Here is a 72,089-nt window from a genome sequence, read left to right as displayed (position 1 = left end):
ATTAACCGACAATCTCACTCCGATGCCTAATATATCAAAGTACGATATTAGAACACTAAGCAATTGAGAGTAAATTATGAAATATGTGTATGTAACTTGACTATAAAGTTGCATTCTATTTATAGGGAGCCAAAGAGAAAAACCGACAGTCGGTGTTGAAACTTACCTTAGATTCCTCAAATGACAAGTGTTAGCTTTTGAATGGTACATGTTTTTTCTGTAGTTAGAAATATACTTGAATTAGGACTCATTAATCTTACCATGATTGAAGAGTTCTAATCCGAAGATGATACGGAGAGTGTCCCATCGGTCCACTTTTCTTTAGAGATGTTTATTCATGTTTCGTTTAATCTAATGGTCTTCCTTACTTTCAGATGTCACAGTTGATTTAGGATGAGGACTCATAGATCCTAATATTTTTGGATGATTGTTAAGCCCAAAATATACCTAAAATATCATCAATAATTACATCAATATTGCTACGAATTTATGATATTTATAACCATTTAGAAAGCTTTTACTCTCGAATATGTTTCTTTCATGCAAGGGACATAAATATTTGGTAAAATCCAAATAGGAGTAAAAAGAGCTCAAAAATAGAAGAAAATCCCTACAAAATGAGTCAAAGACGACGAAAATTAATAACGCCAAGTCGAGGACACGAACGAGAGCGAAGAAGTGAAAAATGCTTCGTGCCGTGACCACGGCCCCCACTATTCACGGTCACGACACGCGTCCCTCAGCCTCTCCTTCCCTTCGTCTGAAGTACAATTGATGCTCCCCCATTCTCGGTAGAGAATTTAATATTCTCGGTACGAGCAGGAGATTTTAGAGGCCTAGTTACACACTTTCGTTTTCGACGAAACGCGATCGTTCGGGTGGATAAAGACGACCTTTGGCAGCGGACACGATCCTTCACAACGAACACGACACTTCAATCAAGACTCATCAATATCTATAAATAAAGAGTTGATGGAGAGTTGAAATATAGTGTGTTATACGTGTAGAAGAAAGAGATTAGTGTAGAATTTATGCAGAAATTCTGAATCAAGTGATTCAGAAGTTAGATTTCGATTCTGTTCAAAAGCAATATGATGTACACACATTGTTTACAAAATAATAACAAATTCAGTAGCGTTTAGACATTGTTCCAGTTTAGTTTACATTTTGGTAGTGGACCGACCCAGTCTCTATTACGAAGATTCAACGAGAAGATTGAGTAGAGGATTCGCCCCTGAACCTGACAAACTCTAACGAAACCCAAGGAAAGGATTGACAACCCGTTCACTTGCATGCCGTCGAAGAATTCAATGCTCCATGTTCTCTGTAAACTTGTATCAATTTATATTTCATCTAATAAAGTCTCTTCTATTCGATAGATTTTTATGCAGCACTTATGGTAACCAATCCACTAAAGTGACTGCTGGTGTTTTCATTAAAACGTAGTTTAATTCAAAATCTTTACAAGGAAACTTTGTTGAACACTTAGGTAAATTATTATCTCGGTAGAGTTTTAATTTGGTTAAGGGCAATTATCCCGGATAAGGGTTTTGTCGCGTTCAAAGCCTATTAATTAGAGGTTCCGTCATTTATTTCATCTTTATAATTCGTACAAAGTTTAAAGTTGTTTTCTTTGCTTAATGCAAACAAATATACTTGTTTACTTTTTTAAAGTACTAAAACGTTCCTGTTTTGCAAATTAATTTTTAATCAGATACTTTCTAACGTCTTCACATTCTAATCTAATTCTCATTATAGCAATTTCAAAACCAAAACCGATTTAAAACGATTTTCCCATATTATAAACCTAAAAGTAAATTTAACCGATTCAAAATAAGTTTTTGTTAAAAAAAAATGTTCCCTGTGGGATCGATATCTTTTATTACTACAAGCGTATACCGTGCACTTGCGGAAATCGCTCAACAAGTTTTTGGCGCCGTTGCCGGGGAACGCCAAAATTTTTGACAAAATTTTAAATTTTTCGTGTTTTATTACGAATCTAGGTTTATTCATACTTATTCAAACTTTTACATTTTATTTATTTTTAATTATTAACATATTTTTTTTCAAATTCTGTTTTGTAGGTAGTTTCGGTTCGTGCGAAATTTCAAGTTCATGCGCATTTCTCGAAGTTCGGGCACGTCACCAGATCCTATTGACCCAGAAATTGAAAGAACCCTTAAAAAGAATAAGAAAGAAAAGAAAAACAAAAACAAAACCCCAATAAAAACTAAAATTACCGAGCCAGAAGTTATGGCCACACTTATGGATTACGCTAGGCCTGGAGTGGCCGGTGTAACAAACAGTATAGTTAGACCCCAAATTAATGCAAACCAATTTGAAATTAAGCCTGCTGTTAGACGAGGTGCCGCGGTCTAAACTCCCGGGCGGACCGAGGGGTGGACACCTCATGGCGACGTAAGCGGTGATTGGCGCCGAAAGCAACCAATCGTGGAATCAAGCTGCTCGGTAGGACCGGAGTTCGGAGATATGAAAGAGTCGCCACCCACGAATGGGAAAATGAACACCGATCCCTTGCGGGAGACCGGTGTGGGTTCGAGAAACTTAGGTACGAGCCGAGAAGGCTAGCTTCTATTTGAAGAAAGGCTACTAGGCACCCCAACATCGCCCGGTTATGAACCACCGGCCTCCTACTCAGCATGTTAGGCGATAACGGACTAATCGTATATTTCTTTAAGTTTAAAATTCATTTGAAACCTTTTCTTTCTCGTTTTGAAAACCGTTTTGAGCATACATTATTGAAAAGCCATTTTAGTAAAGAATCACCCATTTACATCAGTTCAATATACATATAAAAGAGAGGGGGAGAAGGAAGAATTGATTTATTTGTAACGTTATTTATGCTTCGTGTCACATACTAATTCTATACTAATTCACTTCCCCAAAACGAGTTTATTTACATGGTTCGTACCTTAATCGTCGTTGGAACGATTTAGGTATGTTTCAAAACCCCGTTTAATGATGTTCACTCGAATCGCCGTTGGAACGACTCGGGCGTTGAAAATGTTGGGATAAAAGCCTTTGATAAGAAAACGTGGTTAACCATACAAGTCAATTTATTTTGTATAAATCATTTAAGAATACGATTCAAAACTTCATTATTTACAATGAAAACGATTTTAATTATAAGGTTCACTTAATCCGTCGTTGGAACGGACTAAGGTTTTAAAACGTGTTGTTTTGGAAACAAGTTAAAGATGTCAAGAAAACGTTATTTACACTTTTAGAACCTCTAGAAAAGCCTTTAGTTTAAATCATCAAATTGAAAACTCGTTTTGGTGATTTATTTCCCCCTTTTGACTCAATGGACTCTTTACTTGTCATAATTACCACAATAAACATATTAAATCAAAATTCACTCCAAATAAAGCCCATTTGAAATATGGACCCATAAATGTCCAAAGAATAAAGAAAATAATATAGACATATTATATACATTTTAGCCAAAAAACCCATGAAATATTTATAGAGAAAATAAGGATAAGTGAAAAGATACTATGTAATAAACATATAAGAAATGATAATAAAAATACTAAATATAATACATTTTTACTTTAAACATGTGAAAATAATAGATAAAGCTCCTAAATAAGAAAATAACATTTATCCCCAAAATAGTTTCACCTAATAATAACTAATATAACCCGAATAGCCCAAAAGATATATATATATATATACATAATGTAGTTTAAATATCAAAATAATACCCATTATCCACAAAATATCTACTAATTAATTACTTCCAAAACACCCAAATAAATAACATTCTAAAATAAAATCCATTATCATTTAAATGAAGGAAAAAGAAAATATATATATACATATACTTATATTAGATTAAATCAAAAAAATGATATATAAATATCCTAAATAACTATATATACCAACTATCCAAACATAGTTTGAAAATATTTATTACATAACTACATATATATATACAAAGGATTAGAAGCTTAAAAGTTGAGAAAGATGGACTAAAACAGCATTTTTTACATTCTGGCAGATTTACCGACGGAAAATCCGTCGGTAAACAGCAATTAACAGAAACGGTAAATTACAGCAGCACTCCATTTATTTCCATATTTATTCAAAAGCTTTAAATTAAGTGTAATTCAATCGTTTTGGATTTCCGAACTATCAAAAATGGATCATAGTCAATAACGGAAGTTCCTAAAACGACGTTTTTATTTTAAAACGTTATTTGGAAATTTCTTTTTCTAAAAAAAAAAGCTTATAATTACAACGTCTTTTAATACCTGAACTACCCTTTTTATCGGATCACGGTTCGTATTGGGATATCAAAACGAGGTTTTTTTTTATTTTAAAATAATACCAAATTTTATTCAACCCGAAATGGAAATTAAATAAATACACCAAATTAAATAAAAAGTGATAAAATAAATGAACAATTAAATAAATAAAAACTATAAAAATAAATAAAGGAAAGAAATAAATTAAATAAAAATAAAAACGAGTCTAGTCCTCGGATAATACCTTAAGTTCGGTATTGACGGTTGACGTCGGATGATTCCACGAATCGTGCTTCCCGTTGTTTTTGGTAAAATTTTAACTCTTAGGAGATTTGGAATTTTTAGGAAAAAAAATGTTTTTTCCCAAAAAATCAATTTTCTCTCTCTAAAAATTTTTAGAGTGAGAGAATCTTTCCCAAAAAGCCTCCACCTTCATCAAATGCATGGGGATCCGTGCCTTTTATAGGCATTGGATCTCCGGACGGAATGGGCGACGCCCGAGCAAGATCGGACGTCGCCCAAAGGGGTTGGGCGGCCGCCCAAGCCATGTTGGGCGAGCGCCCAACAATCGTTGGGCGCGCGCCCAACCGACGTTGGGCGCTCGCCCAACGATCGTTGGGCGCTCGCCCAACGGCTGCCGGGCGCGTCTCGCGCCGTCGGGCGCACACGCCCCGTGGCTGTCGAGCGCGCGCTCCGCGCCACCAGGCTCGTGTGTCCAACGGACGTCGAGCGCGCGCCACTCGCAGTCGGATGCGTGCGTCCAGCGGACGTCGAGCGCGCGCCCCGTGCTGTCGGGCGGGCATCCGACCATCGTTGGACGCGCGTCAGCTGCCGCTAGGCGCTCGCACCGCGCCGCTGAGCACTCGCGAGCCGCCCAATCGACGACCGCGCACCATCGCAACTTCTCCTTCCTTATTATACATTATTTTTTTGTTTTTAAAACTTCCGGAATCAACCGTTTCAACCGTCTTGTTTACAGGTTTTCGTCACAGGTCCTCCGACTCGGTGTCTACAGTTGCCCCTACTTTCCTATTTTGACAGTGATGTGTGTGTTTTGAAAACGTTTTTTGCTAACGCAACACATGCAATGTAAAACATATAAAAGTAAAAGACACATAAAGAGTAGGAGGAAGAATACCTGACCTTCGCGCTGCGCGTTCGGGCGTCGTTCTCGATTCTTTCCGTCCTTGCCTCTGAATCGACTGCCGGCGGATGTTCTTCTTACGGACCCTAGCGTACGTTGACTGTGGGTAAAATTGGCTCGAAAGCAACCTCGGTCGTGGACCGTAGGTAAGATGGTTAAAAAGCTACCTCGGTCGTGAACCGTAGGTAAGATGGCTAAAAAGCTACCTCGGTCGTGAACCGTAGGTAAGATGGCTAAAAAGCTATCTCGGTCGTGAACCGTAGGTAAGATGGCTAAAAAGCTACCTCGGTCGTGAAACGTAGGTAAGATGGCTAAGAAGCTACCTCGGTCGTGAACCGTAGGTAAGATGGCTAAAAAGCTACCTCAGTCGTGAACCGTAGGTAAGATGGCTGAAAAGCTACCTCGGTCGTGAACCGTAGGTAAGATGGCTGAAAAGCTACCTCGGTCGTGAACCGTAGGTAAGATGGCTGAAAAGCTACCTCGATCGTGAACCGTAGGTAAGATGGCTAAAAAGCTACCTCGGTCGTGAACCGTAGGTAAGATGGCTAAAAAGCTACCTCGATCGTGAACCGTAGGTAAGATGGCTAAAAAGCTACCTAAAAAGCTACCTCGGTCGTGAACCGTAGGTAAGATGGCTAAAAAGCTACCTCGGTCGTGAACCGTAGGTAAGGTGGCTCAAGGGCAAAAAGGTTCTTTCTAACGATTCTGAATTCTTTTAAAACACCGTTGTCTATATTTTCTCACTAGAGCTAGTGTCCTGGAGGTTCGAATGTTTTGGTAGGAATGTCTTTTTGGTTCGGAATGATTCACATTGTCGATTATTTTTCTATTGACTGTCGTCTGTATTTTAACTGGTGCCACTGTTCTGTAAAAATTGGCTGTCATCGGGAGTTCTTATCTTGACAGTATTGGCCACTGTCTAGGAGAAGCGCAAGCTGAAACGGACTGCAAATCGGAGGTCTGTGCACCTGGTAATCAATTATTTACTTTTTACCTTTATGTCACATCGTACTTTTTTCGCTATTTACGGGAATGTCATTCCTCTTTCCTATATAAGGTGGTGGGGTTCCATTTCAACCCCACACCTTCTCTTTCTTCTCTCTCTCTCTAGATTTTGATTTGGATTATTCTCGGGATGGATTTGGATGAATGCGATGGCACGAAAGGCATGGAGGATGTTTACGTGAACCTTGCTAGAGTGGACCCTTTCCACGACCCTACGACGCATCTGAGCCGGACACGCTGTAACGAGGTAAGTACTTTCTCACTTTTTCGTTATTTGGTTCAAATTCTAGGCTTTAGTATCCTTATCCGAACATGATTTGCATGCTAACCTTTAGATTGCCTTAGAGGACTCTAGTTAGAAAATGTGAATTTCTTTACTTACAAGTAACACTTGTTTACTTTTGTGTAAGAATGTGCGCTATATGCATTGTGAATAGTAAAACTACGACTTTATGCATGCTAACAGTAAAAATAACATGAATAATGAACGTGAATAGTGCACGTGGATAGCGAAAACGTGAATAGTGCACGTGAATAGTAAAAGCGTGAATGGTGCACGTGAATAGTAAAAACTTAACTAATGCCCGTGAATAGTGAAAACTTGACCAATGCTCCTTGTCAGTGCGGACCTGGTACTTAGGCGACCGGGGCATCACCGGGATTAGAGTGTCGCACTGGTCCCCAGGCGAGATCCCTGTTTCCATGTTCGCGGTGCGGACCATACCCTTGTCGGTTATCCGTCAAGACTTGACCCGTCGGTTCGTGGGTAGAGAGGTGTGGGTTCACGTCGGGGGCCGTGATCTTTACCTATCGACTTTGTTGAGCGCGAGGGATGCCCCAGCGGTGGCGATGGATGTGGATCCCGTGGCAGACGTGTTTTCGCGGGAGGCTGTCGCGGCAGTCTTCGGTCAGGAGGAGGTCCCGGTGAGTGGTTCACCCTATTTACCTTTATTTACGAGATAGCTAGCGGTATTTATTGTGTTTTCATTTGCAGGAGGGGTCCTGGAGGAGTGCTCATTTGTCAGACTTCTTCGATGGCGCTCGGGCTCAGACATCTGCGAGCGAGCCCCCCTACTATGTCGGCGAGTCCTCCAGCGCTGCCCGACCGGAGAGATCCTCTTTGGGTGTGCCCGTTCCGGACTACGGGAGAGATTTCGCGACCCTTTGTTATGATGAGTCCGGGGTAGCCTACGTGGGTGTCGAGATGGCTCCTCCCGTCTTCACATCGAGGGTACCATTTGACCCTTCCGACGCTTCTCAGACTACGAGAGAGACTTGTACTGACTACGTGGGGCTGTCCGGTTACCTCAGAGACCACCTCAGCTTGCGCTGTGCCGACCACCTGGTATGTATCCTTGCCTTATTTTAGTGTAGTGGAATGCATGCATGTATGTATGATTTCTGTTCTTGCCTATGATGCTTCTTCTTTTTTCACATCTGTTTTTTCTTCTTTTTTGTTCCTTTTTTAGAGCGATCTTCACGCCCATGAGCGGAGACGGAGTGAGTCGGTGCGGGAGGCCGATGCCAGGGTTGGCCAGGTGTACCAAGAGCGGAACGACCACTGGTCGGAGGTGATGCGGAAGGAGACTGAGGGTCGCCTTGCTGTCGAGGAGAGAGCACGAGTCACCGAGGAGAGACTCCGAGTTGCCGAGGAGGCCTTATCTGCAGAGCGGGCGTCACGCTTGAGGGATTTTGAGGACTACTGGGATATCCCTCCTTATTAGGCTTTATGGCTTTGTAGTAGTTTTTTATTAGGATTACCCCGATGTATATCTGATGTATAGGGAGCGGGGTGGATAGCATGTAGGCTTTTTATTGTGAAAAGTAAGGTAGGAAATGTATAACTCATGATTCATATTACCATGCATTTAGTAGATTATGATGATTCCAATTATTCTCGTCAAATATATTCATGCCTTTATTTATTTACAAACAACAGAAATACTTAGCCTCTTATACATTGTTTTTGTAATTGCTCAAGTTATAACTACTGTTACCAGGACCCGCCTTTCGGTTTTCGGATCACGGTGATTTTTTTCCTCTCCTTTTACTATCCCGGAATTTTCAAATGAGTGTCCTTTCGGGTTTTCACCCACTGGGATGTCCCTTATTGTTGCATAGGCCGCCCTTTACGGGTTTTCAACCTATCGGGAATTTTTCTTTCTTTTTTTTTTACGAAAAGTATTTCTTAAGCTTATCCAGGTTGGTAGGTTCGGAGAATTCCATGCCGTCCATAGTAGTTAACTTCACCGCTCCTTTGCTTAGTATCTTCTTCACGAAGAATGGCCCTTCCCAGTTAGGCTTAAACTTGCCCCTAGGGTCGGTGTGCGTCACACGGATCTGTTTCAGCACCATGTCCCCCTCTTTGATAGGGCTGGCCTTGACCTTTTTATTGAAGGCTCGGGCCATCCTTCTCTGATATAGCTGCACATGGTAAAGGGCTTCCATCCTTTTCTCGTCAACCAAAGCCAACTGCTCATATCGCTTCTTCACCCATTCCGTCTCGGGAATCTCTGCTTCCACTGCGATTCTCAACGATCGCTTTTCGATCTCAATCGGCAGGACTGCTTCTGCCCCATACACTAAGGAGAACGGCGTTGCCCCTGTTGACGTCCTAACCGTCGTGCGATAAGCCCATAACGCGAGTGGGAGCTGCTCGTGCCAATTCCGATGTGATTCCACCGTTTTTATGAGAATTCTCTTAAGGTTCTTATTAGCTGCTTCTACTGCGCCATTAGCTTGCGGACGATACGGAGAAGACCTGTGATGTTCAATACCATGTTCTCGGAAGAGACCTCTCACTTCTCCTTAAAACTGGACCCCATTATCTGTGATTATGTGATGAGGCATTCCGAATCTGGTGATTAAGTTTTTTTCGATAAACTTCCTCATCTGTTTAGACCCCAACTTGCCAAACGACTCTGCCTCTACCCACTTGCTGAAGTAATCAATGGCGACTGCAATAAATTTGTGCCCATTCGAAGCATTAGGCCTCACCTCCCCGATGATATCAATGTCCCAAGCCACAAATGGCCAAATAGGTGCCAACACATGCAATTCCATGGCCGGTAGATGACTATAATCCCCGTGGATTTGACAATCGTGACATTTCTTCGCATATTCGTTACAATCTCTTTCCATGGTGAGCCAGTAGAAGCCTTGCCTTATGATTTTCTTTGCTAACACCGCTCCTCCCATATGGGCCCCATAAATTCCCGAGTGTACCGATTCCATTGCCTCGTGGGCTTCTCCCGCATCCAAGCATCTCAGTTGTAACCCATCGATGTGCCTTTTGTAAAGCAAGTCGTTGTGGATGACGAACTGCTGAGCTAACCTTCTAATCACAGCTTGATCCCTAAGTTCTAACTCTGCCGGGTATGTTCCACTTTTCATAAAGTTCTAACCTGCTCACACTTATCATTCCAAATCGTGGGTTGATCTTTCCGTAGCAACTTAAAGATCGGCTCGCAGATTGCAGTGAGTCTTGCTATGAACCGGCTGATATACTGAACCTGCCCCAGAAACCCTCTCACTTCTTTCTCATTCTTTGGTACCAGCATTTCTCGTATGGCCTTCACTTTGTCGGGATCTACCTCAATTCCCTTGTTTCCGATTATATAGCCTAAGATTTTCCCCGATGAAATGCCGAAGAAGCACTTCTTCGGGTTTAACCTTAGTTTGAATTCTGCAATTCGGGCCAAAAACTTCTCGAGTGCAGCAAAATGCCCCTCTCTCGTCTCTGATTTGACCATCATGTCATCCACATAAACTTCTACCTCCTTGTGTATCATATCATGGAACAGTGCTGTAGCCATTCGCTGGTAAGTTGCCCCGGCATTCTTCAAACCAAACGGCATCACCCTGTAGCAGTATGTTCCCCACTCAGTTGTGAACGAGGTTTTTGCTTTATGTTTCTCGGCCATCTGAACTTGCATGTAGCCCATGAAACCATCTACATTCGTGTGTAGGACACTTGATGCTGCACTGTCGATCAATACGTCAATATGAGGCAACGCGAATTCATCCTTGGGGCATGCCTTGTTAAGATCTCTATAATCGACGCACATTCTTACTTTGCCGTCCTTCTTTGCGATGGGCACCACATTTGCGACCCAATGGGGATAGTCGATTACTTCGATGAACCCTGCTTCTAACTGCTTCTTCACTTCTTCTCTGATCTTATCTGCCCATTCCGGTCTCATGCGTCGGAGTTTCTGTTTCACGGGCTTAGCATCGGGGTATGTCGGAATACGGTGAGTTACGATTGATTGATCGATTCCTGGAATGTCTTCGTACGTCCAAGCAAACATTATTTCGTATTTTTTTATTATTCTCTCAAATTCTTTCCTCTCTTCAATAGTTAATTCTTGAGCAATTTGTATAAGTTTAGGATTTTCATCCGTGCCAAGATTGAAAGTTGACATTTCTATTGTATTGATTTCAAATGTAGGCATGTTATATGAATGAGAATGCATGGAATGATCACGATCAACATCAAGCAAGTAAGCAAAATCAGAATTCATTTCATTGATAGTATTGGCGAGTACATCATCAGATTCGAATAAAGCAGTAATACAATTTTCATCGTCGAGGTCCTCGGGTTTCTCATGAACTTTGGAGGTACTGGGCTCGTCCACCGCTCCCACAGTGGCCTCAATAGTAACGACCTGCTCCTCGGCATTCAAATCTAACATCATAATCTCCTCGACGAAGCAACTTGCCTTTCCTTTGCCCCAGTCAGTCACATCATTGAAGATCTCAAAACCTGGCAGAATCTTTCCTTCGGTGCTAGTCCATGACTCGGGGGTCCCTGAATAAACCTTTCCATGCCCCTCATTCACGAAATACTTCCTTAGGCCCACCTTTCCTTCACTACTTGTGTTGGACGGACTTCCCTGCTCATATCCTAAACCCCTCCGGGTTTTCTGACTCTTGAAGTCCGGAAATTCTGGCAACCCTTGATGGTGTGCTCCCAAACCCATACCGGGGATGAAACCCCCCTTCATCATCTTCACCACATCGGTGGTCATGCTAGACTCATAAATCCCAGAAACTTAGAATCCGGAGAAAAGCTGAGGCTCAATTCCCAATGCTGCCACCGAGCTCAATTTCTCAGCTCTAATTGTCACTATCTCCTCCCCGAAGGGGAACTTGATCATCTGATGGAGCGTGGAGGGCACACCTCCCAACTTGTGGAACCATGGGCGTCCCAACAATACAGCAAAGGTTACCGGGATATCCAGCACCGTGAACTCAGTTTCTTCTTCATGCGGCCCCACTTTCAACTTGGCCTTAAAGACTCCTTCAATATGTCTACGGCTATCATCATAAGCCCTTATCACAGTTTTCGAGGCCGTCAGGTCCCCTCTTTCTACTCCCAACTTAGATAAGAGTTTCAGCGGGCAAACATTAATGGCCGATCCATCATCGACCATCACACAGCTAGTTTTCTTCCCGTTAATTTCAGCTTGGATGTATAAAGGCTTGTTGTGAGCCCTCCCCTCTTCTGGGAGATCCTCGTCAATAAATGTGATTTCGGTTTTCTTCCGGGCCATAATCGCCCCTACCAACGCTGCCGGCTCGGTATCGGTAGAAATAACCAAATTCTGCAGCTCTTTCATCAGATTTTCACGATGGTATTTGGAATGGCATAGGACTTCCCACACCGTAGACTTAGCTTGTGTTTTCTTCAACTGCTCGAGGACTTGGTCATCTGGCTTGGGAGCCGATCCTTCCCCTATCTCAGTCTCAACCACAGGTGCCTTTCCCTCGGCCACTCGACCTGATCTTATCATGACAGCAATTTCTGATTCTTCATCAGATTCATCCCAAATATTGATAGGAATCCGCCGATTAGCATCTTCCTCGTCCGAGGAACTTTCCCAAATGTCTACAATCATTAGATCCATAACGTGAGGAACGTTCGGATTCAAATAAAAAGGATCCGCCGATCCATACAATGCCCAGCCTATCAGATCATCATAATCCCGGAGGGACACTCTACTCATTCTCCTTGCTGCCAGTGGAATAGCTCCTCTCTGTATGCACATAAGCTGCACCTTATCACTCATTGTTTCGTGACACTACTCATACCGGTTCCTCCACCTCCTAGCATAATCCACGAATGGTTCCTCGTGGAATTGTCTGATCCTATCCAGATCTTCCAGGGATCCCGTCCATGGAACATACATCTCATATCTCGCCACAAAAGCATTCCTAAGAGGTATCCAATGACCCATTTCTTCTTCTAATAGGCCCTGGTGCCACAACAAGGCTTCTCCTATTAGGGTTTCCGGGAAATGTTCATGTAATTCACATTGCGGGAACCCGACGTCATACATGTGGTTGCGGAATAACTTCGCATGCTCAACAGGATCCTGGTATCCACCATACCTAGGCATTGCCCACACCGCCTCGGGTGTTTGATGAGAGGGAGAGTCCGGGGTTTGCTCCGCCAGCATCCATACCGTGTATTCTTTGATAAACCTCTTTGTCATTGCCGCCCAATCGGTCTTGACATATATAGGAAGTGACATATACCACATCAACGGCTCACCCATCAATGAGTTACAGAACAAGCTGGTGATCTCTTCTTCCTTAAAACCCAAAGGCCCATGGCCGACAAGTAAAAGTGAAGATGTTCCATCGGATCTTTGTTGCCATTATACTTACTAACCCTCGGTAGCGGACGCTTGATAGGTCCGATCTGCATCGCGAAGCGCTCTGCAATCCTGTCCTCAGTCCTTTGGTACCTTTCTATAAATAAATCTGATAATCGATCCCAATCATGCTTGCAAGAGTCGGGTAATGAGTGGAACCATCCCAAAGGCTCGCCTATCAGCGAATGGTGGAACCACTGAGCAATCTCGTCCACCCCGAAGGATTCAACAAACATATCGCGCATATATTCACGCAGGTGCACATCGGGATTCTCTCCACCACTAAACAGACCCAAATTAGGCACAATAGTTCGAGACGACCCTTCTCTGGTCTCTTCGGCACTATCTTCATCATACGGTGCTCCACCATCCAATCCCTCTCCCATCGGTTCATCCTCTTGTTCCTCACCAAGGAAGGACATATATAGACCATTTCCTACATTGTTCCTTTCGTCGGAATCCAGCAACTCCTCTACGTTCTCCTCGAAGGATTCCATCACTACGCATTCTGTCAAACCAACTCCGATCATGCTCACCCTATGATTAGGCAATGGATTACGCCTAGTGGAAGGGTTTGCTGACGAAGGATCAGCTATCTTTTTCTCCTCGATTAAATCCTGGATTTCGTGTTTCAGCCTCTCACAATTCTCAATTGTATGCCCATAACTGCTGTGGAACTCACAATACCCTCTAGCCTGTATCTGCGGAGTAGGTGGAGCTTTGTTATAAGGAGTAAGGGCTTTCAACAATCCCTTTTTCTGCAAACGTTCAAAAACTTTCGTGTAAGTCTGATCAAACTTGGCGAACCGCCTCTTTTCGATAGCATTAAGATCAAGCACTTTCACTGCAGCGGACTCTGTACTCGCACTTGGCCCTCTGGCACTATATCCAGACTTCGTCCACTTGGTATAGGCTTTCTTTGGTTCTCCATCCCCCTCAACGGTCAAGGCACAGCTATACATCTGATTGAAATCGGTAAAAGGCATGTACCGCAACTCATTCTTAATATACGGCAATGTGTTACCGACTACCATTCGGATCTGATCCTGCTCAAGCGGCTTTTGTTTCATAACCGCGGCCTTGGCCCTCCATCTTTTCACAAAATCGGAGAAAGATTCCCCAGTCTGCTGCCTAGTGCTCTCAAGCTCCTTCAAAGTGACCTCAAGCATGGTGTTGAAGCTATACTGAGTGATGAATGACTTCGCTAACTCTTTCCAATCCCTCTTCGTCACCATCGGCAATGCATGAAACCATGTGAGGGCAGCCCCCTCAAGATAGGTGTTAAACAGCCCCAGGACTTGATCCTCAGTCAGGATCGTGTGTTTCATTACAGCGACATACTGATTCATGTGGGCAGTGGGATCCCCAGTTCCATCGAACTTTTTCATGTCAGGGAGCCGGAATTTCAAAGGCAAAGCCGTCGCCGATAAACAATTCTTCAAGTTATAAAAGTCCTGACTCCCGAAACTTCCCCCACGTAGATCCTGCACCTCCTGAGTGATGTGTTGCTTCCACTCCTCTTCCTTAGCTTTCTCTTTCTCAAGCTGCTTCCGGATATAATCCTGATAGTCATCCTCATTCCCAAAGCGAGGTCCATCGTTCACCTCATTCTCAGCGTGTTTACTGCCACTTTTGTCATCCCTCATGGCCAGCTTAGCTAACTGGGCCGCTATCACCGCTAACTGCTCATTAATGTTGTTCATAGAGTTTTCCAATCCGGCCACTTTTTCGTCGGTCGCAGACATACTGGCTGAAGACTGAGTATACTCGGACGAAGATGATTCCGAAGCCACAACTGCCGATTCAGAACTGTCAATCTGTAACTGGTCAAACTGCCTAACTAGCCGACTGCTCTCTCGGTACCATAATCGCTTAATGATGACGTCTGCGCGAACGGTATCCATTAGTATGTATGCATGATTTTATATGCATGATTCGTGGTGTGTGCGTTTATTTATTTACGGATATATAAGATAAGAAGAACAAACGTTAGTCTAATTACACGTATCACAACATCTCTCTTCCACCCTTATTCCTCCACACACTCGATGGTCCAAGTCTCTTTCCTAGGATTTTTTTTTGGGGCTCACATTGCGGTCCAGGGGACGCGTGATGCCGTCGATTATTGCGGAAAAATAAATCATTCACCATACAACACAGTTCGTTTTTGACGCATCAGCGTTCAGTGACTAAGAAATCGACCAAGTTGGATTGTCCTTTCGGAATAACTCGTCTTTCGTCCTTTCGTGAGATGCATTAGTTCGGGTTTTGACTCCCTTTGAGCGTATCTCGATTTTTAGACGCGGTACAAGTTATTCTTTCAGTCCAATCGTTCGTTATTGACAATGACTCGTTCCCTTTTGTTCACGCGGGTTCGTGTCTCGATTTTTGGATTACAACGGGATCTTTTGGATCTATCGAGAGACGTAACCACGTGTTTATTTAGTGATGGAATCACTTTTGGATTTTATTTTAGGGAACGGACTCATCGCGTAATGCGTTTGTTCTTAGCGTCGAGGATCCCTTTGCTCATTTTAGCTACGTGAAAAGACGGCGAGTCTTATTTTGAGCGCACGGTAACCTTTCGGCTAGCAACAGTTCGTTGTTCTTCCCAATTCACGGGATATATCATCTTAGTGTGGTTATAGAAAATCAACGTTTCGTTGAATCGCATGCTTATTCGAAGCGGGGATATCACCGTTCTCTTTCCTTTAGGCACGAATTAAGCAAACACGTACATCGGGCCATATTTCTTGCAGTTTTGGTAACGGTCGAAATGATCAAGTCGTTAGTCAAAACCCGCAGTCTCGTCCATATGGCGCAATTATATGGTTTGGCTTAATTCGGCTTTGTGATTTTAAACGGGGTATACACTCGTTCGAGGCACGTATTCAACGGCATTGGTTTATTTTCTTTAACTACTCTCGATATTGACATATATCGTAGATTCGGAATGATTTTGGTCGTTTAGTTCATTTTTTTGCTTTTCTTTTCTTAGTCACTTCTGCGGACACGTCCATTTCTCTTAAGAACAACACGGGGCATAACGTAAAAGCTCGTCTTTTATTCGGAAGGGACGGGCTACTTGTGCGAAACTTTTCACGTTACGACAGGGTCGTTCAAAATAGAAATGTTCTTCGTTTTCGTTTCGTTATGATCTCGTTTTATCCCAATTTATTTAAAGAATGTGAATAACGGCTACTGTTAAGATAGTCTTTTGTATCGGAATGTAACTATCCTTAACACCAAACCGATTCATACTAATACGTGCTTACGTCATAACGTATTTCCTGAACGTGTGCCTTCGTCGGGACACAGAAAGGGACAAGGCGGGCCGCACATGTTCATTCATACGAGATGGCTAAGTCGTCTTTAGTTCAAATCGTTTCGATGTTTTAGGGTAATTAGTACACCGATTCAAGAGTATATATTAACGCATCGTTTCATTTTCTTTACATACTTTAGGATTTAGACACGTATCATGGCGATTTGAAAACACGAACTGATTCATTTATCACACCAAAAATAGTAACGGGTAATCCTATGGCAACTTCTAAGGCTACTATATGCTGACACGGCTGAGCGTGGGACCTCACAGGACCGCACAAATTCGCCCCTTACGAATGGATGGGGACCCTTTGGCGCCTTACTGTAAGGGGGAACTTACACTAGCCTCTTTCGAGCGACGAATGGACTCTCGCTAGAGGTTTCGCGGAAATTACCCAAAAGGTTTGCAATAATGCACATGAATGCATACGAAAAGAAATAATACGATCCGTCCCCATTAAGGGCTTAATACACGCCTTCCGGAATCAAATTTCTCGCTTCCCCAGCAGAGTCGCCACTTGTTAGACGAGGTGTCGCGGCCTAATCTCCCGGGCGGACCGGGGGGTGGACACCTCATGGCGACGTAAGCGGTGATTGGCGCCGAAAGCAACCAATCGTGGAATCAAGCTGCTCGGGAGGACCGGAGCTCGGAGATATGGAAGAGTCGCCACCCACGAATGGGAAAATGAACACCGATCCCTTGCGGGAGACCGGTGTGGGTTCGGGAAACTTAGGTACGAGCCGAGAAGGCTAGCTCCTTTCCGGAGAAAGGCTACTAGGCACCCCGACATCACCCGGTTATGAACCACCGGCCTCCTACTCAGCATGTTAGGCGATAACGGACTAATCGTATATTTCTTTAAGTTTAAAATTCATTTGAAACCTTTTCTTTCTCGTTTTGAAAACCGTTTTGAGCATACATTATTGAAAAGCCATTTTAGTAAAGAATCACCCATTTACATCAGTTCAATATACATATAAAAGAGAGGGGGAGAAGGAAGAATTGATTTATTTGTAACATTATTTATGCTTCGTGTCACATACTAATTCTATACTAATTCACTTCCCCAAAATGAGTTTATTTACATGGTTCGTACCTTAATCGTCGTGGGAACGATTTAGGTACGTTTTAAAACCCCGTTTAATGATGTTCACTCGAATCGCCGTTGGAACGACTCGGGCGTTGAAAATGTTGGGATAAAAGCCTTTGATAAGAAAACGTGGTTAAACATACAAGTCAATTTATTTTGTATAAATCATTTAAGAAAACGATTCAAAACTTCATTATTTGCAATGAAAACGATTTTAATTATAAGGTTCACTTAATCCGTCGTTGGAACGGACTAAGGTTTTAAAACGTGTTGTTTTGGAAACAAGTTAAAGATGTCAAGAAAACGTTATTTACACTTTTAGAACCTCTAGAAAAGCCTTTAGTTTAAATCATCAAATTGAAAACTCTTTTTGGTGATTTATTTCCCCCTTTTGACTCAATGGACTCTTTACTTGTCATAATTACCACAATAAACATATTAAATCAAAATTCACTCCAAATAAAGCCCATTTGAAATATGGACCCATAAATGTCCAAAGAATAAAGAAAATAATATAGACATATTATATACATTTTAGCCAAAAAACCCATGAAATATTTATAGAGAAAATAAGGATAAGTGAAAAGATACTATGTAATAAACATATAAGAAATGATAATAAAAATACTAAATATAATACATTTTTACTTTAAACATGTGAAAATAATAGATAAAGCTCCTAAATAAGAAAATAACATTTATCCCCAAAATAGTTTCACCTAATAATAACTAATATAACCCGAATAGCCCAAAAGCTATATATATATATATACATAATGTAGTTTAAATATCAAAATAATACCCATTATCCACAAAATATCTACTAATTAATTACTTCCAAAACACCCAAATAAATAACATTCTAAAATAAAATCCATTATCATTTAAATGAAGGAAAAAGAAAATATATATATACATATACTTATATTAGATTAAATCAAAAAATGATATATAAATATCCTAAATAACTATATATACCAACTATCCAAACATAGTTTGAAAATATTTATTACATAACTACATATATATATATACAAAGGATTAGAAGCTTAAAAGTTGAGAAAGATGGACTAAAACAGCATTTTTTACATTCTGGCAGATTTACCGACGGAAAATCCGTCGGTAAACAGCAATTAGTGACAGAAATGGTAAATTACAGCAGCACTCCATTTATTTCCAGATTTATTCAAAAGCTTTAAATTAAGTCTAATTCAATCGTTTTGGATTTCCGAACTACCAAAAATGGATCATAGTCAATCGGAAGTTCCTAAAACGACGTTTTTATTTTAAAACGTAAAAAAAACTTATAATTACAACGTCTTTTAATACCCGAACTACCCTTTTTATCGGATCACGGTTCGTATTGGGATATCAAAACGAGGTTTTTTTTTATTTTAAAATAAAACCAAATTTTATTCAATCCGAAATGGAAATTAAATAAATACACCAAATTAAATAAAAAGTGATAAAATAAATGAACAACTAAATAAATAAAAACTATAAAAATAAATAAAGGAAAGAAATAAATTAAATAAAAATAAAAACGAGTCTAGTCCTCGGATAATACCTTAAGTTCGGTATTGACGGTTGACGTCGGTTGATTCCACGAATCGTGCTTCCCGTTGTTTTTGGTAAAATTTTAACTCTTAGGAGATTTGGAATTTTTAGGAAAAAAAATGTTTTTTCCCAAAAAATCAATTTTCTCTCTCTAAAAATGTTTAGAGTGAGAAAATCTTTCCCAAAAAGCCTCCACCTTCCTCAAATGCATGGGGATCCGTGCCTTTTATAGGCATTGGATCCCCGGACGGAATGGGCGACGCCCGAGCAAGATCGGGCGTCGCCCAAAGGGGTTGGGCGGCGCCCAAGCCATGTTGGGCGGCCGCCCAACCTCTGTTGGGCTATCGCCCAACATTGTTGGGCGATCGCCCAACAATCGTTGGGCGCGCGCCCAACCGACATTAGGCGCTCGGCCAACGATCTTTGGGCGCTCGCCCAACGTCGTTGGACGCTCGCCCAACGGCCTCCGGGCACGCTCGCCCGACGCCTGTCGGGACGCGTCTCGCGCCGTCGGGCGTACACGCCCCGTGGCTGTCGAGCGCGCGCTCCGCGCCGCCGGGCTCGTGTGTCCAACGGACGTCGAGCACGCGCCACTCGTAGTCAGACGCGTGCGTCCAGCGGACGTCGAGCGCGCGCCCCGTGCTATCGGGCGGGCATCCGACCATCGTTGGACGCGCGTCAGCTGCCGCTAGGCGCTCGCACCGCGCCGCTGAGCACTCGCGAGCCGCCCAATCGACGACCGCGCACCATCGCAACTTCTCCTTCCTTATTATATATTATTTTTTTGTTTTTAAAACTTCCGGAATCAACCGTTTCAACCGTCTTGTTTACAGGTTTTCGTCACAGGTCCTCCGACTCGGTGTCTACACCTGCGTTGCTTAATATGTTGCAAAATAATGTAACGTTTTACGGGTTACCTAACGAAAATCCTAATACCCATTTGACAAATTTCTTAGAAATTTGTGACACTTTTAAAATTACTGATGTAACTGCAGAAGCAATCAAACTTCGCCTTTTTCCTTTTACTTTGAAGGATCGAGCCAAAGAATAGTTAACTTCTATGCCAGCCGCATTAATTGAGACTTGGGAGCAATTAGCCCAAGCATTTTTATCAAAAAAATTTCCTTTAGAAAAAACCGCAAGAGTCATTAAAGAGTTAACATCTTTTTCTCAAAATGATAGTGAAACTCTTTATGAGGCTTGGGAACGTTTTAAAGAACTTCAACGTTTATGCCCACACCACCAATTGCCCGCTGAACTTTTAATGCAAACATTTTATAATGGACTAAATCCTACAACTAGAGGTTCATTGGACGCTATGTCTGGAGGGTTATTCATGAAGAAAACATCTGCCCAAGCAAGAGAACTTTTGGAGGAAATGGCAATCAACAGCTGTATGTGGCCCGCGGAACGTGGACACATACCATCAGCAAAACCATCATCCTCAACTACTTCATCAGTTAAAGGTATAGTGAATCTTGATCCAGTAGCGATGTTGCAAGCCCAATTTTCTGCCTTATCGCACAAAATTGATAGGTTTATGGCACCGTGTGATTCTAATGGTCAACCAATCCAAACAGATGTGGATTACGAAGGTATGAGTGAAATTGAACAGGTAAATTTTGTCCAAGGGCAAAACCAAAATAATAACCCTTATTCCAATACATATAATCCTGGATGGAGAAATCATCCTAACTTTAACTGGAAGGATAATAATAATGCTAATGCTAATCAAAATCGTACTACCAATTATCAAAATCAATCTAGAGACACGATTAGCACTTTATCTTCTAAAATCGACAAATTCATTGATGCTATGAGCGGAAAAATAAGTAATCACGACGATGGTTTTAAACGGATCGAGAATAAATTCGATCAGCTTATTAAAAACCAATCATCTAGCATCCATAATTTGGAGATTCAAATTGGACAACTCGCTAAATCAATTCCATCCCGCAAAGAGGGAAGTCTTCCAAGCCATACGGAAGAAAATCCGAAAGAGCATGTTAAGGCTATCACTCTTCGTTCAGGGAAAAACTACTTAGGCCCGAAAATGCCCGGAAATTCGACTTTACCTGGAACTGATTTATCGAAGCCCAAAGAGGATACATTAAGACAAAAAGATGCACCAATTGACTCTAGTACAAAAACTTTTGTACCCAAACCACCTTTTCCACACAAAGTCCGCAACAAGGACTATGATAAACAACTTTTAACATTTTTAGACAAACTTAAAAATTTGCATATTAATTTGACGTTTATGGATGCAATTACGCAAATTCCCAATTATGGTAAATTCCTCAAAGATTTAATTTCAAAAAAAATCAGTTGGGAAGGAATTTCATCCATTTCGCTAACTGAAGATTGTAGTTCAATTGTGTCAAGTAATTTGCCCACAAAACTCAAAGATCCCGGATGTTTTACCATTCCATGTAAATTGGGCGATATAGAATTCCCAAGTTGTCTTTGTGATTTAGGAGCAAGCATTAACTTGATGCCATTATCTATTTTTAATAAGTTAGGCTTAGAAGAAGACATTAAACGTACCAATATGGTTTTACAATTAGCGGATCAAACCACTAAAAGACCATACGGTATAATTGAGGATGTTTTAGTTAAAGTTGACAAATTTATTTTTCCTACCGATTTCGTTATTTTAGATTTTGCTTATGATGTAAATTGTCCGCTAATCTTTGGTAGACCGTTCATGAACACGGGACGTGCTCTAGTTGATGTGTCGGAAGGGAAAGTAGTTTTACGAATAGGAGATGATAAGATTGAGTTTGATATGAACCAAGCGATGAAATATCCTATGGAAGATTTTGCTTGTATGAAACTTGATTTAATTGAAGAATGTGTAAATGACATTGTTCAAAAAGAAGAAATAATAGAACCTATAATGAGTGAGGAACTAGAAGATAAGGACCCAGAACCTTTGATTCGAGAAGATGGACCAGTTCCGCCTTCAATTGTAGTTCCACCTAAATTAGAACTTAAAGAATTACCAAGTCATTTGAGGTACGCTTTCTTAGGCGAAGGCGATTCTCTACCTATTATTATCTCTAACAAATTAACACAAGTCCAAGAAGAGAAATTGAAAGAAGTTGTTAGAAATAGGATAGGAAGTATGGGTTGGCAAATTTCAGACTTAAAAGGTATTAATCCAAGTATTGTAATGCATAGAATTCATTTAGAAGAAGATAAGCCACCTAAAGCGGATAGGCAAAGACGCCTAAATCCGAACATAAAAGAAGTAGTAAAAATGAAATTACTAAACTTCTGGACAATGGAAGCATCTACCCTATCTCGGATAGTGAATGGGTTAGTCCAATCCATTGTGTACCTAAAAAGGGAGGCATAACAGTTGTAAGGAATGAAGAAGGTGAATTAATACCTACGCGAACCACCACTAGTTGAAGGGTTTGTATAGATTATAGAAATTTAAATAAAGCAACTAGGAAAGATCATTTTCCTCTTCCTTTCATTGATCAAATGATCGAAAGGATAGCTGGTCATGCTTTCTACTGTTTTCTTGATGGTTATTCCGGATTCTTTCAAATATACATTTACCCGGATGACCAAGATAAAACAACCTTCACATGTCCTTACGGAACATTTGCATATAGAAGAATGCCCTTTGGTCTATGTAACGCACCTGCAACATTTCAACGTTGTATGACTGCAATTTTTAATGATTTCATTGAAGATATCATGGAAGTTTTTATGGACAATTTTTCAGTTTATGGAGATTCTTTTGATTCGTGCCTAGAAAATTTGGATAAAGTTTTGTCTAGGTGTGAAGAAACAAATTTGGTATTAAACTGGAAAAAATGTAATTTCATGGTTGACGAATGAATTGTTTTAGGTCACAAATATCTGAAAAAGAATTAGAAGTAGATAGAGCGAAAACCTCAGTAATAGAGAAATTACCCCCTCCAACTACTGTTAAGGGAGTAAGATCATTCTTAGGACATGCTGGTTTTTACAGAAGATTTATTAAAAAAAATTCTGTAATTTCCAAACCACTTACTAATTTACTCATGAAAGATTCAACCTTTGATTTTAATGAAGAATGCGTTAAAGCGTTCGAAACATTGAAAACAGCTTTAGTCAGTGCACCTGTTATTGCTAAACCCGATTGGGATCTACCATTTGAAATTATGTGTGATGCAAGTGATTTAGCTGTCGGATGTGTTTTAGGTCAAAGGAAAGATAAGAAACTTCATGTCATTTATTATGCAAGTCACACACTGTCTGGTGCACAATTAAACTACACCACAACTGAGAAAGAAATGTTAGCCGTAGTTTTTGCATGTGACAAGTTTAGGTCATATTTATTAGGTTCAAAAGTTATTATTTATACTGATCATGCAGCATTAAGATATTTATTTGCTAAGAAGGATGCAAAACCACGTCTAATTAGATGGGTTTTATTGTTGCAAGAATTTGATATAGAAATAAAAGACAAAAAGGGAGTTGAAAACCTTGTCGCCGATCATCTATCGAGACTTGAAGATGAAAACAGTCCTATAGGTGGAACTACCGGTATACGAGATGATTTCCCTGATGAACACCTCTATCAAATAAAAAGTGCCATGTCACCATGGTATGCAGATATTGCTAATTATCTTGCAGCCAATATTGTTCCGGAAGGATTAGATTTCCAACAAAAGAAGAAATTTTTCTTCGATATTAAACAATATTTTTGGGAAGATCCCTTTTTGTTCAAGACTTGTGGTGACGGGATAATTAGGAGATGCGTTGGTGAAAATGAATACGAATCCATAATGTCGGAATGTCATTCTAGTTCTTATGGAGGACATAATGGAGTTAACAAGACAGCTGCTAGAATATTTGAAAGCGGTTTCTTTTGGCCTACGATGTTTAAGGACGTCCGTTCATTTATTACTCGTTGTGATAAGTGCCAAAGAACAGAAAATCTAGGAAGGAAAGATGAGATGCCCCTCACAACCATATTAGAAGTTGAAGTCTTCGATATGTGGGGAATAGATTTCATGGGACCTTTTCCCACTTCCAATGGTAAAACTTACATATTAGTTGCCGTCGATTATGTTTCGAAGTGGGTTGAAGCAATTGCAACCTCGACAAACGATTCTAAAGTTGTCGTTAATTTTCTTGACGATATATTCTGTAGATTTGGTTGTCCAAGAGTTATCGTTAGTGATGGCGGTACTCATTTTATAAACAAGAGTTTTGAAACGCTTATGAAAAAATATGGAGTACGCCACCGCGTATCAACGCCGTACCATCCTCAGTCAAATGGTCAGGCGGAGATATCAAACAGAGAACTCAAATGGATTCTCGAAAAAACAGTTTCATCTTCTAGAAAAGATTGGTCTTCTAAACTCAATAATGCGCTATGGGCATACCGTACTGCATTTAAAACACCAATAAGAATGACTCCGTACCGCTTAGTGTATGGGAAGGCATGTCATTTGCCAGTCGAATTAGAACACAAAGCCTATTGGGCTATTAGAGAACTAAACTTTGATTTACGACAAGCATGTAAGAAACGTTTGCTCAATTTGAATGAGTTAGATGAGTTACGTCATCTATCTTACGAAAATGCAAAGATTTATAAAGAAAAAGTGAAAAAATGGCATGATGCCAAAATTAAAGTTAAACACTTTAATGTTGGGGATAAAGTGTTGTTATTTAATTCACGACTTCGTTTATTTCCAGGAAAACTTAAGTCCAGATGGATAGGATCATATTTAGTCGTCAAAACATTCGATTATGGTTCTTTAGAACTGGAAGGTCCTACCGGAGTTCGATTCAAAGTTAATGGTAATCGATGTAAAATCTATTACGAAAATATTTCCCAACTAGGAATTGAGTTCATAACAAGATTGTCTGACGTATAAATTACTCAGTTTTTTTTACACAGTTTATTTTGTTTTATTGTTTTTATATTTTTTTATTTATTTTGTTATATTTTATTTTATTTTATTTTATTTTTTCCAAAATTCCATTTTTATGATTAGATGACTTTATGTTATGATTTAAATGCATAAAATATTTCTATTTCATGATTTTAGATTTAATTTTTAGGAAATTAAGATGAATTTGAAGTTTCAGGCAATTCTCTGCCGCGAATTTAGAATTCCCTGCCGAGAATCCTCTTTTTTAGAACAGTCCAAATAGGTTAGGATTTCTCTGTTCATACCGAGAATTTTAAATTCTCTACCGTGAATCGGGAGGTAGCTTAGACGCCTGATTTCCGCAAGGAAATCAGCGTGTCGCGACCGCGGCTTTGCCATTCGCGGTCGCGACACGCGTGTTTCCTGCACTATCAGGTCTGCAACACTCTAACCCTTTCGACGAACCTCTTGGCAAACGAAACATTAAGTTTCTTCATTTCCGAAAGGTGCAATTTATACCTTTTCATAATAAAACGATACCTCTTTTCATTTAAACTCTTATAAATTAATCCTAGAGGATTCAAGTTCTGTTACAATTCTTTTTCATCTTTGTCAGAACCCTGATTTTCTTCGCAAACACCGTTCTTTACTAAAGTAACACAAACTTTGCACCATGCCTACCAAGAACAAACCATCTAGGCACAATACTGCCTCAATCAACAAACGCCCAGACTTATCCAAGCGATATGGGGCGCCTTTTCCTATCTTCAGTCACGATGAAGGTAGGCGTTATTGGAATCACCGTTACAAATTCTTCACCGAAATGTTGTATATGGATGAATTTCTTAATAGCCAAATAGGCATTTCTGATGACATGAGCCGCTATATGGAGCGCCTAGGGTGGACAAAATTCGCCCAAATGCGATTTCCAATAATAGGCGACTGGATACTCGAATTCTTCTGTACCGTGCGTTTTACTAATAAACGACGAATACGTCTCAGTTTTCGTCGAGAAGGCGAAATCTTCACTTTCGGCTATCCTGAGTTGCATGCTTGGTTTGGTTTTCCCCCGAGGGATACAATCAAACGTCATCCTGGACGAGACATGACATCCTCGGACATTTGGAGAATGCTCACTGGATTCTGGCGATTCAATTCAAAACTCGCCTATAATCACTCTTTTCGCTCCAACTCCATGCTGTATTTACACAAATTTCTGTGTCACAGTTTATTCGGACGCACATTCAGTAGTGTGGTCCGTGACATAGATTTGTATGTTCTTGGAGATATATTCCAGGGAAATGCAGTGGATTCTTCCAAAATTCTGATGGAAGGTCTTATCGCCGCTTCTCGATCCAAAGATAAGAAGATTGGGTTCGGCAATATAATCTGTGGAATAATTCTCGGTTCAAATGGTACTATTGATATCCCCTGGAGTGATGATGAATTCTTCCCGACAATTGACTATGAATTTCTCGAGCACGAAGGACTTGTGAAACGTGTCTTTCGAGCAGGGCCTCAATTTTTGTCTGCACCGGAACGTGAAACTTTCGTGCAGTTTCAAATTGATCGTATTAAGGCTAGAAATATCCCGTTAGATAGGGATGAATATGTAGAATAGTTTATGTTTTTCATTTTATTTTTTTGTATATATTTTGTTTTGTATTAATTATTAGTTTGTTTTCATTACATGTACATATGTTAAAATAATAAAGATCTTATTTCATTCAATTCTTAATTTTTATCCATTTGATCCATTATCTATGCTGTTGCCGCTTTTCGCTTGTTGAAGAAGTTGAGTTTGCTGCCCGAGGTAGAGCACTCAATGGGCTAGGGTGGCCCCATTTCGCTACTTAGCATATTTCATATGAGTAATTTCTAATTTTTCTTACTCAAATTAAGATAAAAATGATTCACTTGAACTAATATGGTTTTCTATTTTTCCACACGTATATCTACATTTTATTTATAACTCAATTTCTTTTCAATGCATTAGGTTTTCATTTAATCAATTCAATTCATGTATTAAATATGTTTTACCATGCACTTATTATGCATTTAATATGGTTCTCTTAACTTATATGCATAAATGAATATTTAAGTTTCATTAATTCTTCATAATCAATTTATTATACTTTAATTCAATTTATTAAGTTTCAACCTTTGGTTTTCCTTGGAATTAATGACATTTATTTAAGTTTTAAGTGCAGGAACACTAAATATTAAGTTCAGGAACCATTTCCTCAACAAAATTGCACAAACCATGTCAAAAGGCACCAAAATAGGCCATTTTTACCAATTCTCTACCGAGAATTTATTAATTCTCGGTATGAGCAGCAACTTTGGCAGAATTTCAGGGCGAAAATTCCCTGAAAATCGCGTGCCGCGGCCGCGGCTTTGCCATTCGCGGTCGCGACACGCGTATAAATTGCCCTTTTCAATCCGATTTTGCCACCAAATTTTGTCTATTCCTATTCCTATTCTACCTATTCACCTACCTATACAACCCTTATAAACCTACCTCTTACACAAACCTCACATCACCTCTATTTTTACCCAATCCCTTACTCTAAACTCTTCCCCAAAAATCTACTTTTACCCTTCCCAATTTATTCACTCCAATTTCTATCCTCTTTTCTCTTTCAATCACTTCCAATTCAAAACCCTAACCTCATCTTCAAGCTTTACTTTTTCTCTCAAATTCTTCTTCTTCTCACACCCTAAAACCACAAAACACCATCACCATGGTTAGAACTAAGCGTGTTGGTAACAAGCCCGCTGTTACGGAAGCTAATCGCCTTCGGGTTCAATGCGGAGCTTATTTTGACATCTATTCGGAGGAAGAAGCCGCTCGTTTCAAACATTTTTCTCAAGCCGACCGCCAATTTGTGGATATGCACTTCTTAGACTTCCATTCGGTAAGAGCATTAAATTTCTCTACTCGAATTGATGGCTTTATTGAAGCTTTGGGTTGGCAAGAATTCGTTAATATGCGTTTCCCGCGTATTAATGAATATGTAGTGGAATTTTTGGTCACTTTGACCATGAACAAGAAGAAAACATCAATTTCTTTTAGGAATAATGGTATCCCTTACACCATTGACTATGAAGCAATGGGCAATATGTTTGGTTTCCCTACTTCTGATTTTTATGATAAGCCTAAGGATTTTGATAATGATGCGGTTTGGCAAACTCTTTCGGACCAAGACTATTTTAATTCGAAAAACACTTCAAGCAAGTTGATTAAGGACAATTGTGTGTTCTTCTTTCATAAGTATTTGAGTTTCTCCTTGTTTGGTCGTGTTGAGAGTTCTAAGGTTCAGGTTCGGGATTTGTATGTTTTGGATAGTTTGCTTAAAGGCTTGCGGATTGATAGCATTGGTATTTTATTTGATAATTTGTTCCGTGCTTCGAGGGCTACTACCATTCAAATCCCTCTTTGTAATTTTATCACCGCTATTGTGTTGGAAGCACGGGGTGAGTTGGCCGATTATAACATGTCCACCTACCGTGGGTATGTTCCGCTTTTGGACATCTCGGCTCTTGAGCGAGCTCATTTATTGCTTCCACAAGGACCTCCCGTCTTTATTTCATATGCTACCCGAATTGCCCATCTTCATGGCACTATGGGTGGTGGCGCTTCAAGTTCTCAATTTGTAGGTACCGAAGGCGGCGGAGAGGCGGCAGGCGAGGAGGATGAACCACCGGCTCAAGCACAACCCCAAGCACCTCAAACGGCGGATGATCCGGTAGATTTGCGGAGGATTTTGAACCAAATCAATTCCAACAATTGTCAAATGAATTTAAGAATTGATGATTTGGTTGAAAACAATATGGTGATGAATGACAACCTCAACCTTTTGAGGCGTGAACATCGATCGACTCGGCATCGGATGCTTTCCTTTTTCCGACGCCGCAATGTGGAGACGTCACCTACACCTCCCGATTCCCCACCTCAAGCTTAGGTTGTTTTCTTTAATTTTATTATCTTGTTATAATTTGGTACAATTTTCATTTTCATATGTTTGGTACAATTTTCAATTTTTAATTTTATGTTGAATGTTTCATTTGCACCATTCCTATCTTTATTTCGTATGCTTAAATTTTTGTGCTTTTATTCTTGATATCTCGCTTTTGCACCAATGAGGACATGGTCCAATTTAAGTGTGGGAGGAGATGTACATCATTTTCATTTTTCTAGCACAAATAACAAATGCAACGAATCATTTATAACAAATGCAACGTCTTTTGCAACATAAACTTGTTTAAAACGCTATTTTTATTAACTTCACATTTTCATATATTTTTAAAAATTAATCATAAGTTAATATGATTATTTTTAGGTTATCATTATCGTTAGAAATTATATTTCTATACGGGTAATATTTTTCAAAAATTTTCACGAATCTCCGATACGATTTTAAGTAAAAATTGTCTCGAGTGAATGTATTTTAAATAAAAAATTCTTTATTCAATCTCTATTTTTATATCATGAAATCATGATACAATAAATCTTATTTTAATTTTCAATTAGGTTTATAGGCATTAAATTGAACTAACAATTTTAGCTCGGTTTGATTTCGTCTTACATTAACACCAATTGAAGTTTTTAAGGAAACTTTAGCCATAATACATTTTGAATTTTAAGTCAATATAGGATGAATGTGCTATTTTTCTTTTTCCCAAGTTACAATTTTATAATTCATATTAATCAATCAATTAGTTGAATTCTTAACTTTTGGCCACGATTGAGACCAACCTTATCACAATCGAGGTATGAAAGGGAAGAAAATTAAGTACCGTTTACTTTTGGCCACGGTTGCGACCACCCTTATCACAATCGATGTATGGAAGGAACATTAAAAGCAAAAAAAAAATTATAAGCGTGTATAAGTTTAAAGTAATGATTGCGTCCACCCATGGCATGGTCGGTACCTCTTAAGCAAACACAAAGCAATAAAATACGTATAAAGTTACGATCAAGACCACCCTTATCTCGAGCGTAACTAAGCAATAATTAACCCAAGTACTTATTTAAAATAATATATCTCATATATTAGTTTAGGTTTGGGAAAGGAAATTTTGTGCTTTGAAATGCCTTGAGACGAAAGACTCAATAACATGCGTGCTTACATTGTCCCGAATGCTTCAATTCCAAATTGGAAATACAAGACGAGTGATATAATCGTATTTATACTAAGTTAGTTTGATATTTTGCGTATAAATTTGCCATGCGAAGTTAGTCTTTTCGGCTTAACTAATTTAAAAGGTAATACAGAGATATATGGTTTATTTTCATAAAGAGATTAGTTAGAGAATAAATTCAGTGAAATTTTGCTCGGGACTAGCAAAAGATTAAGTGTGGAGATTTGTTAAGCCCAAAATATACCTAAAATATCATCAATAATTACATCAATATTGCTACGAATTTATGATATTTATAACCATTTAGAAAGCTTTTACTCTCGAATATGTTTCTTTCATGCAAGGTACATAAATATTTGGTAAAATCCAAATAGGAGTAAAAAGAGCTCAAAAATAGAAGAAAAGCCCTACAAAAGGAGTCAAAGACGATGAAAATTAATAACGCCAAGTCGAGGACACGAACGAGAGCGAAGAAGTGAAAAATGCTCCGTGCCGCGACCGCGGCCCCCACTATTCACGGTCGCGACACGCGTCCCTCAGCCTCTCCTTCCCTTCGTCTGAAGTACAATTGATGCTCCCCCATTCGGGTGGAGAATTTAATATTCTCGGTACGAGCAGGAGATTTTAGAGGCCTAGTTACACACTTTCGTTTTTGACGAAACGCGATCGTTCGGGTGGATAAAGACGACCTTTCGCAGCGGACACGATCCTTCACAACGGACACGACACTTCAATCAAGACTCTTCAACATCTATAAATAAAGAGTTGATGGAGAGTTGAAATATAGTGTGTTATATGTGTAGAAGAAAGAGATTAGTGTAGAATTTATGCAGAAATTCCGAATCAAGTGATTCAGAAGTTAGATTTCGATTCTGTTCAAAAGCAATATGATGTACACACATTGTTTACAAAATAATAACAAATTCAGTAGCGTTTAGACATTGTTCCAGTTTAGTTTACATTTTGGTAGTGGACCGACCCAGTCTCTATTACGAAGATTCAACGAGAAGATTGAGTAGAGGATTCGCCCCTGAGCCTGACAAACTCTAACGAAACCCAAGGAAAGGATTGACAACCCGTTCACTTGCACGCCGTCGAAGAATTCAATGCTCCATGTTCTCTGTAAACTTGTATCAATTTATATTTCATCTAATAAAGTCTGTTCTATTCGATAGATTTTTATGCAGCACTTATGGTAACCAATCCACTAAAGTGACTGCTGGTGTTTTCATTAAAACGTAGTTTAATTCAAAATCTTTACAAGGAAACTTTGTTGAACACTTAGGCAAATTATTATCTCGGTAGAGTTTTAATTTGGTTAAGGGCAATTATCTCGGATAAGGGTTTTGTCGCGTTCAAAGCCTATTAATTAGAGGTTCCGTCATTTATTTCATCTTTATAATTCGTACAAAGTTTAAAGTTGTTTTCTTTGCTTAATGCAAACAAATATACTTGTTTACTTTTTTAAAGTACTAAAACGTTCCTGTTTTGCAAATTCATTTTTAATCAGATACTTTCTAACGTCTTCACATTCTAATCTAATTCTCATTATAGCAATTTCAAAACCAAAACCGATTTAAAACGATTTTCCCATATTATAAACCTAAAAGTAAATTTAACCGATTCAAAATAAGTTTTTGTTAAAAAAAAACGTTCCCTGTGGGATCGATATCTTTTATTACTACAAGCGTATACCGTGCACTTGCGGAAATCGCTCAACAATGATATCAATATTTGATTCATTAATTTCACATGTTAATTTTTTAATTGGTTGGTGTGCTATCTATCATCAAATTAATAGCCCGATGCACGGATGACATGGTAAAACATGGGGATTTTTTTCTAATAGTATTTTCATCATCATAGAGACTAGAAATTTTAGTATACATTAGACGCATGTACGACGTGGTATGTCAGGCCATTGATTTGATAACATGTGATATATTTTAGAGTTTAGGACTTATATTTTGAGGTCAAGAATTTTATCTAAATAATTAACTAAAAATATATAGTTAATTAGTTATCGATGTTAATTTTTAATTGGTTGATGTGCTACATGTCATCAAATTATTAGTCTAGTGCACTGATGTAGTGGTGAAACAAAAGAAAAATTTTCCTTTTTTTGGAGCAATATTTTCCATCATAATTTAGAGTTCAGTTTGATGACATATCACATATCTTAGAGTTCAGTTTTATAAATTAGGATTTACAGTTTATATTTTAAAATCTAAAATTATATTTTGCTCTAAAATTTTATATAAATAATTAACTAATTGATTATATACTGAGAAAATGATTATATATAATTAATTTTTAATTGGTTGATGTATCACATGACATAAAAATTAATTGAAATGTACTTTTTTTAAAAGACACTTATTTTCAAAATTAATGTTTTTTATTTTTAAAAAGAAATTATTGTAAGAGAAAAAATGAGTTATAGTAAAATAATTAAAAAATGAATTGCATTACCTTTCAAAAAAAATAGCCGCCTTATTCTTTCTCCTTCTCTTCTCAAACTGAGAACTGTTTGAGGAGGAGATTATGTGTTGCCTAGCCCAATGGGCAGTGGTTCATAGAGATGATAGTGGATATGTGGTCTTAGTTATTGCAGTGGGCCTTACTTATTTTTCTAAACATTAGTCGGACTTTTTACACGAATAACATAACTAACTATAAAATTAGAATATATACATAGGATAAGACGATGATAGCCGCTCTCTCATCCAAATCATAATCTTATATTAGTGCGGCGATGATGGCCGCTCTCTCAGCCAAATCATCATCTCCTATTCATTGGTGTCTTTCTTTGCTTCCTTCTTGATCTGGAGATCTGGATTTGTATTTGAGTGAAGTGGTTTTAAAATTTGCGTTTTCGGCCTTTGTGAATTTTGAATTTTGTGTTATAGGATAAGCTATGTTATCAGGAAAAAGAAGAAAAACCTAGCGTCGCGCATCCTCTATTTTCATTCATACTGATCTCCATGTTTGGTCTTTTCTGGATCATCAACAATAGTTAAAAATCAGTAATTAGTGAGATCGGATAGGAGGAAAAATATAGAAGTTGTCGGCCTTTCAAATTTATATTTGAATCTCTTGGTTTATAAACCCTAGGTTCGAAATTGCAGTGTCAAGTTTTTTGCACTAATCCATCGTTCTTGTTAATTTTATGTCTCTCCGCGTGGAGTGTTTTTCCATCTTTTGAATTTTCCATCTTTCGATCGTTTTCTGATTGTAATTCTCAAACATACCAATGAGTATCCTAAGCTGGAACTGTAAGTTAATGTTCTTGTGGATCTGGTTAGGGTTCATAGGCCTATGGTTACTTTTTAATGGAAACTATAATTAAAGAAGAGAAAGTGATAACAGTTTCTACTGGTTAGGGTTCATAGGCCTATGGTTACTTTTTAATGGAAACTATAATTAAAGAAGAGAAAGTGATAACAGTTTCTAAAAAACTTGGTTATAGTGGATACTTTATTGTCGATGGGCCTGGTCATGGGGGTGGTCTTGCTTTACTATGGAAAGAGAATATTCGGTCACCATACAATCTTCATCTCTTAATCATATTAATGCTTTTATCACTTTTCCAAACATACCAGTTTATCGTGTTACTGGTTTCTATGGATTCCCAGAAAGACAGCGACGGAGGGCCTCTTGAGATTTGCTGCGATCCCTCAAAGACCAAGATGGTTTAGCCTGGTGTTGTATCGGGGATTTTAACGATGTGCTGAGTTTGTGTAAGAAACGAGGGGGAAGAAGTCAACCTAATTGGCTTGTTGAGGGATTTAAGGAAGCTGTAGAAGCGAGTGGTTTAGGTCCATCCCTATGGACGGTCATCCATTCACCTGGGAAGTCGGGCGCGGCACGGATAGATGGATTGAAGAAACTCTCGATCGTGCTCTTGTCAACGCAAAGTGGAAAGAATTGTTTGCTGACTCTAGAATCCGGAACCTTGCAACTGTGTCTTCTGATCACTCGGCTATCTTTCTAGAGTGTAAAATGTGGCTTCGTTGTTCTGGGATTAAACATTTCCGATTCGAGAATGCCTGGCTCCGGGTGTCTAATTGCGCAGCAGTTGTACATCAGGCATGGATGTCTGAGTCGAGTAGTTCGATATCGGATAAAAGTGCGACCTGTACTGAGGCTCTTAAGGGGTGGAGCTCCTTGCTGGAATCGAATTTCAAGCAATCCTTGGATATTACAGGACCCAGATGCAAGTCCATAAAGGTAGGAGGGATGTATATGGTATGGAGAGATATAAGCAAGCTTCACATGCGTATTTATCAACTTTAAAAAAACAGGATGACTTTTGGAAGCAAAGAGCTAAGTTGCTCTGGATGAGGGACGGAGATGCAAATTCCCAGTATTTTCATGCATACGCATCTGACAGAAGGAAAAGAAACAGTTTCTCGACACTGAAGGACTCTAATGGGATATGGCGCACAAAATGCAATGGGATGGACGATATACTGTTCGAGTATTTCAATGGAATTTTCACCAGTACGGGCAACAATGATTCTTCTTTACTACCGTATGTTCGATCCAGGGTCTCTCCGGAGGAAAACGAATTATTGTCTCATACGTTTTCTAGGGAAGAAGTTAAAAGTGCTTGCTTTTCAATGCATCTGGACAAAAGTCCGGGACCTGACGGGCTCAATCCGGCCTTTTTTCAGCACTTTTGGAACATTGTGGGACATGATGTATGTGAAGCATGCTTCTCTATTCTCCGAGCTAATAGGCTTCCACCGACGCTTAACGACACTCTGATCGTGCTCATTCCAAAAATCAGCAAGCCTGAATTTGTCTCTGATCTACGCCCGATTGCACTTTGCAATGTATTATTTAAGATTCTGTCAAAAATGCTGGCTAACCGTCTCAAGGTAATCCTCCCATCTATAATTTCTACAACTCAGAGTGCATTTATTGCAGGAAGATCTATATCTGACAACATTATAGTGGCATATGAAACAATTCATAAGTTAAGAGGGCTAAGACAAGGGAAACACGGGACCGCTGCTATGAAGTTAGACATGAGTAAAGCATACGATCGTATTGAATGGGGCTTTCTGGAGAATATGCTTGTCAAGATGGGGTTTAACAGAAGATGGATAGAATGGATTATGATGACGGTATCTACTGTCTCATATAAAATAGTGCAGGAAGGCAGAGAGATTGGACCTATTATTCCTAAACGGGGACTGAGGCAAGGAGACCCTTTATCTCCTTTCTTATTCTTAATTTGTGCTGAAGGATTATCTGCATTATTATCAGCTAAGGAATATGCCAGTTTAATTCATGGTGCTCAAGTAGCTAGAAATGCCCCAAAAATCTCACTTATTCTTTGCAGATGACAGCTATCTGTTTTTCCGAGCCAATAAGAGAGAGGCAAGGGTGGTTCAAGACTGTTTAAGGTGCTATGAACAAGCTTCGGGTCAGTGCATGAACTTCCAAAAGTCTTCGGTATTTTTTAGCGGCAATTCGTCAATTGAAGATAGGTCAGATGTATGCAACGAACTTGGGGTTGCTGAAGTTGAGGATATGGGATTCTATTTGGGGGCACCGATTGTTGTTGGAAGAAGTAAGATGCAAGCATTCAGTTTCTTAAAAGATAGAATTTGGAAGCGGATCAATAATTGGAAGGAGAAATATTTATCCCGTGCTGGGAAGGAAATCCTCATCAAAGCTGTGTTGCAATCTATTCCAACTTATATCATGAGCATATTCCTCATGCCTATGGAATTCTGTAACGATATTAACAATATGCTGAATAGGTTCTGGTGGAATTCATCCTCCTCAACTTCAAATGGAATCCACTGGAAAGCTTGGGATAAACTTTGTTGGCCGAAAGCTAACGGAGGATTGGGCTTCCAGGACATTCATAATTTTAATCTCGCTCTTCTAGCAAAACAAAGTTGGCACCTTGTTATGAATCCGGATTCTCTAATAGCAAGAACTCTAAAAGCAAGGTATTTTCCTAATGTTGATTTTTTACAGGCTACCCTGGGGCACAACCCTTCCTTCGTGTGGCGCAGCATCATTGCGGGTTGAGGGATCTTGATCGACGGATTGAGGAGGAAAATTGGCAATGGAGAATCTAGTTCCATTTGGAACAGCCCTTGGCTGCCGGACGATCAGAACCCTTTTCCAATAAGCTCGGTTGTAACGACTTTGCCCTCAGGACTTGTCAAAGACCTTATGGATGATCAAGGAAATTGGAAGCAGGAGGTTATTAACAGCTCGTTTTTCCCACGGGATGCCAAACTCATTTATTCCATACCGGTCAGGCGTACGTGTGTTGAAGATGGTTGGTTTTGGCCATCTGATAAATCTGGTGCTTATACAGTTAGGAGCGGATATTTTCGGGCAAGGGGACTGACACCGTCGAATCAAATAAATCCGAACGGAATAAATTGGAAGCTGATATGGAATTTGAAGGTTGCCCCGAAAGTCAAGAACTGTTTATGGCGAATTTTTACCAACTGTCTGCCAACTTTGAATAATCTTGCAATTCGTCATAGCTCGCTTCCTAACTATTGTCCGGTGTGCGGAGCTTTCGGGGAAAACGAGTTTCACGTGTTCATAGGGTGTCCTCGAGCTGCTCAGGTATGGAAATTAGTGTTCAAAGACAATCGGTTGGATCTAATCACGAATTTTATCCACTGGTTTATAAATATCATTGGTGATGTGACGATGGATTGTAACCTTATTGCAATGATCTGTTGGCAACTATGGAGGGTACGAAACGAAAAAGCTTGGAATGATAAATTTCGATCGCCTGAGGAAATATTTCAGACCGCCACTGCTGAACTGACGGTTTGGGAGGCAGCGCAAATACATCACCCAGATCAACAAAATCAATACACGGGTGCTTTGTGTAAATGGAAGAAACCGGTTGCAGGCTGCTACATCTGTAATGTCGATGCAGGGGTAAATGGGTTAAATAATTTCTGCTCCTTTGGCTTCCTTTTACGCGACTATCAGGGGAGATGCTTTGCGGCTAGCATGGGTTACCTTGCTAAGATTACGGATCCACCTTTGGCTGAGGCAATGGCAATCCGCGAAGCGCTATCATGGATCAAGAATTATAACCTAAGCCATGTTGAAGTTCAGTCTGACTGCCTAATGGTGGTACAGGCTATTCAGCTCCAAAAAAGTCAATTATCTTATTTATCTGATGTGATATGTGAGTGTTGTGATTTGTTGCGAGATTTGAACTCCTGTTCGATCTCTTTTATTAAACGTTCAGCGAATTTAGCAGCCCATAGCCTTGCTAAAGCTGTTACTTCTAGTTCTGTTCATGATGAGTGGGCATGTCCACCACCGTTTATTATTGAAGTGTTATCTTCTGATTTAAGTTAATAAAAGTTTTTGTTTGTTTCAAAAAAAAAACTATAAAACTATAATTAAATCAGATTATTAAGTTTAATTTTGAATATGTCATTATTTTTTATATATAACAAATAAAGTAGGCTTTTACACTCTAATTTAAAAAAAAAAAAAAATTAAACTCCAATTCATAAATCCTAAACACTAGATAATATATTTTATACCTCTAATTTATATAGTCTAATTCTTAAAACAGATTAAAAATAATGATTTTATTAATTTGATATAATTTAAAATTATAACTTGACATAACTATAGATATTTTTTTTTAAAAGTAAATTTACACCATCTACATCAATTATTTTTGTTCACCCACGTGATGTGTGATGGTTGATAATGGATCTCCACCTCTCAACTACTAATGTTTATATTCAGTATTTTTCACATGGACTCTAATGACCACGGTGGATTTGGTCATTCACCGTTAGATGTAGGCTAATTAAAATCCTAAGGTAAAAATTCAAAGCATCCTAAGGCTTAGATTTAATCAGCCAACATCTAACGGTGAATGACCAAATTCACATAGTCATCAAGATCCATGTGAAAAATATTGTGTTTATATATGTACTGTCAGCCATGCTTCAAAACAAAAATGTTAAAACACATTTCAACATAATATATAAAAAAGGTTAAGTTTTCGCTAATTATTACATGCCATTTAGCATTTTAAACAATAAAACATTCCATCACATTATATGAGCATTATATTAAAAAAAAATGATAACTAAAAATTTAAAAAAATATATCTTTTTTCTAAATAAAAAATGTTATAATTTTTAAAAAATTAGCATTTAACTTGCATAAAATTAAATATATTTACTTTTTTCACATGGATCAAATGTTTTAACCAACACACAAAGACGATTAAGTTTTACCCCCCCCTCCAAAAAAAAAAAAAAACAAAACAAAATAATTCCTAGTTCCGTCATTATCCATGGATAGGTAACACCCACTAAAAGTGAACCCATCTATATATCAAAAACACTATTTTAGAAATTTGAAATTGAATTACTTATTTGATGTTATATTTACTATTGATAATTTAAAAATGAAAAAAAAAAACCAAGATCTTGGATATTTGAAATTAATTTGCTCCTTTTGTTATATGTGATGAGAAGTTGGGATCTAGGAGTCTTCTGTTAAAACGGTCCAAAATACACTCCAACAGTAAGTTAGTATCTAATAAGAGCAAGATGATAATGTTTGTTGTTTGTAGAGAGAGTGGAGAGAGAAATTAGATCCTTTACCATGAGATAGGATTCCCTTATTTATAGATTTGGTTTGTAGAACATATAAAATCCTTACCGTTCTACGCACGGACGCTAAGGGCAATATGATAATGTTTGTAGAGGGAGTGGAGAGAGAAATTCGATCCTTTACCATAAGATAGGATTCTCTTATTTATAGATTTGGTTTGTAGAACATATAAAATCCTTACCGTTCTACGCACGGACGCAAAGAGTAAGGAGGCCTAATTGATTGGCCAGATTATAAGTTTGGCTTGTGAAACGTACAAAGTCTTTAATTCTCTTGATACTGCGAGTGGTGCTGTCACCATCCTTGAATGTGCACGGACGCAAAGGGTAGGGAAGTTTTTTTTTTTTTTTTTTGAGAGGGGGTAGGGAAGTTTAGAAGACCATTAAGTTGATATTTTGAGATTTGCAAAGCAATAACCAAACAGATACCGTCCACATTGAACAGTACTTGTCCAGCCATCAGTTGAGTGGGATAATCCTTTTCAAATTCTAGGAAAATAACGACATTACTGATTGCAATTTTACCAATCTTGAATAATTTAAAAGTTACTGGAAACCATTTGAATTAACGGAGCATGGATTACACCTTTACTAATGAACACTATTCTAACATTTTGTCAAAATATCGGCACCAGTTCTGGTAATTAAAATAGTATGTTCAAACTGTGCAGCAGGGCTTCCATCAGATGTCAAAGTTGTCCAGTTATCAGGCCATGTTACACACTCGATACTTCCCATTGTAAGAATAGGTTCTGCAGTGAAAATATCCAAATGATTTTTACAAAATTATACATTCATATATAATAATAATATGGTAGCACCAAGACCATTTTGCTTTGGATATTAAGAAAATGATTCCAATCAAAAGAACTGAACTCACCAATGGTAAACGTTTGACCTTCAACCATTTTTCCAGGCATCTCATTCCCTGTCAAAGTATTATATTAGTGACAACATCGAAAGGTGTTTTAGAATGACAATCAACCCATATCCAGTAGCTTATCAAAACAACTCTCAGCAAGCAGTATTAGGAAGCTCTCTAGACAGAAAAGAAATCTATAGCTTCATATTGAACTTTGGATTCCCTTTCAATATCGTTGGCAATAATTCAAATCGAATATCAAAATAAATATCAAATGGAAAATAACCCATAAATTTTCCAAATGGGAGAGAAACTTTTTAGAGCTTTAAAATGGCTCAACAATGAAAAAGAATCAAAGTAGATGTTGAAACTGGGTTCATATAATAAAGGATTGAAGCTTAATTTAATTGATTTGAGATTACATCTTGATCTTCTTTTCTTGTTTTTTCTTTTAATAAAAGATTACATATTGATCTACTGTTAATGCACTAAAAAAAAAAAAGGGCGGCCCGGTCGCATTACGCGTCCCCGCTGAGCGAGGGTCCGGGGAGGGGTCCCACCACAAGGGTGTATTGGGGGCAAGCCTTCCCTTGCCAATTTAATTCCAAGAATCACTATGAGACATACAGACAACTCAGTTCAGATTCAGATGGTTACTGTAGCAGTTATGCACATCGGACAATCTCAGAATTCTAACGTTCAAAAACAGAAAATTAAAAAATAAAAAGAACAAATATTAGAATCAAAAGAATACTTACGGTGATGCACTATTATTGGTTCAGAGTGAAAAACTGTCCCAACTCCATGCCCAACAAAACGCTCCACTACACCATAGCCATATTTTTCAGCATGCTCACTGAGACAGCCATAGTAATCGCATCATGTTCATAAAAAGCACATTCCAGAATTTCAATGAAACTTCAGACAAACTGATAGAAAGAAACCAAGAGAGCACACTGGGAACAGAAGGAATATCGTAGTATATTGCTAGAGACATTCCTAAGCAAAGAGAAAGATTAGGGAATAGAAAACAATTACAAACAGCAACGAAAAGAACAATGATAAAATGAATTTACATGAACCTAATCCCACAGGAATCAAAGATCCAAATAACATAAATCTTGATATAGCCCAACTCAAAAGACCCAAATAACATAAATCTTGATATCTTTCCTCTCCCTCTCCTAGAAATACCAACATGTATACCTGAAATACCCTTACAGCTCACTACCCCTGCCAGCAGATAATAACCAACTTTCCACAACCTCCTTCGTTCTAGAATAATTGTGTCACAACGCAGGCTCATGGCTATTGTGATCCAATAGATGACCAGCATAAGCCCATTCTCTATCACAAACCGAGGCAATTGGCTATTTCCTTCTGAAAGAATGATATGCAGCATTGATTAAGCCACATCATTGATTATGCAATTTAGCATAAGACATCAAAAGAAAATTTGAACTCTAGAAAAAAAACCCTACATGCTTCCTTGCCATGAGAGGATTGTTACACAATTTCTTCTGATTTGACTAGATATACTAACATGGTAAAAAAAAAATTAAAAAATTAAAGGCTCTTCAGGAAACTAATTATTACTCAGTAAGATTCTAAGTGATGCAAACAGGGATGATATGATTCGTAAGCAAATAAGAATAATAACTAATTCTAGTGAGGTCAAAACTACTACTAGTTTGCATAATTATAGAGGCCAACAGCCAAGACCACACTCATAAGAGCACTGCATAGTTTATACAAGCGATGTAGCTCTTAAATTCTGTTATATATATATCACAAGTCCTAACTAATAATGGGATGAAAACTTCAAATAAGGAGAAATGTCAGCTTAATCAACTCCTAATATCCTCCTTAGAGATTCTTAAAGAGTGACAAAATTGTGACATACTCCCTCAACTATAGTAAAATTGCCTTGCATCCAAGTTGCAAATCATCATAACCGAAAGAAAGGGATTACCTGATTCTCTTGCCTATTTTCTTAAAACTAGCACCATCCTTGCAAACAGCTATTCCTTTTTCCATGCACTCTTCAGTCACCTGCCACAAAAGGTAATCATTAAGCCAGAAATTGGCAATATATTTGCCGTAAAGGAAGAAACAATACTTCACTATTCTTATCTCCAATAAGGATGAAAAATAAGAACCAAAAAATAGAGCTCCATTCACTTACTCATACTAGCTATAGTTTACCTTCACAAGACGCTTAAGAGAATCACTAACATCTCCACAGAGAAATGTCTTGGATGTGTCACCATGATATCCCTAAGGTCAAAAAGAAGCATATGGTCATAGAGATTTAACACACGCATTCTTCATATATTCCAGCATACCTAAAACTGAAAATGCTATATTTCATAATGTACTATGTTTATATGATGCATATATTGTTTATAGATACTGAATTCAATATTACGTCCCACATTAGTTCAGATTATCTACGTGAGTAATTTCTTTCCAGTCCATGATATCCCTAAGGTCAAAAAGAAGCATATGGTCATAGAGATTTAACACACGCATTCTTCATATATTCCAGCATACCTAAAACTGAAAATGCTATATTTCATAATGTACTATGTTTATATGATGCATATATTGTTTATAGATACTGAATTCAATATTACATCCCACATTAGTTCAGATTATCTACATGAGTAATTTCTTTCCAGTACTAAGTCTACATGAACACCAAAGAAATGATACTTCTAGAGAAGAATGAAAATAAAGTACATGCAGTAAAGTAACATGATTGTCTAAAATAAATAAATAAAACAAAAATAATCATCTTGCAATTCTTATAATGCAGAAAGTGCAGAAAGATACTTAAATAGCAACTCCCCGTTCTAAAAAAAGGTTCAGTAAAATGGAGTCTTATTCGCATAGACCTTCTAGCATTAGATTAACACTATATAAGGAATGAATGATGCTAGTATTCATCGTTTTGTGTTATCCATGATGATATTTAAGTTCAATAATTTTATCTTTATCATATGTGGCAACATAAATAAATTGCAACATATATATATATATATATATTAAAATGCATGAAACAAGTTTTTACCTAGGCTTGATACATTTACTTGGCCCAATTGCATTTCAAAAGTTCATAAGTATTTGTCTATTTGACATTTTCTTTTTGACATGGGGTGAGCACTTTGTCACATGGCGAAGCATGTCTCTCATTTTCTGCATCCAACAAATTCTATTGAAACTTTTTAAAATTTAGGGGGCAGTTGAAGTTTTGGGCCAAGTACAAGGGGCAACAGATGTATTAAGCCTTTTTTCCTACATAATCTTTATAGCAAGACATTCCCCTTCTCAGCAGCCAAATTCCCAAAAAGACAACAATTTTTATAAGTTCAAATGCAAACCAAGACAAGAAAATACAACATTTTTCATTCACTTGTGGGAGCCAAAAATGCAACAAAGAGCGATACTTTGATATAACACCCCCCCTTCAGCAAACCCCAACCCACCCAATAAAAAACTATCAATTTATCCGTGGAGCATTCCAATTGCACTCATTTTGACTGCATATAGATTCATGTCTTCCACGAAATGAATTTTTTCCCCTCTTAAATATTGGTTGGTTTCATTTTTTTTTTTAAGGATATAAAGATTAAAAAGAGTGTGAACATGTGTCTGCAAACATCGCATTTTAAAAGATCTGCATAGTTATTAAAGGCACATGGCGCACTAAGGCGGTAGGGGTCCTGGAGCCTTGGTGCATGGCGATGGCACGCGCCATAGCGAGACAAGGCGCACTTACAAAAGCAAAAGTTATATAACTAACATAAAAATGCAATAGATAAATTTTAAAATGCATATGATCACTCAAGCATAAAATTAAATATCCTTAAGCATAAATAAATTTTAAAAAGTAAAATAAACCCCATATTAGAAAGCTAAAATTGAATACTAAATCCTGAGTTCTACTCCTCATACCAAAAAAACCCTCCAAATTCATCACTCATCATCATCATCACTATCACACTCCTCATCTAAACCATCATCAAACCATAGTTAAAACCTTTCTTACCCTGTCCATTACAGTTTTATATTTTCCTTTTTCTTCTATTAGCTTTCCAGTTTCTCTGTTTTATATTTTCTATCATCTTTCTAGTTTCGTTTCTTCTGCAACAAACTTTCCATTCTTTTTGAAGCATTCACAAATAATAAAACTCTATGTTGCAGTTTTATATTTTCCTTTTTTTCTATGAATTGAATCATTCATAATAATAAACATCTTCTCTTTCTATGTTCATTTGTTTTTTTTCTTTTAGATATTGAATCATGGCTACTGCTGGAACATCTACTAATCCAAGATTGAATGAGAATAATAAAGATCCACGTTGAAAATACGTTCAATTGGCAAACCCGAACACTAAAAATAAGAATGATCTTATGTGTATTTTTTAACAGCACGCTGTTGAAGGATTCAGAAATTAAAAAATTTGTAGGAAATATCCACCTCGTGTGCATTTTGAGATTGCACAATGCATGGCGTGCATCTAGCCTTGAAAAAGTAGCAATTCCATATTTTATGGATGTAGATACTTTTGGTGACGATGAAGAAGATATAGATTTGCAACCAAACTCACAAATTAGTCATAGGCAGCCAACAAAAAGGCCAAGACAAAAGGGTTGGTTGGATTTGTATTTCACAAATAATGCAAAAAATAATAATAATAATAATAATAATAATTGGTGAAAAGTAGAAAGGATGCAAAGTTGAAGCAAGCAACCATAAATGATACTTGCAAAAAAAGAATTGCGAGAAAGAGCAAGTTCGGAAATTGCTCGATGGATGTATGATGTTGTCAATTACCCAAGCTTTCGTGTTATGGTTGAGACAATAGGGCAATATGGTATTGTTGTGAAAGCACCAAGTTTCCATGAAGTTCGGGTTCCTTTTTCTAAATAAGGTTGTTGATGGAGTGAAAGATTCAATGAAGCTGAATGGGACAAATGTGGATGTTCCATAATGGCAGATGGTTGGACAGATAAGAGAAGTAAGACTTTGATAAACTTCTTGGTGAATTCTCCTAGTAGAACGGGTTTTTCTGGAGTCCATTGATGCTTCAAAACAATCAAAGATGGGAGAGATGATGCTTGATAAAGTGGTGGAACGTGTTGGAGAGAAAAATGTTGTTCAAATCGTCATTTACTTATGTTCTATAGTTTAGTAACTTTTACTTATGTACGCTTTTCTTTTATAAGTAAAGGTCTGATGAGAAAAAGACCGAATTTATATTGGACTTTTTGTGTTGCCCATTGCATTGATCTGATTTTATAGGTAGCTGTGTTGAATGACAACTTTTGGACTAGTATTGTGTATATCTTGAAGATATTTGGTCATTTAGTTCGTGTTCTTAGATTGGTTGATGGTGAGAAAAGGCCAGTAATGGGAGATATTTATGAAGCAGCAATGGATATGGATAAAGAAGCTATTGAAGCATCCTTAATAAGAAAGACAATAAGTACAAGGAAGTCTTTGAGATTATAGATAGAATATGAGAATACCAACTTCATCAACCCTTGTATGTTGCTGGCCATTATCTTAATGTCAAATTCTTCTACTCAAATTCTAGTAAAATTCTTAAAGATAAAGAGGTATGTGGTGGATTATTTGAATATCTAATGATGTTGGTTCCTAACCTTGATCTACACACAAAATAATGAGTGAATCAAGCTTATATCACAATTCATAAGAGTTGTTTGGAACTCCTTTCGCTATTAGGCACCGCCACACAAAATCTCATGGTAATTATTCATGATATCTAACTTTTATCAAAACTTTACCTATAAAAGAAAAGCAAACATAAGTAAAAGTTACTAAACTATAGAACAAAGATTACTAAAATGATAAAAAAAAATAAGAACAAATTTAAATTACAATTCCGAACTAACGTGCCTTGACATTGTTAGTTGCACTATTAGTGACGATTTGAACAACATTTTTCTCTCCAACACGTTCCACCACTTCATCAAGCAATGAAAGCATCATCTCTCCAGTTTTGGTTGTTCTGAAGCATCAATTGAGTCCACAAAAAAAAAAATTGTTCCAATAGGAGAATTCACCAAGAAGTTTATCAAAGTCCTACTTCTCTTATTCGTCCATTATGGAACATCCATATTTGTCCCATTCAGCTTCATAAGGCTTCATTGAATCTTTCACTTCCGCAACAACCTTATCTAAAAAAAGGAACTTGGACTTCATTCAAACTTGGTGCTTTCGTATCAATACCATTTGCCCTATTGCCTCAACCATAACACGAAAGGTTGGGTAATTGACAATTTTAAATGGGATTGCACATCATACATCCATCGAGCAATTTCCAAACATGCTTTTTCTTGCAATTCTTTTTTGCAAGCATCATTTATGGTTGCTTACTTCAACTTTGCATCCTTTCTACTTTTCGCCACCTTTTCTGCATTAGGTGTAAAATACAAATCCAAATGATTGATATTACTTGTGAGCTTGGTTGCAAACCAATATAATGTTCTTCTTCATCATCACCAAAGTATGTACACCTAATGCAGCGAGAGGCAATCTGAGGCGAGAGGCGGTCACCTTCTCCACTTAAGCAGTAATTTGGGGATTTTTTACAAAAATATGAGACAGACACTTTGTTCATCTTCTGCCGATCGAATAGGTAATTCCTCTCTCCTTAAGTGTTCGACTGAAACTTCCTGTTCTGTCAATCTCCCCCACGCCCACCCAACAGCACCGACGATCGATCGCAGACACTTCGTTAATGCTAAAGTGTTTGAAATTGTATGAAAGTTTGTGTGAACTTTGAAGTTCATGCTAAAGTGTTTGAAATTGTATGGAAGTTTGTGAAAATGTATGAAAGTGTATGAAATAGTAGCTTACAAGGGTCTGATTTTGCAGGCTTTTGGACATAAGTATTAGTAATTCTAATACATCGAAAGCGATAACAAGAACGGATCCGTGTTGGAAGTATGTGCAAGAGGTAGAGACGGGAATTCAGATCTAGACTAGAAGTTATTAGGAGTTAGTATCTTAGTATTAGACTAGAAGTTTTATTTTGTCTTACAACTTTAGAAGTTAAACTAGTCAATTTGAGTTATGGTTTTATTTTTTGAGTTTTTCTAATTTATTTGTCGCCTAACGTGCGGTCGCCAAACCTCGAGGTGATATTTTGCCCTTATAGCCTCGGCTCGCCTTTCGACTTTCACAACTATGTTTACATCCACAAAATTTGAAACTGCTACTTTTTCAAAGCTAGATGCAATTTCTGAATGCACACGAGGTGGACATTTCCTGAATCCTCCAACAATGTGTTGTTTGGCTCGAGTTATGCCACCTTTGTTGACTTCGTCACAAAAATTACACCTAAGATCATTCTTATATAGTGTTCGGGTTTGCCAATTGGATGCATTTCCAACATGGCTTTTTGTTATTCTCACTCAATCTTGGGTTAGTAGATGTTCCAGTAGTAGTAGTAGTAGTAGCAGTAGTAGCAGCAGCAGCCATGATTCAATTCATAGAAGAAAAGGAAAATATAAAACTGTAACAAAAGAAGAGTATTATTTATGAATGACTCGAAAAAGAATAGAAAGAAGTTTATTGCAGAAGAAAGGAAACCAGAAAGATAATAGAAAAGGAAAAATATAAAATAAAGTAACAAAGAAACCAGAAAGAGCATAGAAGAAAAAAGAAAATATAAACTTTAACAGACAGAGAAAGAAGAGTTTTATTATTTACGAATGATTCAAGATGAATAGAAAGAAACTTATTGTAGAAGAAAGAAACGAAACAAGAAAGATAATAGGAGAGTTTTATTATGAAATTCAGAAGAAGAAAAACGAAACCAGAAAGAAAAATATAAAACAGAGTAAAGAAGCCTTTTATTGCAGAAGAAAGAAATGAAACCAAAAAGGAAAATATAAAACAAAGTAACAGAGAAAAAGGAGTTTTATTATGAAATTCAGAAGTTTATTGCAGAAAAAGGAATCCAGAACAGAAAGATAATAGAAGAAAGCGAAAAATAAAAAGAAGAGTATCTGTTGAATTCAAATTACCTTTAGCTGCTTGTGTTTTTGTTTGAATTCATTTTCTGTGTTTCTGTTGTACTAAACTTCTTCCACTCTAATAAAACTGTCTCTTCTTCTCCTAACTGTCTCTTCCTCTTCTAATTAATTCAAACATGCAGTGTATAATATCTTCCTTTTTAATATTTGTTTTTTGTTTTTGCTCATTTGGGACCCTCGGATCAGATCACAATTTATTCAACACGTGTATCATATATGATAACCGTGAAAAAAAAAACCCTACTTTAAAAATAAAAATAAATAAAAAAAAAAACTGTAAAAAACCCTAAAACTGCCCCTTGGCACACCAGGCACACGCCACAGAAGTTGCACCTGCCATTGGGGATGTTAAGGCGCTAATGCCAGCGCCTGGTGCGCCATGAGCCAAAGCCGCGCCTTTAATAGCTATGAAGATTTGATTAGCATCCATTACTTTTTGCCTGCGGGAATACTCTAAAGCAATGTAACATATTATCTTACTGCATACACGAACATGACCAGATGCTGCAGTATTTTAAAAGGCACTTAGTTGCAATTGAGGAGCAAAATGTATGGAGTAAAATGTACACAAATCAATAAGAAAGGATGAATATAATATGACTGACATATGAGACAATTTGAATAGATGAATCTCAACAAAAAGGATAATCTTAAACTTTCTGATGCATAAGGGAACTAATAACCAAATATCTAATGCCTTGTTTGATAACACACTTAATCACTTAAATTAAAATGTTAAGTACTTATTTAATTTAAGTGCGTTTGATAACGGTTTTTTCTCCACCACTTAAATTGGTTAATTAAGTTAAAAATTACTTATTTTGATAAGTCAAAATATTTAACTTAACATTTTAAGTTAAAGATTATCACATAATATTTTTATAAAAGTTACATCATTCAACACTTTCGGCACTTGTAATATTCAGCACTTAAAATTCAGTAGTTATTTTTTCAGCACTTAATTTTTAGTTTTATCAAACAGTAAATAAGAAAAATTAAACGAAAAATTGATAGATCAGGAACATACATTTAAGTAGACTGTCACATCGATGTTAATTATGTCGCCATCCTGCAGGGAGACAATAGTTAGTGACCATGAGCATGTATGTCATACAAGCAGAGATTGAATGACCTGCAGCTGACGAGAATCAGGTATGCCATGACACATGCACTCATTTACTGATGTGCAGACACTCTTGGGAAAGCCTCCATATCCAAGAGGTGACGGATAAGCCCCAGCCTCAATGATCATCTCATGCACTGCTCTGTCAATCTCATTTGTTGTCACTGATGGCTAGAAAAGAAACAATATTTCAAAGTACAATCTTAAGCAGCTCTTGCTATCACACAACAGTAAGTAAGAACAAATAGACTCCCAGAGAAAATAATAAATAAAGAGGAAAACAACAAAATATTCTCAAAATGATTCGATAAGAGACAAATTTACAGAAAATATTCTGGTGGGAGAAGCAAAGTGTAATCTACCAGACCTTCCCTTAAAATGTAAAGGAAGAGAATTCCGTAAAGGGTCTTGGAAATATGCAATACGTGAAAAGGGCAAGATGCACAAAAACCAGAATAAGTGCAACATTCAAGTTTTAAAATCCAACTAATTTTGTAGACGGGTCAACTAAGTCTAGTGAATCATATTCCCAAAAGCTACATGAACCAAATTCTGCCTAAAACCAAGAAAAGATATCGGACTACGGTTCAGCAACACAACTTTTTCAAAGCAAAAGGTGCAAGAGTATTTATTAAAGTTTCATAAAAGCATCCTGATACACAACATCAATATTATAAGACAAAGAACTGCTGGTTAATAGTTAATGATTGCAAAGACTTCATTGCACACTAATTTACTTATTCCACTCTTGTGACTTGATAAACAAATATCTGTTAATTTCAAAGTACTTCCTAAAAATAATTGAAGCAATGTATTAAGCATATCCAACCAAATCATTGAACAACAGCAAGAACATCAGATGTTCTAGCCATCCAAAATAAAATGCAACAGAGGGACCGAATTGTAAAATTAATGGACCAATAAGATATAGAAATTGCAGAGTACATCTTATCTGCAGTTCAAAGCACATGAGGAAGTTAGCATTTAATCATGAAGATAACAAACCTTAACACTAGATTATGATACCAATCAATCACTAGATGGATTCGGAAGGGCTTCAAAAGAAAACCGTAGTCAGCACCTCCTCCCCCTTTCCTCACACAAGCACACACAATTGATAGGACCTCGTGGATGAAATAATTTATGCAGTAAACAACTACCAAACATAACCGAGTTCCCGTCTTTATAGAAAACAGAGTTCATCCAATGCATACCAGGCATCAATGTACAAATTTAAGTCACGACAACGAATTGAAAGCACATAAAATCTAAATAACAGAGGACAAATGAGACGAACACGTACCCTAACCAATTTCCCTGCAGACTCCAAAACGCGAGCTGCAAGCTCACAAGCAGCCCTCATTTGAACAATGCCGTCAGAATCATGAAACTGATGCTCACTCGAGAGCTCCGGCAAGATATTGGAAGCTACGTAAGGTGGTTTAGGTATATGATCAGGAACTGGAAGTCGAGGCGATACTCTTCCTCGCCTCAAAGGCGGTCTTTTACGAAGCTTGACATTACTTTGAAGCTCACGTTGTCTATATAATAACAAAAAAAAAAAAAAAAATCAATTTAAGAAAGAAGAACCGCCATTTCAACTTCCATTAAAGTACCTTCTGATTCTCATAGCCTCCTCCAAACCTGATAACCTCTTCGAGAAGACGACAAGTGTCCTTGTAAGTTGTTTATCTGAATTGAAGATATAATCAAAGACGGTATAAATATTACACATGGGGGCGAAGCTCAGTAAGTTTACCATTTGTTCGAGTTGGAGAAAAGGAAAGGGGAGTTCCCATGAAAAGAGAGGAGTTGAACCATTGAGAAGATGAAGACGAAGATGAGGGTTCGGTATGGGGAGAAAGAGAAGGTGAGAAATGGAGAGAAGCAGTGAATACCATTCCTATCTGTCAGTACCCCTGGCTTGGGAGTCCGAGAAATGAAGATAATAAACCCAAGGAAATGCAAAGGCTAACGATTTTTGGTTTATGAACTTCGAATCGTGAAAGAGACGTGGGTAATATGAGTGATCATATTAGGCTGAGATTTAGGCCCAAATTGTTCTACTAATGGACCAGGCCCATCTACCATATTTTGGGGTTTTATATGAAATCCATAATTAGTTATAATACCACAATTAAATCATATTATCAAAATTATAAGTTTCAAAATGTCTCTATTTTCGATATATAATAAATAAGTATAGTTTTTTATTTTAATTTAAAATTTCTAAAGCCTAATTCAAAAATCCTAAAAATACATTCTTTTTTTGAAGCACATTCTACATTCTTATTTTATAAACTATAATTATTAAAATATATTAAAAGTAATAATACATTTAATTAGATATAATTTAAATTATTATTTAACATAATAAGAATACTTTAAAAAGAAAAGTGCGAAAAAAATACATGTGGTTTGCCCAATTTGTAAACAAAGATATGTGGTTTAAAAATTTACAAATAAAAGTCTGTGGTATGTTTTATTTACAAAACAAAGTATTATAATTACACAGTTAAGTTCTTATTACATTTAAAGACATTTTTATCTTAAAAAAAAATTATTCTTATATATCAGCAAAACACAACCACCGAAAAAACAATTTCCTAAATTGAAACAATAAATAATATGGTGGAATTTTACGTTTTTTTACTAATCTAACAGTTTATGAACTAAATTGATATATAAGTTCATTTACACGGTTGAAATTTGATTTTGAATATGTGTTTTGTCAATATATAAATGTAATTGAAAAAAATAAAAAAAAATGCTTTTATTGTCATCAATTACTTAAAAATTTAATTCTAAATACTTTGTTTTGTAAAAAAAGTATATCACATATTTCTATTTGCAAACTTTTAGACCATGGACTTCTATTTGTAAATAAGACAAACCACGGGGTTTTTTTTTTCGTACTTTGCCTACTTTAAACAAAATGCTAACAGAAAAGTAAAATCACTTTCCCTATAAATATTGTAGAACAATTATAAAACCCTTGTACAGAACATTTATGTATTGTGTCTTCTATGGTTACTTTGTTTTTGACAAAGTACTATTACTTTGTGTGTTTTCACCATTGGATGATGGATTAGAAAATTAATCCAATGGTGAAAACACACAAAGTAAGGCTTACTTTGTTAAAAATAAAGTAAGCATAGCCTTTACCCTATTTGAAACTGAAAAAAGAAAAAATAAATGCCTTGCTTTTATAGGTACAATATCTCAGTATTTTGTTTTTTTTTTTTATTTATCTATTTGCCTTATCCGAAATATTTACATAAATTTTAGGAAAATTTACACAGAAATACATATTTAAAAAATTATCAATAATTATATCAAATAGCAATTTAAATTATGTCAAATTAAGTGGGTATTTGTTTCAACTTTTCGGAAAAGCGTTTAGCGTTTCACTCCAAACCTTAAAGAAATATAGCGTTTGGTTTGGATTATATAACCGCAACATTTAGCATTTTCTCTGGAAACTGCAGCGTTTTGGAGCGTTTCACGAAAAGCTCCTTTTTGAAACTTTTTATAAACAATTGTTTGTAGTTATTTATTATTGACAAAATTATCCTTCTCATTTCCACAAAATATGTTTATTCTTTAACATTATTTATATTTATACAAACATAATTACCAGAAGAACAAGACTTTATTGCGTTCAATAAATTTTTTATTTTTTATATATATTATTTTTATTAATTTGTGTAACACATTTTTTATTTTATAATAGGATAAGATGCAAAAATACCCATAACATTTATAGCTATGATCAATTTTACCTTTAGCGTCTAAAATGGTGCAATTATACCCCTAATGTTGGCGGCCAAAAGCAATTTTACCCCTAACATTGACAAGTTGGGTCAATTTGAGAAATAATTTATTAAATTGTCTTCTTGGTCATGAATATTGTCATCTACACTTCACATGTGCACCATTTTATCATCGTTAGCAACAGATCACAAACATATAATTAGACGTGAATTTTTTTAAGAAAATAAAAAATATATTGATTCGGGATATGAATAAAGGGCCCAAGAAGGCCCAAGCGGGCAGAGGGACCCAGGGCCCAAACACCCTCTATAAATACACAACTCACATTGGAAGAAAGGGGGGTAATCTCTTGAATCACTTGCACCTTACATTAAACATATTCTCTTGAACCTCTAACTGTCTTGCTCGTCGGAGTGTCCGCAGGGACCATTCCCGGCGCAGGGACGAGCCATCGGCAAGCTAGAGCACCTCTCCGAAGACCAGGATCACTGTGTTCGCATACCAAATTATTTGGTGCGGTGAGCGTGGACTACAAGTGACTCCGGATCTTCAGACAAGATGGAAACCCCTAATGACTCGGCACCAACGGTGCTTTGCGAAGTTGGAGCGACCAGCTCCATAACACACGCCGGAGGCGTGGTCCAGAGCCTTCCGATATCCCCCAGAAACATTGGGCCTTTGATGGAGGAAGTAGGCCCGGAGGAGGAGGAGGCCTTTAACGCCACTCAACTCCTCAGCGTAATACAAGGTTTTCAGACGACGCAGGCCGTACACACGGCGGCTCAAATGAAGATCATCGACCAGCAGAGGAGTTTGCAGGAGGAAAATGCCAAAATTTGGCAATACCTCAAGGAAGCAGCAGAGTTACAGAGGGAAGGAGCGGTCCCAGAGCGGGCCCCGGAAGCAGCGATCATCGCGGGAAGGGAAGCTGGAGCCGGAATCGCCAGAGAAGGCGAGGAGCGAGGAGCGGGAGCCACGGCCACAAATAGCGAAGAGTTATTGGAGCTAAAAATTCAGCGTTTTCTCGATAAAAGGGCACTCGGGGGCGTAATGGGAGGCAGCATCACATCCAGCAAAACACCATTGGTGTAGAGGATTATCGAAAAGAGGTTCCCGCGCGATTGGAAAGCTCCTCGACTGGCCCAATACTCAGGGACCGAGGACCCTAATGATCATGTGGCGTCATTCATGAGTACCATAAATTTATACTCAAAGGACGAAGACATCATGTGCAAGGTCTTCCCCACCACTCTCTCCTCCAGCGCGCAGGAATGGTATCGGGGACTTGCCCCAGAATCTATCGATTCGTTTGATCTCTTAAAAGACCTTTTTCTCTCTCGTTTTTCCGCAGCGGCAAAGGTTAGGAAAATCAGTTCGGACCTCAACGGCCTTAAGCAGCGAACAACCGAGCCTCTGCGCAATTTCCTATCAAGGTTTCATCACATGGCTTCGCAAGTCAAGGGCCTCAACCTGGAGGTGGCCCACGACGCCTTAGCAAAAGGGACCACCTGCGAGCCTCTCAAGCAGAAGTGTTTCCGGAAGATGCCTAGATCCTTTGAAGAACTGATGACCATGGCACAAACCTTTGTCCGATACGATGACTGTGACCGACCAGCCGGATATGAGGAAACAGAAAAGGATAAGGCCAAGGGTGACGCGTAAAAGCAAGAAAGAAACAGAGCGATCCCGGAATCGCGTGAGGATATCCGAGTCCGTAGGGAGGCTCCGATGCCCTATCCGGCCCGTGCCGAGCGCACCAACCCAGAGCGAATGGGGGACCGGTCCAGGGGCAAGGAGGTCCATTACGCCACTCAGCATCAGCCCCGTCGGTTTACACAACAAATTCCGGTCAGTGATAAGGGCAAAACCCGAGCAGAAAAGGAGTACTGCAAGTACCACAGATCCTCCGGACATTCTACGGATAACTATTTTCAGCTACAGAAAGAGGTCGAGCGAATCACGGAACAAGGGGCGCTGCCCAGGACGAGCAGGCAAAGAGAGAAAAGCCCGAAGCAGCGAGAGACGGGGCGAGCAGAGGAATCGAAGAAGCCAAGGTACCATGGAGAGATACACGTAATCAGGGAGGGAGCGCCGACGTTTTCCGCACAGCCCGATTGCTCTCGAAAGAGAAAGGCGATCAGACAAACATTGACAGTACAGGCTCCACTCCGGACTAGTCACTCGGAAGCCCTTGTGGTCACCATGAGCATCGCAGGTTTTAAAACTCATCGAGTGCTTATCGACACCGGAAGTTCGGTAAACCTGCTCGCATGGGCGGCACTCCGCGCTATGAAAAATACTCGTACTGCCCTCCGAGCGGGGACTTTCCCCCTGGTCGGCCTTTCAGAGATTGAGGTGCCAGTAAAAGGAGTTATAACACTGCCGACTAGCTTGGTCGAAGAGATGGAAGAGGTCGAGCAAGCCGCGGAATGGGTAGTGGTCGACATCCCCCTAGCTTACAATGCCATTATCGGGAGGCCTCTCCTGGCCGCCCTGAGAGCCACGGTGGATATCTCTGAGTTATGCTTGACACTACCCTCCCCCCGTGGAAGGATCACCGTCCAGGGTGATCGTATGCTAGCTAAAAAGCTACAGTGGGAGGCGACTCAACCTCGAACAACGCTCTACTTAGAGGACGGGCTGATGGACATGAGGGGTTACAATCCCGTACCCATTGAACCAGTCGACGACTGTATCCTCGGGGATGGCATGATGGTGAAAATAGGAACGAAGCTCGCTTCCCCGCTAGCCGAGGAAATCAAGGCCGTCCTGAAAGAGCATTCAGATGTGTTCGCCTGGCGCACCGAGGACATCACGGGGGTCGCACCTGAGAGAGCGATGCACAAGCTGAATATCGACCCCTCCGTCCAACCTATCAAGCAGAAGATGAGAGTGCAGGCGAAAGACAAGCAGGCAGCAGTAAAGGAAGAAATTGACAAACTTCTAGCTGTAAAATTTATCCGCGAGGTCAACTATCCGGACTAGCTTTCTAACGTCGTACTTGTAAAGAAAGCCAGCGGAAAGTACCGTATGTGTGTAGATTTCACGAATGTCAATAAAGCCTGCCCCAAGGATTCTTATCCGCTGCCTAACATAGATCAACTCCTAGATCAGACGGCTGGTCGAAAGATCTTGTCGCAGTTTGACGCCATCGCAGGTTTCCAGCAGATCCCTCTGGACCCCGCCGACGCCGAAAAGACCTCCTTCATTACGCACGAGGGAACATATTGCTATAATGTCACGCCCTTCGGGTTAAAAAACGCAGGGGCCACATACCAGTGTTTGGTAGATAGGATGTTCGCCCATCTCATCGGTAAGACCGTTCAGGTTTACATCGACGACATGGTGGTCCTAAGCACCAAAGAGGAGAACCATTCGCGAGATTTAGCAGAAGTATTCAAAATCTTCAGAGCCTATAACCTCAAACTGAACCCATAGAAGTGTTTTTTCGGAATTCGCAGTGGGAAGTTTCTGGGTTGCGTGGTGTCGAAAAAAGGCATCGAACCTAACCCCGCGAAAATAGAGGCCATTTTAGCAATGGAGCCACCACGCGACCTACAAGGCGTGCAAAGGCTCAATGGAAGAATCATCACACTGGGACGTTTCATCTCCTGCTCGGCTCAGCGATGTCTCCCATTCTATAAAGCAATCAAGAAGGAGCACCCCTTTAAGTGGTCGACTGACTGCCAAGCCGCGTTCAACGCCATAAAAACTTTCCTCGCAACTCCCCCCTACTCTCGGCGCCAAAGCCAGAACGGGACATTCACTTATATTTCACTATCACGAATGAAACAGTAGCCATCGTCTTAACTCAGAAGGAAGGGACGGAGCTTTTTCCGATATATTTCCTGAGCAGAGTGCTAAAAGGGGCCGAAATCCGGTACTCCAAGGTGGAAAAAGCTTTATTCGCCATCACACAAGCTTCAGAATGCCTGAGACCATATTTTCAAGCACACACTGTCATCGTTAGGACGAACTATCCGCTAAAAAAGGTTGTCCAAAGGCCAGAGGTTTTCGAGCGCATCACAAATTGGTCCGTTCGTCTCTCCCAGTTTGACGTCCATTTTGAGCCCAGAACGACGATCAAGGCTCAGGCTTTATCCGATTTCATCGTCGAGTTTTCCGACCGCGCTACCGCCGAGCTTACGGCAGCGCCAGCTCGCCCGGGCAATGTCTGGACAATGAGCATCGACGGGTCATATGCTCCCGAATGGGCAGGCGCCGGTGTAGCCATCCAAGGACCCAACAACCTCCGTTTACGTTACGCCGTCCGATTAAATTTCCCGACTACCAATAATCAGGCCGAGTATGAGGCCTTAATCGCCGCCCTCCGACTATCAAAAACAATGGTCACTGGCAAGTTGACAATATGCTCAGACTCGAAACTGGTCGTTAGCCATGTCAGTGGAGCTTATCAAGCAAAGGACCCCACAATGTGTCAATACCTGACCCTCGCCACGTCCCTACTCAATGATCTGAAAAACAAAGGAGTAGCCCTAGATCTGGTATTAGTCTTGCGAGAAGAGAACGAGGAGGCAGACGCTATCGCTGCTCTTGCGGCAGGCAAACAATCTAGTGACCCGCTCACCTTGATTGAGGTCGCGAGCGCCCCGGCTTTTCGCACCGAGAATTTGCTACAGATCGACTCTGCGGACGCCGCAGCGGGAGGATGGAGAAGCCCGATTATCGAGTACCTACAGGATGGGACGCTTCCAGCAGATCGGACAGCGGCATCCCTAGTTGTCCGGCGTTCTTGGCGTTATGCATTACAAGATGGCTTACTTTACCGCAAATCAGCCACGCATCCCTGGTTGCGTTGTATATCTGAGGAGGAGGGAGATCACTGTCTGAAGGAAATTCACCAAGGTGTTTGCAGCTTGCATCAGGGAGCCCGAACAATTGTAAGAAAGGCCCGGCTCCAGGGGTTTTACTGGCAGACCATGGATTCCGACGCAACACGTTTGGTCCGCAGCTGTCAGGCATGTCAACTACACGCCAATACCCATCATGCCCCGGCGGCCCCATTCAAGGGGATCATAACACCATGGCCTTTTGCAGTATGGGGCATTGACCTACTCGGCCTTTTCCCAATGGCTTTAGCGCAAAAGCGTTTCGTGGTTGTGGCAGTCGATCATTTTACCAAGTGGATCGAGGCTGAAGCCCTCGCCAAGATAACTGCTGACAACGTCATCAACTTTCTCAAACGAGCTATTATTTACCGTTTCGGGGTCCCCCATTCCTTTATCACCGATAATAGGAAGCAGTTCGACTGTGGTCAGTTTCGCGATTTTTGCGCGGATGGGGTATCAAGGGCCGATACACATCGGTAGCTCACCCTCAGAGCAACGGTCTCACAGAAGTAAGCAACTGAATGCTCCTTCGAGGGATCAAAGCACGGTTAACCGATCAGGGCAGGGCATGGCCCGATCACATTCCGGCAATCTTATGGTCATACCGCACTACCCCGCACACAGGGACAGGGCGCACCCTCTTTTTCCTCGCATATGGGTCGGAAGCAATTGCACCATCTGAAGTCATTCTCCGCTCCCCTCGACAGGCCAATTTTGAAGAAGTCGACAACAGTGCAGAGCTGAGGGAAGCCGGTGACCGACTCAAAGAAGAGCGCCTTGATGCTCTATTACACATTACGGCCCATAAGCAGAATATCGCGCGGTATCACGATAGAAGGGTTCGCCCACGCACTTTTCAGGTTGGGGACCTTGTGCTCAGAGACGCCACAGCTGCGCAGTCCCCATTAGCTCAAGAAAAGCTCGGCCAATCATGGGAGGGTCCGTACAAAATCGACACTGTTCTCCACAACGGAGCTTATAAAATTGCCTCTCTAGAGGGGGTAGTCTACGACAATAGCTGGAATGTCCAAACTTTAAAAAGATATTATCAATAATACGCCGACTATGTTTCACAATATATTGGATGCATCAACTGACATTTAGTTAACGATTTCGGGCGAACAGAACCCTGTCGTGTTCTCCGCCAACTGAGCATTCAAACGCTCAACGATTAGGCTCTTCGATCATCTCGAACGCCTCTTGCATCGTCTAACTGACATTTAGTTAACGATTTCGGGCGAACAGAACCCTGTCGTGTTCTCCGCCAATTGAGCATTCAAACGCTCAATGATTAGGCTCTTCGATCATCTCGAACGCCTCTTGCATCGTCTAACTGACATTTAGTTAACGATTTCGGGCGAACAGAACCCTGTCATGTTCTCCGCCAACTGAGCATTCAAACGCTCAATGATTAGGCTCTTCGATCATCTCGAATGCCTCTTGCATCGTCTAACTGACATTTAGTTAACGATTTCGAGCGAACAGAACCCTGTCATGTTCTCCGCCAACTGAGCATTCAAACGCTCAACGATTAGGCTCTTCGATCATCTCGAACGCCTCTTGCATCTGTAACTGTCATTTAGTTAACGATTTCGGGCGAACAGAACCCTGTCGTGTTCTCCGCCAACTGAGCATTCAAACGCTCAACGATTAGGCTCTTCGATCATCTCGAACGCCTCTTGCATCGTCTAACTGACATTTAGTTAACGATTTCGGGCGAACAGAACCCTGTAGTGTTCTCCGCCAACTGAGCGTTCAAACGCTCAACGTTTAGGCTCTTCGATCATTTCGAACGCCTCCTACATCGTGTAACTGTCATTTAGTTAACGAGCATTTAATGACTGGCCTTTGCGTCTTTTTCAATGATGTCAAACGCCTAATTCAAATGCATAAATTACTAAATAGAACGGCAGAATACATCAACAACGACGATCTTACACCACAAACAAAAAGCACAAAAAGACATTACAGAAGCTACTAAGGCTGCACCAAGCCGGACCTCATACAAACCATTCACATAGGTTTCAGACGATCAGGGTCAGGGATTTCCTCCTCATCCATCAAATCTTGATGCATTGCTCTCCAGTCCATGCACTCATCGGTGTTATGGCCATTTTGCCTATGATACAAACAGGCTTTGCCCACGTGGGTCACGCGATGGTTAGGGTTAGCAGGAACGGGACCCAGGCTCCCTTGCCTCATAAATTCCAAGAAAACGACGCTTCACGGTTTGAGGGGATCGACGAAAGTCGGTCCATAAGGACGCGTGGGGGAAGCATGACGCCCTACCCGGCGATACTCCACCTCATGGGGCAAATTCAACACCCTTTCCATCTCATCTGCTAGAAGCCTCTTGATCCAGGAAGGATGCGGATTGAGCACCGGGGCGACAGTCTCATCAGGAAGAAGGTACCCGATGCCCTCATGAGACCAAATTTTCTTTTCCGTGGAAGAAAGTGCGCTGACAGCAACCTCACAAGAGTCGGTGACAGATCCGGTATAAGGAATGGAACTCTCACTATCCACTCTTCTCCTTTGCGGGGCCCAGTCCCGGTTCAGCCAGACAGGGGACGAGTACCTCACTTTTCTCTCCGCATCATTCTCCTCAGACGGAGGGCAGTAAACGTAAGGATGCGGCATCGCCGATATGGCCTTCTGAACTTCCAACACCCGGGCCGGATCGACGACATCCCGAAGCAACATTCTCCAACAGATTATCTCAAGAAGGTAGCAAAGCGGTAAAAACAAGTCAAGTTGCCAGTCCATACCACAATAATCCGACCCCTATTTATAGAAAATCGAGGAAAAGACATGAAAGACTTCACAATGCACAACAATCACATCAACAGGCAGAACATAATTAGGTGCAAAACAATATCCCAAAAAAGATCCAAATTGTACGAATCATCATTACATCTTGGAAAAACAAAAAATCAAAGTACAGACTCCCTATTACTTCTTAAAACGACTGCAAAACTCAACAGCTTTCGCCTGAGCAGCCTTGTCATAGATCTTCGGAGCGAAAATCACCTCCGGAGGAACATTGTAACCCGCAGAATGAGCTGCGGTAATCAGCATCATGCGGTCTAGTTTTACAAGTTTCTCCTCGCGTTCACCAGCCAGAGCGCGAAGGTCGGCAGCTTCTTTACGCGTAGTCTCCAATTGTCGCTTGAGAGATTCGTTCTCCTCGACCAGCACGGCCGCCCGTCCCGTCCTCTTCTTCAAAATCTCCGCTACTCGGTGAGTCCACCCGACCGCCATCCTGAGCAGCACCCGGTACGCACAAATCTCCTCTTCATCTTGCTTCAAACGCTGAGAAAGTTCCACGCGACCAGCTGTCTCTACCTTCAACTTCTCCGACAAAACAGTAATCTCAGCTTCACGGCGATCCAGAAGCTCCCACGCAGCCGCTAATTTTTTGTTCGCCTCCTCAAGATCACTAATAGATTTTCGCAAACCCGCTTCCATATCGCGGAAAGCGTTTTCATCGTTGACGCACATGTCGAAAACTCGGGTTGCATTCTGGATAGACTGCATATGAAAACGAAAGTTAGACGAAAGTTAGACAAAAGTTCGTAAGAGAACACAATGCTGAAAACACGAATAACCCACCACGCCAAGGGCCGATAAGGTCTCCAGGCCCAGGTTCATTTTCGAAGCCCCCTCCATCCGCTGTTGCTCGCCAGGAACCCGGGCCACACGGGCCATCGCACGAGCCAGATCGGAGGTCATCATGTGAGAGTGCACCGACAAGTTCATCACATACTCCCTGAATTTGGAAATTTTCATTTCCATTCTCTTGACCATTTCCGGAAGATCCCCTACCCAATCCGGCACATCAGCGGACAGCTGGTTCGCACCATCAGAACAGGGTTTCTCGACACCTTTGCTGGCCCCAGCAACACCTTCCTCAGCAGGTCTCTCACCAGCTACATCTTCAACAACGGTTTTCCCCGTGTCCCTTTTTCTTTTCCGAGCAAGCACCCCACGGCTCGGACTACCAACTGTCTCTTCGTCAAGAGCGATCATCTCCACACTTCCCTCAGGTTCCTGGGTAGCTGGATCAGTCACAGGTTTTCCTTGCGGGACATCAACTTCCCCGTCAGCACCTTCCCGAGCATCAAGAACCCCTCCCATGCTTTGCACCACTTGGTTCGCATCCTCGAGCGAAGAGTATGAAACTAATGAACCCGAAGCTCCTCCGAATGCCTCGTCAGCGGTCTCCAGACCAACACTAAATTCATTAGGATCAAAATCCATACTAACACGGGGATCTCCTAGACCTGCATACGCACAAAGAGAAAAGCATCAGATTTCTGATTAACGAACAACACATTTTATACTACATAATTCACAAAGCAGAAAACAATCCCAGCCCTTCACCTACGACGGCAACGTTCATGGAGATCGCCTCCAATTCCGCAAGCTCCCCAGCCTTGAAGTTATAGCCCTTTTTCCATTTCTCAAAATCCGCAGCCGACCACCCTCTGATGTCAGCCATTCGCCATTTATTCCAGATATAGTAGCCAGCGGCAAGAAAATGGCGAACTAGCTCATCTACATCCTGCTTATGGTCTTTATCCGTCGGAAGACCTTTCAAATGCGTCACCAATTTTTCCTCGAACGGGAGCATTGGTCGGGTCTTCAACCACCGACTGGAGTCCATGGGGTCGTCGTTCCACACGACCCGGAAGGGAAAATCTCCATCGCGCTTCCTCACCAGAAAAAAGCGGTGACGATATTCGAACAGTTTATCCTTCAAACCACCCATCACTCTGAATTTCTGATGGGAGAAGGTGACATGTTGAGATCTCTGCCCTTTGCTCGGTTTAAAAAACTCACGAAAGACTAGACCTGTGGCTCGGTACCCGGTGGAACGGCACAAGGAATAGAAGGCGACCATCATTCTCCAACCATTCGGATGTATTTGCCCAGGACACAAGTCGTATTCCTTCAATACCTCCACAAAGAAAGGCAGGAGTGGAAGCTGCATCCCCGACTCTAATTGCTCTTCGTAGATAATGAGCTCGTTCGCACGACCCGCATGATGAGCTCTGGTCTCCTCGCTCAAAGCCACTAATTCATAGGGCTCCCCGAGTCGGTACACCGTAGAGATCGCCGACAGGTCTTCCGCAACAATTATACTATAAGCATCTTTGACAACAAGGGACTCCGGCCTCCTAGGACGCTCGACTCTTTCAAAACGTTTACCCTCGCTTCCAGAAGGACCAGGCGCTCGCGTCCACACTTTTTCGCGCATTTCCTCATAAATCGCGGCAAGGGGCCGCTCTACAGTGATTAAACCCTCCGGTACGGCCACCACCACCTCTAACACACCGGCGGTAACACCTCCGGCTGGACGATCAACGGTGGGCAGCGGGCGATCAACGGGTATTTTCCTTTTCTTCACCACCCCACCCGCCGCGCTATTTTCACCCCCCTTTTCGGCTCGCCTTTTTCGCGACACCGATCGCGTCCGTGCAGACTCTCGAAGCGTGAAGTCACCAGGGGTAACCGGTGGCAGTCTGCTTAGGGCTCCCCATGAAGAACCCTCTGACATAATACCCCTACCCCGAAGTCGAAATAAAGCAAGGAAAAACTGCAAAAAAACAAAGCTAAGGGATGGTGCGACTAACCTCAACCAAAGATACGACAGATTCTGAAGTAAGAAAACTCCCGACGAAACAACAGATGTCGGACAAACCGCCGGATCCTTACCACGCGAACAAGTAGATATGGGAGGGCACAATCGCAGAAAGCGAAAGAACAAAAGCACAATTTTTTCCTCAAACAAATTTGAAAGAAGAAGAAGAGATTTCGTCTCCCCCCCTAATATTTATAGTTGGGGGAGGAATCAAGGCGCCGGCATAGTTGTAATTTCGCAATTAATTTTTACGGCGCACGAGTGATTAAAAGCACATGCGCAATCAATGCGGCACTGAGAATAAGGCACGCATGCAGCAAAAGGTTTTTTTTCCTCACATTTATCCGAACGGCCTCTCTTTGCGGTTGGGCACCAGGTATCCCTACGGAGAACGGACACACATTCCTATCTTCTCGCATCAAATACTCGATTTAGCTCTTCGATGGGGGGGACTACTTGATTCGGGGTATGAATAAAGGGCCCAAGAAGGCCCAAGCGGGCAGAGGGGCCCAGGGCCCAAACACCCTCTATAAATACACAACTCACATTGGAAGAAAGGGGGGTAATCTCTTGAATCACTTGCACCTTACATTAAACATATTCTCTTGAACCTCTAACTGTCTTGCTCGTCGGAGTGTCCGCAGGGACCATTCCCGGCGCAGGGACGAGCCATCGGCAAGCTAGAGCACCTCTCCGAAGACCAGGATCACTGTGTTCGCATACCTAATTATATATGGTCTTTTGTACGAGTTGGACAAAAAAAAATTCAACTATTTCGTCGAATTTATAAATATTAATTTTCAATTTTATTATTAAATCATAAAAAAATATATAAAATCTCTTTTTTAAAACTACTGGTGCGTGCAATTGGTGTAGAATATGAAATAAAATATCAATGTTTTCTAATAATATCTGAACTCGTCCCACTTGTCAATGTTAGGGGTAAAATTACTCTTAGCTGCCGGTGTTATGAGTAAAATAGTACCATTTTAGACGTTAAGAGTAAAATAATTCCTAGTTGTAAACGTTATGGGCATTTTTTTATATGATATTATTTTGACTACTTCATCTGATGATCTCTGCAAGTCTATTATTTCACGGCTCAGTGTTGAGTTTGCAATGAAGGATATGAGGCCTTTGAGTTATTTTTTGGGCATAGTCGTGACCCATCATGCAGGTGGCTTGTTTTTTTCCTAAAAGAAGTATGATACTAAGATAATTGAATGCGCTAACATGTCCTCATGCCAGTCCTCTCAAACGCTAGTTGATACCAAAGCCAAGTTGAGTGTCACCGCTAGTCCACCCTTTATCGATCCATACTTGCATCGCAACCTTACAGATGCCCTTCAGTACGTCACCTTCACTAGGCCTGATATTACGTACCTTTGTTGTGCATCAGGTTTATTTGTTCATGAATGACCCTCGAGATGCCCACATACACACTCTCAAGCGAGTGATTCGCTATATTTAGGGTACACTAGATCATGGTTTGCATATTTATCCATCTACTACTTCTTACCTTCTTTCTTATACAGATGATGATTGGGGTGGGTGCCCTGATACTCGTTGGTCTACGTCAGTCCACTGTGTTTTTTTGGGTGATAATTCGATTTCTTGGTCAACTAAGTGACAGGCAACCTTGTCTTGATCTAGTGCCGATGCCAAATATCCTGGGGTGACAAACATGGTTTCTGAATCTTGTTGGTTACTTAACCTTCTTTTGGAGCTTCATTGTCCAGTGACTAAGGCTACCTTAATTTACTGTGACAATGTAAATGTTATTTATCTGTCTAGCAATCTTGTTCATCATCAGTGGACTAAGCATATTGAGATTGACATTCATTTTATTCGTGAAAAAGTGGCCTGAGGTCAAGTTCGGATTCTTCATGTTCTATCTCACTACTATATAGCTGATATTTTTACCAAAGGTCTACCGTTGTTCTGCTTTGCAAATTTTAGGGACAATCTTAGTGTCCGTCGGCCTCCCGTTTCGACTGCATGGTAGTGTTAGAATATATATGTGAATATTATTTGTTTATGATAGTTATTATTTTGGTAATATTGTAATTAATTAGTTTGTTATCTTAAGTATAGTCTAAGATTACTCTATTATATTCAGTATTAGTTTGTTACCTTAAATATAGCTTGAGATTACTCTATTGTATTCAATATTAATTTGGCGCAACGGTAAACGTTGTTGTCGCATGACCAAGAGGTCACAGGTTCGAGTCTTAGGAGCGGCCTCTTGCCAAATAAATTGGCAGGGGAAGGCTTGCCCCCAGTACACCCTTGCGGTGGGACCCCTCCCCGGACCCTCGCTCAGCGGGGACGCATAGTGCATCGGGCCACCCTTTTTATAGCCTAAAATTACTCTATTGTATTCAGTATATAAGCCGAATTTGGCCAAGAAGATAGACAAGAGATTAGCGTATTTCACTTATGTCATTATTATGTGTTGAACTCAAGTTTATTAAGGCTAAAATGGATGCTTCTGATGTTTTAGGGAGACATAATATGGAGACTTTCTAAATTAGTAGGAACAAAATAAAGTCAAATAATTAAGGGGATAATTACTAATCTAACCCAATCAAGGACCCCAATTTACATATCTAACCCACATTGCTTCCATTTTACCAAATTAGACATTTAAACCCATTTTGGACAAAACTACCCTTATTCTTATATAACAACCATCTCCTCTTTCCCTTTCATTTACTTTCACATTCTCACAGCAAAATTCATTAACTCAACCCAAGATCTAAGCACATCCATACCCCATTCAAGTTCATGTAATTATCATTTCTTCATTTTTCATACACATTACTAGAAATACACAGTTGGTATTCGAATGCATTTGCTTGAATCTTGACATTTTCCGATTCCGCCATTGTCGCCCGATGTGTCGCATTCTGGTGCTCAAATGCGATATAGAGAATCAAATGCGACAAGGACTCACATATAGCTTGTCGTATTCAGAGCCATGTCGCATTTGCGGTCGTATTTTGGTGTAGCATGTCGCATTTGAGTCGCATTTTGGTATAGCTTGTCGCATTTGAGTCGCATTTTGGTGTAGCATGTCGCATTTGAGCATCATTTACATATGAATTGGCTTTATTATGTTTTGATCACGTGTCCATTTTACTAAATCTAGAAGTATGTCAACCAAAGAGAGGTGTACGCGTTTTTTATCTTGGAACGGACTGTGGACCACGGAGGGAACTGTGATGACATACGTGGGTGGTAAAGCGAAGTTGTTGGTTTTGCCAACAGAGATTGACTTGCAAAAGTTGAAAGAGAAAGTTTATGGTGCACTTCGCGTTGATTCAACCTCGTATGATCTCCAAATTTCCATGCAGGCGACATATGGTCCAAATAAACTGCGTGGTGGGATAGCATATATTGATGACGATGAAGATGTCATGGGATTCATAGAGTATTGCCGAATGAATCCGACCGATTTGATTCCATTGTATGTTACTCTAAACATGCGAACAACAGAAGCTTCAGCATTGCGACCTAACAAGGATGGACATGTTGGTCAAAGCAAACTAACGAAAGTAGTAAGTAATGACCCCACCATCGAACTGGATGCTCCTATACATGGTAAGGATGACAATGATGGTGGAAATGGTATCGATTATCAGAACTACAATAATGATGATTATCTGAATAACGATAATCATGATCATTATGATGAGCATTATGATAATGATTATTGTTACGATAATGGTGACAATGTGGAGAATGAAGATATCACTCAGAATGAAATTCCTGTTAAAAGTGTTCATGAAACAACTAAGCAATCTGAATGCGTCCAACGTATCCCATATGAGGATGGTGATGAAGATAGAATGAAAAGGATGACTGATCCATTTCGATGGTGTCCAAAGCCATATGATGCGCCCGTGAATATGATTGCACCTAAGCAATCAAACGGAGGGACTACTTTGAGGGTCAATGATATATTTTCAAACAAAGTTGAATTGCAAGATTCACTTGGAAAATATGCAATTGAAAATTCGTTTGAATGGAAGGTTTACAAATCAAACAAGTCTTTGTTTGAGGTGAAATGTAAGGATGTGGACAAATGTAAATGGAGGGCTAGAGGGATCGTCATTCCAGGTTCCAATTTGTTCAGGCTTTCAAGAATGGATGGTATGGACATGCACACTTGTGGGAGAGATCAGATATGTCTGCACCATAGGCAATCGGGGAAACGTGTTGCAGGGACACTACTCCGAAATAGGTTTGATTTGGAAATCGGGTGCATCGACCAAAGGATATTGTTTTCGATTTTGAACGAGATTTTTCCGTTAATCTCTCTTATATGCAAGCTTGGAGAGCAAGACACTAGGCATTGGAAGCGCATAGTAGTTCACCGGAGGAATCGTTCATGTTGTTACCGGACTACTGTGAGATGTTGAAGAGTACAAATCCGGGAACCGTGACACATATAGAGACAGATGATGATGATCAATTTAGATTTTTCTTTATGGCTATGGGTGCTTCATTGAGAGGTTTTAAACAACATATTCGACCTGTCTTAGCCGTTGATGGAACTTTTCTAAAAGGTAAATATCCCGGCATATTATACATTGCAGTTTCCATTGATGGGAACAAAATGATCTTTCCTATTGCATTTAGAGTTGGCCCGAAAGAAAGTAATAAATCATGTCTTTGGTTTATGAATAAATTGAAAGAGTGTCTGCACGATGTTGAAGATCTAGCCATTATATCAGATCGAAATCAGAGCATTATACATGCAGTTAATTTGGTTTTTCCTAATGCTGTACATGGGGCATGCGCTCGTCATCTGCAACAAAATGTGAAGGCCAAATTTCGTGGAATTCGTAAGATAGATGAGGCGTTTTGGAAATGTGCAAAATCCTATCGGGTATCTGATTTTGAGGAAAACTTTGCGACACTTCGTTCACTACATTCTGGTGCTGCCAACTATTTACTGCAAGCTGGAAAAGAGAAATGGTCACGTGCATTCTTCTGTGGTCGTCGGTATAACATTATCACCACGAATGTTGCAGAATCATTCAACGCGTTAATGGTGGAGGCTAGACATCTACCAATCATAATGTTGGTTGAGTTCATACGCATGACACTACAGAAATGGTTTTACGAGAGACGTACAGATGCAGGTTATAAACATGTCTTTTATTTTATTTTATTTATAATACATAACTATTTATGAGATTAATATGTTTCTGCAGAAGAACGTGTGGGGTATTTGGCCAAGTTGCCAGAAAAAAAGATGATAAAGCGTGTAGGGGCAGCAATACATTGTTCGTATTTCCCTGTGGATAATCACACCTTTCAAATCGGTGATCGGGTAAAGGGGGTGTTGAAACACCTTTCCACATGATTTTGACTTGACAAAATTATTTAAGTTAATCCATGCTTTAGGGACAATTAAATTTAAGTGTTTTGATTTAATTGTACTAATATGTTTGTTCAATGTTGAGTATAAATAAAAATACAAATGGAAATAAAAAGTAAGACATGACGAAGTCAGCATGAGGATATAGCACAAGCTGAGTGGAGTGTAAATCAGCGTGATAGAAGATCTTCAGAATAGAAGCTTAAAGATCAAGCTAATCAACGATGCTGAGTGGAACGAAACTCAGTATCAATAGTAGAGAAGTCTTCTTGAAGAACTGTGTCCTGCAGAACGAAGCTGACCATGGAAGCTGAGTAAAAGAGAACTCAGTATTTGCATTAGCAAACAATCGAAGACAACGGCTATCAAAGACAAGCTGAGTGATCTTCAGGACAGCACGGATGTTCGGTTTGCTAAAAGACAAGATCCGACAACTGTCTGCACCAATAATAGAAACCTTGGAATTACGCAAAAGCAAATTTCGAGATGTATGGGTCAACTGTTCTGTTGCTAAAAGACAAACTGGCATAAGAAGACGAAATCTGTGAGAAGAGGACAAACCTGACACCTGCAGAATTCAGACGACAGGATTGGCCTGCAAGTCTGAAGCTGACTAGAGCCTTGTCTCAAAAAGGAGCCGTTTGGATCAACGGACAAATCCAAGATTCAAATCATTTCTGCTTCAGCCCTCACCTATAAAAGGACATAATCATTCTTGGATCATCAGCCAATCACAAAAAGAACAAAAAAAGTATACATACAAAAGCACACAAAAACCAAAAGAGATCTTACACCAAATTTCTATTCTTGTGTAAAAGCTAGATTAATTCTCTGTAATCATCTAAAGTGTTCTTCATTCGAAAAGAACAATTTGTATCAATTGTAAAATTGAGAGTGTTGTGCTGAGTACTCGGTGTTGAGTGCTTAGTGGTAGAGAAATCTAGGTGTTTGGTTATAGCACTTAGTAGGAGTTGAGTAGACGAATAGAGGATGGTACTCTTGCATATTCAACTGCCTTGTAAACGGTTTGTGCTCTACCTTTAAAGAGCTCAGTATTGGATTTAAAAAGCCCGGAGGAATTCTGGTGACTGGACGTAGGCGGAGAAGCCGAACCAGGATAAGTCGTGCTGAGTAATCTCTAACTCTCTTAATATATATATATATATATATCTGTATGTGTTGCTTGTTTTATTTACTCGGCATATAAATTGTTTAAATTGACACTGAGTAAATAAGAGTGCTGAGTTGGAAGCTGACCACAAAAGTATCAATGCCCAACTCATATGTAAAATAGTTCTAGTCAACATCTGACTAAAGCTATCTTACGTTACAATCGGCCGTGCTGACCAAAGCTGAGTTAACAAACTCAAGAAAATATATTAAGTCAGCTTAATTAAAATAAGAAAAAGTTATATTAGTTCCTCACCCCCATGGAACTAATCATATGGGACCAACAAGTGGTATCAGAGCCTAATAGCTCACTACTCAAAGATATAACTATCTTGAGCTGATCCCGATAAATGGCTGAGAACAACACTCGTTTCTTTCCAGGGAACCAAACAACACGGATACTCCCTGAGGGATTATCTATTAGTCGGCCTCCCCTATTCTTTGGATCTAATTATATGTTCTGGAAGAATAGGATGAAGAACTTTATTCAAGTCATAAACATGAGTGCATGGCTTGCAATAGTTCAAGGTCCATATGTGCCTTATAAAACTGTTGATAATGAGAAAGTTGTCAAGAGTGAAACTGAGTGGTCAGAAGATGACCTTAAAAAATTACAAAACAATGCTTCGGCTATCAATATGCTTCACTGTGCACTAGATGCTGCAGAATACAATAAGATTTCAGGTTGCGAGTCAGCACGGGAGATTTGGAAAAAGCTTGAAGTAACCTACGAAGGTACAAGCAAGGTCAAGGAATCAAAGGTGAACCAACATATGAGATTATACGAGCTATTTGAGATGAACGGCAATGAGGACATCTCTGGAATGAACGCTAGATTCACCAACATCATAAATGAGCTAAAGAGACTTAGCAAAAACTTCACTAAAGAAGAACAAGTGAAGAAAATCTTGAGAAGCTTACCTAAGAGTTGGCAAGCTAAGAAAACGGCTGTGGAGGAAGCTCAAAACTTGACCACATACAAATACGACGAGATGATCGGATCTCTGCTGACTCATGAGATCTCTATGAAAAAATTTGAAGCAAAAGAAAAGTCAGAAGACAAGAAACAAAAATCACTTGTCATGAAAGCTGACTCAACCGAAGCTGACTCATCGGATGATGAGGAAATGACCATGTTCACAAGGAAGATGAAGAAACTGTTCAGAAAGAATGAAAAGAACAGCAAGAGGCCATTCAGAAGAGGCGACAGGTACAAAGCTGAGTCCAGTGACAAATACAAAAAGGACAGCTCTGAGTCTGTCACATGCTTTGAGTGCCATCAAACTGGGCAGATTAAGTCAAGCTGCTAGAATCTGAAGAAAGAAAATAAGGGGAGCAAAAAGGCAATGGTGGCCACATGGAGTGACAGTGATGAGTCAACCTCATCTGAAGCTGATACAAATGAAACAGCAAATATATGCTTCATGGCGGATGACGCTACTGACCGAACTCATTCTGAGCATGCTGACCTCTCTGAAGAATCTGAACGAGAGGAATACTCTAATAAGGTAACATCCTTACACATACTTAGAAATGAAATGATTAACGCCCTGAGTGACTTATATACACTGACTAAAAAGTGTAATAAGAAAATAAAAGCACTCAACAGGCGGTGTGACGAGATTGAAAAGGCCAAGCTTAGTGACCTTCGATATCTTCTCCAAGACAACTCAACTCTACACAGTAACATGGAAATCATGCATAAGGTTGTCTCGGAAGTCCAATCAGATTCAAAGAAGCTGAGAAAGGATGTCACATCCCTACAGAGCCAAATAAAAGGCTCAAACAAAAATAAACCCCATGCTGAGTACTCAGGTACTAGTCAGCATAGACAGTTCACTCAATGTGACTGTTGTGGAAAAGGGGGACACACAAGAGATGTGTGTTGGTATAACAAGCGGATTGTCCAATGTGACTTCTGCGGAAAGAAATGACATACCACTAAGGTATGTTGGCATGCTCAGCACAATGGTGCTGACCAAAAATAAAGACACCCCAAAAGGGTAACATTTTGTGACTTCTGTGGTAAAGCTGGCCACATAATAAAAGTATGTCGTCACAAATTAAAACATGACTTTGCACCTGTTTATGCTAACAAACAAGGACCCAAAAAGAATTGGGTACCTAAAGATGAATGATTTAAAATGCAGGTGAGCCTGAGATGCGTGGAAAAATCGAAACTATGGTATATTGATAGCGCATGCTCGAGGCACATGACTGGTGATGAAACTCAGTTCATCACACTTGAGCTTAAACGAGGTGGAAACGTAAGCTTTGGAGACAATAAGAAGGGTAAGATAGTAGGATCAGATACTATCGGAGGTAACCCTACCATTGAGTCAGTCTCCTTAGTTAAGGGTCTCAAATATAACCTATTGAGCGTAGCTCGGCTTTGTGATAGCGGTAGACAGGTTATATTTGATGCTACTCAATGTCGGATACTCGAGGGAAAAACAAACAAACTGATTTTAACTGCCCCTC

General features: G+C 39.7%; 1 protein-coding gene and 1 non-coding gene across 2 annotated transcripts; both read right to left on the bottom strand.

Annotated features, from left to right (window-relative positions):
* Positions 1 to 20,195: 20,195 nt before the first annotated feature.
* On the bottom strand, positions 20,196 to 20,302 carry LOC136215926 (small nucleolar RNA R71). Its single transcript, XR_010682928.1, has one exon. It is a non-coding gene; the product is annotated as a small nucleolar RNA R71 (small nucleolar RNA).
* An 18,934-nt stretch (positions 20,303 to 39,236) lies between these two features.
* On the bottom strand, positions 39,237 to 50,752 carry LOC136234764 (methionine aminopeptidase 1B, chloroplastic). The gene is made up of 10 exons (XM_066024236.1): positions 50,541 to 50,752; positions 50,398 to 50,473; positions 50,085 to 50,322; positions 48,791 to 48,952; positions 48,686 to 48,727; positions 41,794 to 41,865; positions 41,561 to 41,640; positions 40,347 to 40,444; positions 39,607 to 39,654; positions 39,237 to 39,478 (listed from the first exon to the last, which is right to left on the bottom strand). The coding sequence occupies exons 1-10, from the start codon at positions 50,680 to 50,682 to the stop codon at positions 39,333 to 39,335; spliced, it is 1,104 nt and encodes a 367-aa protein (XP_065880308.1). The 5' UTR covers positions 50,683 to 50,752; the 3' UTR covers positions 39,237 to 39,332.
* Positions 50,753 to 72,089: the final 21,337 nt, after the last annotated feature.

The sequence above is a fragment of the Euphorbia lathyris genome, chromosome 1 (assembly GCF_963576675.1).
Source record: "Euphorbia lathyris chromosome 1, ddEupLath1.1, whole genome shotgun sequence".
NCBI classification, from domain to species: Eukaryota; Viridiplantae; Streptophyta; class Magnoliopsida; order Malpighiales; family Euphorbiaceae; genus Euphorbia; species Euphorbia lathyris.
The sequence above is the reverse complement of the archived record's forward strand: the minus strand, read 5'-3'. Positions and strand labels throughout refer to the sequence as shown.

What these genes read in the sequence shown, in the direction of transcription:
- LOC136234764 (XM_066024236.1), bottom strand. Translation starts at nt 50,682, where the DNA reads ATGGTATTCACTGCTTCTCTCCATTTCTCACCTTCTCTTTCTCCCCAT. An exon ending in TTCTCCAACTCGAACAAATG is followed by an intron (nt 50,474 to 50,540) that starts GTAAACTTACTG and finishes TCTTCAATTCAG; the next exon opens with ATAAACAACTTACAAGGACA. An exon ending in ATGTGACAGTCTACTTAAAT is followed by an intron (nt 41,866 to 48,685) that starts GTATGTTCCTGA and finishes TTTTGACCTTAG; the next exon opens with GGATATCATGGTGACACATC.